The sequence below is a fragment of the Molothrus ater genome, chromosome 19 (genome assembly GCF_012460135.2).
Source record: "Molothrus ater isolate BHLD 08-10-18 breed brown headed cowbird chromosome 19, BPBGC_Mater_1.1, whole genome shotgun sequence".
NCBI classification, from domain to species: domain Eukaryota; kingdom Metazoa; phylum Chordata; class Aves; order Passeriformes; family Icteridae; genus Molothrus; species Molothrus ater.
In genome coordinates this window covers 4,897,994-4,966,791 of record NC_050496.2, presented here as the reverse complement: position 1 = coordinate 4,966,791, position 68,798 = coordinate 4,897,994, and the positions used below count along the sequence as shown (strand labels likewise).

Genomic DNA, 68,798 nt, shown 5'->3' with positions numbered 1-68,798 from the left:
CCACAGTCTGCCCCATCAGGAGGTCTGTCTGTCCTGGGAAGAAGAGTCCCCTTTCACAGGAGGCCACTTTGGCCACTTGCCCCCTCCCACAGGGCCCTGCCTAACTCCCAAGCTGTTTGTTGCCTCTCCAGTCTCCGGTCTCCGTGGAAAAATTCACAAAACCTCAAAGAGGCGTAAGCCCAGACAGGGATTGTGCAACGTGCAGGGAACCCGTGCTGAGCAGCTTCCAGGGCTGGAAGGACAGGGGCCAGCGCTCACAGGGCCATGCAGCCACCTCCCACCCACGCAGGGAAGAGGGAAAGGGACGGGGAACCATCCAGGCAGAGCGGCTGGGTGAACACAAACCTTCCTCCATCTCCTGGCAATTCAATCCATCAACTCCTTTCCCCTGCAAGTGGTTCCACTGGTTTTTGCAGGCAGTGGACAGCACATCCTTCATGGCACCCACAACTTGGGTGCACTTGGTGAAGTTCAGCTCTTTCTGGAAGCTCAGAGGTGGAGAGAGGTTTTCTTCCATGGCTGCTTTCAAGGCCTGAAATTCCTGAGCCAAAAAAGACGGAGTTTCAGGAGGTTTCAGACAAGCCAAAGTTGTCTCTTGTTCCAGGACCCCACCCGGCCCTGGAGGATTTGGGATCTGGCAGCTCTCAGGACTTGGCCCAAGGACATAATAAGGGAGGAGAGCTCTTTCCCAGCCACGTGTTCCTGGCACCTTCTCTTCACTCCCTTTCAAACCCAGACTCAGACCATGCCCACCTCGCACGGAGCAGCATCTCCTCCCTAAAATGTCTCCTCTTGCTGGGCTTTCAGGGAGGGAGGAGACAAATGGGGCACCCCAAACTCTTGCTCTCCCCCATACCCAGGTACCCCCTCTGTGCAGCACATCAGCCTGTCCTGAGTCACAGAAGGACAGAAGTGGGGGTGGCTGGTTGGTCCCACTGGGAGAGGGCAGGGGAGAGGACTGTGCCAGCAGGAGTGAGACCCAGCAGCCTGCACATCCCAGGGTTCCTGGCCCCCAGCTCCATGGGAAATGGGACAAAAGCCCAAAATACAACACTGTCAGCTCCTTCTTGCCCCATCCCACCTGGAGGAAGTAGATGGTGTCGGTGCTGGGGACGTTCTCCAGGCTCTGCTTGCACTGTGCCAGCTTGGCTCGTCTCTGCTCCTTCCAGCGGAGATCAGCCTCGGCCTCCCCCAGCATGGAACGCTCCCCGTCCTCGATGAATCCCATCACCTCCTTCTGGAAGGCTGCCAGCACATCTGAGGCCTCTGCAAAGAGCTTCTCCACCCTTTCCCTCTCCTTTGTGGCAGCACCCTGAGTACAGGGAGAGAGGGGTCAGGTGAGGGTGCAGGAGGGCCACGCCTGTGCCCTGCCCAGCACCCAGATCTCAGCTCCCTGGAATACCCCTGACACTCCAAGAGCTTGGGTGACACTTCTTGGGTGAAGGAATCCCCCCTTCACCCAGGAACTCAGTTCACTTCACAGTGCAGCTCTCAAAGGACCTGGCTGGGCACTGCCACTTACTGCTGCACCACATTTGGTGTCCCCAAGCAGGAAAGTGTTTGCTCAAGGGGGACAACCCCTCCATGAGCCTGGGGAGAGAAGGTGCAAGAACCAGAGGGTGCCCTGGCATGGTCCTTACCCTGTTCCTACTACAGCAACCAGAGATGCCAGGAGTGTTAGCAGAGATGAGGAGAAAGAATCCTCAGGGGTCTCTGCCAGCACCATCTTTACAGCCCATGCACCCCAAAATCTCACAGCCCCTTCTCCTCCTCCCCCAGCCCAGCAGAGCTGCACTAACAGAGCAAAGGCATTGCAGAGTCACCTTAATGAGCTCCACCATCTTCTTGGCCTGGGTGATGGTGACTGCCAGCTCCTCCAGCTCATTCTCCACATCGCTGAGGAATTTGGCTTGTTGGGCCTGCAGACATGAGGGACAAACACTGAGCTTTACCCCCAGTCCCAGTGGGAGCCACAGGGCATTCAGGGCATTCAGCCTCTCCCTAAGCTTGATCCACAGAGCCTCTCTGACCGTGACCTTGCTGCCAGGCTTGGGGTGAAGAATGCAAGGGGAACCAGGAGTTGTTTTCCTGTTTTCCTTCCCTGCAACATCCAACCTGCAAACATCCCTTCTCACTCAGCTGGAAAACGAAAGGGTCATGTCCAGCTCCACGTTCTCCACCCTGGTCCCAGAGGAAACCAAACAAAACAGGAATTTGAAAGCAAACCCATCAGGCAGTGATTGCAGCTAAGAGTGCTCTTAGTGAGAACCCAGGGGTGGGAAAAATCCACCCGGGTTTGGTGAAGGAACTGAAAGGCAGGCCTGGAGCACTCAGAAGCACAGCACAGAGTCCCCTGGAGGTTTCTGTTTAGGAGCAAAGCAAACCAGCTCCGGAGCACGGGCTGCAAAGGAAGCACCTTCCGAACACGGCGTTTCCTGAGACGCTATTGTTGGCTCATCCATTGCCCATCACGAGGACGGGTCCCTCGGGAGCCAGGAGGGCACTCCCCAGCCACGAGAGCTCCCTGCTGATGCTCAGCCCCCTGGCCCCTGTTCCCGGGGAGCAGCTCCAGGTGCTTCCCCCGTGCATCCATCCCAGCCCGCAGCCGAGGGCGGTGGCCGAGGGCAGGCACAGAGGTCCTGCAGGCGACATTAAGCAGCGCCTGCTGAGGTCTGACAGCTCCTCGGGGCGGGGATTACACACACTTTCTATTTTAAGGCGCCTCATGACTAATAATGCCGATAAAAGGGTTTTCCTGCAATCCTAGCAGCCCATCAGGAGGGGGAGCTGGCTTGGGGCTCTTGCTTGGGGCTGGGCTCCTCCTTGGAAAAGGCAAACTCTCCCAGGGTCTCCAAATGCCTCATGGCCATGCGAGATGCCACCACACCGTGAGCCTCACAGGTTCCCATCTGCCTGCAGCCCCACTCTTTCAAGGCAGCAGTGCCCAGGAAGGCAGCACCACGTTAGGACTGGAGCTCCGGCTCCTGGGAAGGCTCGTGGGTGTGAGTTTAGGAGGTGACTCAGTCACATCTGGGAATGGGAGTGATGGAAAAACCCCCGCTGCCAAAACGGCAGGACACAAAAGGCTGGGGGAGCGGGAGCGGCGGCCGGGCCGGCTGCCAGCGCGGGCGAGAAAGCGCCTTGAGCGAGCTGTGGGAACGGGACGGGGAGGGCGGGTGCCCCAGGAGCGCGGGGGCGGCCGCTCTGGGGTGTCCCCGGCAGCCTCGCCCCAGCCCTACACCCACGGCGCTGCCAGTTCGGCTCCGCAGCGGGAAGGCTCCCCCGGGATGCTCGGCAGCGGCTCTGCCCCGATTCCCGTCCCCACCTGCCCATCCTGTCCCGGTCCCAGGGGCTCCCTGATGGCGCAGCACCCTGGCCATATGTCGGGGTGGAACTCCCCGAGGGGTGAGAGTACAGCACCCCCCCGCCACATGGCATCCCACCAGTGCTGCACCTGCACACACCGCACCTGGGGACTCCCCGTGGGTGCAGGATGAACCCCTCCGAGGGACGCCGCGCCTCACAGCACCCCCGACACCCCCACACCAGGGTCCCACCCGCGTGGGGACCTCCGCGCCCCTCCCGACGCCCGCACCTGCTTGTGCTCTCGCTCCTGCTCGAGGGGCACCACGTCGTGGGCGCGATGCTCGTGGGCGCGGCAGCGAGAGCAGACGCAGCTCTGCTCGGTGCGGCAGAAGCCGTCCAGGGGCTGCAGGTGGCGGGGGCACAGCCCCTCCTCCAGCCGGCGGAGCGGGGCCACCAGGCGGTGTGCGCGGAAAGCCGGGGCGCGCCGGTGCGGCTCCAGGTGCGCCCCGCAGAAGGACGCCAGGCACACCAGGCACGACCGCTCGGCCGCCACGCGGGATCCCGGCGGGCACACATCGCACAGCACCACCGCTCCTTCCTCCCCCGCAGCATCCTCCTCCTCGGCTCCCGGCGCCATCGGGGACGCGCCGGCCGGGGACGTCGGGGTCGCGGCGGCCGAGGACGACGGGGACGAGCCGCCGGTGGCGGCCGCCAGCAGCGGCAGGAGCTCGCACAGGGCGCGGTTCTTGCAGAGGCGCAGGGCCGCGGGGACGGGCTCCTGGCACAGCGGGCAGCGGGCGGCCCCGCCCGCCCCGCCGCCGTCGGGGGGGCCTGGCCGCTGGCGGAGCGCCTGCAAGCAGCCCTGGCAGAAGTTGTGTCCGCACGGCACCGTCACCGGGTCCCGCAGCACGTCCAGGCAGATGGGACAGCAGAAGGGACCCTCGGGCAGCCCCGGAGCCGCCAGCGCCAGCCGCAACGCCGCGGCGGAGGACGACGGGGCGCTCCCGGGCGCAGCATCCATCCCTGAACGCCCCGAGCGGTCCGGCCCCGGTCCCAGCCCCGGCGGAGGCGGGCGGCAGCCGCGCCCCGCCCGCCCGCTCCGCCTCCCGCGACCGCGGCTGGGGCTCCGCTCCCCGCGGTGCTGGGGCGGCTGCGGTGCCCTCGGGGCTCTGAGCCGCAGCATCGACCCCGGCACCTGGTCCCAGGCACCCGCCGCCCTGGAAAGGGCCTCACCCCATGTGGGATCTGCTCCCGTCTGGTCCCTCTCCCTGGCATGGGCTGCCTTCAGGGAGATCAGCCCCGGGGGGATGTCACCCTGCTGAGGATGTGCTGTCCCCCACTCAGGGTGTGCCCCACTGGGATCTGGGCCCTCCCCAGCGTTCTATTGCTCCCAAGGGCAGCTGCTGACCTTCCCCGAATCTCCCATTCAGGGAAGCTGTTGCCAGCCCATTCCAGTCCCCCTCCTAAGGACCTGCTGCTCCCCTTGAGCATTCCTTCCCCCTCTAGGACCTGCTGCTACTCCACTGCTCCCCAGGTGCTCTCCACCCTGGGGAAGGTCCAGAGCCCCCCCAGTGCGGAGGTGCAGGTGCTTTCCTGGCAGCCCTCATGTCCATGGACCTACACCAGCCCTCCCCACGGCCAAAAAGGGCTGCAGTGCCCGGGTCTGGCTCACTGTCCCCTTTTCCTCTGGGGTCTGGCAGGAACTGGCAGGGCTGGGAGGCCCCAAAGTGCTTTTAGAGTGAAGATCTGCCTCATGAGATCTCTGGACCCCTTCTGCACAGGATACACAGACAATTTTTGGACTTGGATAAGTTCCCAGGTGCATGCTGGCCCAAGGCCTCACCCAAGGACGGGGCTGTGAGGAGCAGGGAGGTGTTGAGTGAAGCAGGAAGCACAAGACAAATAATATCTGTTCTTGAAGAAGAGGACTGAACCTTTTAAGCTTTTTGTCCCCAAAGGAAAAAATTATGTGATTCATTCCCCAGGCATTCACATCCCCAGCACTTTTGAACGCAGTGCCCAGTTTTACCCTGTCAATCCTCACCAGCACTCCCACAGGAGCAGGAGGAGACATCGGACCTGCAGTCTCACCCTTGGAAAAACATCAATGAAAACTTTAGATTTTCTTCTGTACCTGTGGATGCCATGCAAGCGTTCCTCACAGCACCTTGTGAGAACTTTCAGGGAGTTGTAAGAATGTGATATCTCGTTAGTATAAACAATCTGCAGGTGGTTTTTCTACTCTGTCTTTCTGTTCTTCTCAAGGTCGGTGTGCGAGGAAGGTGTTTTTGTTAAGTAGCCAATCAAATAGAATGTATGGTATCACTCTATATAAACCGCGCGGTTCTCTTGAATAAAGCCTTCTTTGTTCTTTCTGCAATCCTGCCTCTCACCTGTTCCTGTGTCACTCCCGGCGCAAGGGTGACATCTGGTGACCCGACGTGTGTGCTGCTCCGGTGGCCTTCGCGGAGTGCGGCGGAGCCCCGGGACCCCCGCCGGGCCCCACGGGGTCCTTGGGGCCGCGCTCGGACCCCCTTTGTTTCCCCGGAGAGGTACTGGCCCTTCTCCTGGCCTTGGTCCGTGGGGCTGCCCTGATAACTGGGACCTGCGGGCAGGGACGGGCTCCCCAGAACGTGAACAGTTCGTGAATTGCTGGGGCTGGGTGCCGCTGTTTCTGTGGTGGGGGATCGGGATGATGACGAGAACAAGGTTTTTTCTGTGTGGAGGCACCTCCTTTCCTATGGGGGGTTCGCGGTGCCTGACGCCTCGTTGATCGACCTGCTTGTGTGGGCCAGGACTCATGAGTTCCTGATGGGCATGGCCGTGGCTTTTGACCTGGGCCGGTGTCGGGAGCTGCGTGCTCTGCTTGCGGAGGAGTTTTATAGAGGGGATGATGCTGTGCCCCGCTCCGGGCTGTGTGCGACACCCTGTGCGCAGCCCTTCGGGACCGGCCGGAGGTTCGGACACGGGCAGCTCGAGGGCCGGGGGTGCTGCCGGCGCTTCGGGCAGACGATCGCCGGGTCACGGCTCGCCGTCTGTGCGGGGCTCGGCACCCCCCTCTTTGCGGGGTTCTCTGCGACAGAAGTTACGCCTTTCTCCACCCCTGCTGCCGAAGAACCGGGGTTCTCCCGGCCGGATCATGTCCCGCCTTTCTCCCCCGCTGCCGTTCGGGGGTCGGCATTCTCCCGAACCACGGGGGCTGCAGTCTCCGGCCCCGCACTCCCTCCCGAGCTGCCGGAGGGGTCGGGGTGGGGGTCGGGGTCGGGGTCGGGGTCGGTTCCCGCCCCGCCGTTGCCAGGACCCCGCGGATCGCTCCGGCAGCTTCCCCGTCGGCAGCAGCGGAGCCTGCACAGTCGCACCGGCCAGGCCCATCGTGGGTGCCGGCGGGCAGAGTGCCGCCCCAGCCGGTGTCGCGTTCCCGCCCGGTTTTCTCCTCCTTCTCCATGGCCCCTGCACAGACAGCAGTGAGTGCGGCTCCGGCACCGTCTCTCCGGGCGGTAATTCATGCAGCAGGGGCAGTGCCTATTCCTCATTCCGGCGCGGCGGCCGCCTCGGGTGACTGAGTGTCGTTTACACCCCCGCCAGGCCAGCCTGCGGTGCCGGGGGCCCCGTCGGCTCTGGCTGCGCCGCCCGCTGGCCCGGCTCCGGTGGCCGGTCCGCCGGTGGCCCGGCCTGTGACTGTCCCTTCGGGTTCGCAGCCCGTGCTTGGCTTCTCCGATCCGGACCCTTTTGTTAACGTGCCATCCCCCGTGACCCGCTGGGCTTCCTCCCCGTTCCTGGCGGGGGACTCGGACAGCGATGATGACCGGCGGCCGGGGGGAATCGGCGTCTGCTCCTACCGCTGGACGCTGCCTCGCTGTAGGGTGACTGTGCGCCCCGACAATCCCCGCAGCTTTGGGGACGCGGTTAAAGCGCGGCTTTCAGAGGCTGAGGATGAGGGTGTGTTGGGGGGAGCGGGAAGGTCACGGTCTGCCTCGGGGGAGAGGCCAGGTTCTGCCCCATGGCAGCGAGCAGGACCATCCTGTGTTTAAAACTATCCTGAATTCGGGACACACCGACAGGCACGGGGTGATTGCCTGGCGGGTGATTCAGGAACTGCGGGATGAGGTTGCAAAGCACGGCCTTGGCTCGCAGGAGGTCATGCAGGCTCTCCGCGTGATAGCCACTGATCTGCTCTGTCCATCTGACATCAGGCAGCTTGCTAAGGCGCCTCTCTGGCCTCTGCAATTTGTGATGTTCTTGACATTCTGGACGGAGAATGCTGCAACTATAGCAACAAGCAACAGGCTTCTGCCCCGAGAGGATCCTAGGCATGGAGTGGGAATGGATGCTCTCCTTGGGGAGGGTGCCTACTCCCATCCTGATTTTCAGGCTACCTGGGATGTCCTTGAGCAGTGTCAGGCTCTGGGGTTTGCTGCATTGGTGAATACGATCGAGGCAGGCCTCTCCCCAGCCCAATTTCACTGACATAGGGCAGGGGCCGGGTGAGCCTTTCGTGCCATTTGTCAAGAGGCTCAATGCTGCCATGGAGAAGCAGATTGAGGAGCCTGGACTCAGGGAGCCCCTCTTGAAACGCTTGGCCTGGAACCATTCAAACACTGCATGCCGGAGGATCATAAATTCTCTTCAGGGGGATCCTTTGGTGGTGGAGATGGCCAGGGCATGTGCTAGGATGGGTGCTGTGGATCCTGAGGTGTCCGCTCTGTCAGTCACTGTGCAGTCAGGCCAGGTACCCATAAGGGGTGGATGCAGGAAGAAGAAGAAGGGCAAGAAGCAGCAGGGTGTGCCCAAGCCAGTGGATACAGGTGCCAAATTCTTGTGTGCCAGGTGCCTTAAGGCAGGTCACCTTGCCAGCCAGTGCAGGTCGAAATTTGGCACAAATGGCCGGCCTATGGCAGGCCCGGGAAATGGGAGGAAGAGCGTAAAGAGGAATTGTGCCTTGACAGAAGTGATTCCTCAGAGCACAGTGCCGGCCCAGGTTTTCCCAGTCAGCTCTGAGACATCACCCATGGCTCTGCCAGCCTGGATGTGTGTACTGCCAGTGCAGTCATCTGGACTACGGTGGTGAGCACAAGGTTCCCTTGAACGCCCTCGGACCTCTGGGACAAGGTCTGGGTGCATTGCTGGTAGGGAGATCTAATGACACCCACCAAGGGATCTTTGTTCACCCAGGAGTTGTTGACTCTGCCTTTGCAGGTCTGATTTTTGCCACTGTTTTCACACCCTCTCCCCCTGTCACTATTCCAGCAAGGACTCGGATTGCTCACCTTGTGTTTTTTCAGTCGTGTGTCCCCAGGACTGACCCGCAGACTCGTTGGACTGGTGGCTTCAGATCCAAAGGACTGCCATGAGCCCTCTGCTCTGTGACCATTTCTGCTCAGCCACCCCAGATGGTGTGTGCCCTGACCCTGGCGGGTGCCTGCCTGGCAATGATCGAGCTGCAAGGTTTGATTGACACGGGGGCAGACGTGACTGTCACCTCCCTCTCTGTGTGGCCTCCTGCGTGGCCTTTGGCCCCCGTGGGGACACCCGTTGTGGGGGTGGGGGTCTGGCATGTACCATGATGAGCCAACGCTTTGTGCTTGTTGGCAACACGAGTGGGCAGGTGGCTGCAGTCCAACCCTCTGTCATTTCGGCCCCGCTCACTCTGTGGGGCTGGGAGGTGTTGGCTGCCTGGGGGGTGTGGATTGGGGCGGATTGGTGGATTTTTGATAGGGGCCACTGCATTGAAGGGTGAAAGGTATCCTCCACTGCCTTTACAGTGGCTGCTGAACAAACCCACTTGGGTTCATCAATGGCCCCTGACTATTGCAGTGTGATGTCATGGTTTGCCTCAGATACCTCGGGTTTCTCCCTGTAGATTTCCCCAGGTGTGCCAATCACCTCTCCTTTCCCCACCCTGACCCCTGCTGAGCGCTGTCTGTCAGTCCTGGCATTCCAGAAGGGTGATTGGCAGAGTTCAAAAGATGCCTTTCAGCCCTGGGGGACACTGGGCCATCCAGGTGTCATTTGTCCCTGAGACTTCCCCCCCTTACCTGGTTGGTGGGATCCCTACCCCTTCCCTCCTCCTCTCCCCGGGGTAAAAGGAGCAGCAACCATGCGGTTCGGGAGTTCTGTTGGAGCTGTTGCTGCATTCAGCAGCAGAGCTGTGGGCCAGGAATAAAGCTCTGGATCGAAACCCTCCAGCAGAACCCGACTCCTTTTCCTTCACCATCGCCTTGAAGCTTCTCCACCAGAGGTAAACCTGAGCTCCTGCATACCTGGACTTGTCCCAAGCGCCCAGCTGCAGCACACAGCTGGCCAAAGGTGTCTCTGAGGTGAAAACACCACAGTTGCTGCCTTTGGTGAAGCAGCAAGGGCCAGACAGGCCAGGCAGGTCCCATCCAGTTATATTGGTAATTAATTCCAATACCTGACGGAGGAGAAACTGCTTTCCCTTTGTGAATTGGTTCAGGAACAATTACAGCAGGACACATTGAGCCTTCTATGAGCCTGGAATACTCCCATCTTTGTGATAAAGAAGTCTGGGAAGTGGAGGTTGTTACAAGACCTCTGAAAAGTCAATGCAGTGCTGGAAGGCACGGGGGCATTGCAGCCTGGAATGCCCTCGCCCACCATGATCCCCGTGGGATGGGAGATCTTGGTCTTTGATTTGAAAGATTGTTTTTTAATGATTCCTTTGCATCCTGATGATCAGCCAAGTTTGCCTTCACAGTGCCTTCAGTCAACATGCTGAACCTACTCAGAGGTATCAGTGGAAGGTTTTGCCACAGGGCTGTCACATCAGCCTGATTATTTGCCAGTGGTATGTGGCTCAGGCCTTGTCTGGTGTGCGTGATCAGTTTCCTGATGCGTGTTTTTACCATTATATGGATGATATCCTGGTGGTGGCATCCAGCCAGGATGAGTTGCTGAGGATACAGCCTCGGCTGTTTGCTGCCCTGCAGGCTTACCGGCTGTGGGTGGCCCTGGAGAAGGTTCAGCAGCACCCTCCTTGGAAGTGTTTGGGGGTCAAAATTCTTGACCAAACCATTCAGCAGCAGGAGGTGCAATTCTCAGATTCTATTCAGACCTTGAATGATACCCAGAAGTTGATGGTGTCATCAGCTGGTTGTGTCCTTACCTCAGGCTGACCAGAGAACAGTTGTCCCTGTTGCATGATACTCTGAACGGGGACCCTGACTTGAGGTCTCCTCAGGAATTGACTCCTGCAGTGTGATGGGTGCTGGAGGAGGTTCAGAGGGCTGTTTCTGCTCGTCAGGTTCACTGAATAGATCCTTACGTTGATGTCACTGTTTTTGTTACTGATCCAGATTTTCATCCTGTGGGTATCATTGGCCAGTGGAGTGACAAGTGGTCTGATCCCTTGCATGTTTTGGAATGGGTCTTTTTACCCCTCCAGCCAAATGCACCTGTCCCCACAGACACTGGAGTGCGATGAGTACCTGCAAAGTGCACCTGCCCTGACATGGAACATCAAAACCAGAATGTGGCCAACAGGCAACCTTTGAATGATGACCAAGATAACGACCAAGATGAGGGCCAAGACAATGACCAAGATGACAACCATCAATCAGATGGCCCTTCCACGACTGGGGACTCAATTTTATCTTGTTTTCTGAATAGGACTGTTTTGAACTAGAATAAGCATATGGCTTAGAATTGATAGTGCATTTTATAAGAGACAATCACAAGACCTAATGTCTCTGGCCATTTCAATCTGATCTGATGGAGGGACCTCTGGAGCTGTGTTTGTTCTCCTTCCTGCAAGGGGCCACACACAGGACTACAAACACTGCCTCCATCTTTAAACAAAAAGGGGGACCTGTGGATGCCATGGGACAGAGAGAGAGAAACGGCAAGTGTTCCTCACAGCACCTTGTGAGAACTTTCAGGGAGTTGTAAGAATGTGATAACTCGTCAGTAATAAACAATCTGCAGGTGGTGTTTTGCTACTTCATCTTTCTGTTCTTCTCAAGGATTGTGTATGAGAAAGGTGTTTTTGTTAAGCAGCCAATCAAATAGAATCTATCGTGTCACTCTATATAAACCGCGTGGTTCTCTTGAATAAAGCCTTCCTTGCTCTTTCTGCAATCCTGCCTCCTGCCTGTTCCTATGTCATTCTCAGCACGAGAGTGACATGTGCCAGATCAACCTTGGAGCAGAGCAGTAGGGAACCAGGTTTCCTTATCCCAGTAAATAAAGCACCTTCAGGCTCTGCTGGTCGCTGCAAGGGTTGGCCGTAGGCCCCATGGGGACACGGAGGGGCAGGATGGGGCCCTGCAGGGATGGCTGTGAGAGCAGGGGTACCCAGCTCCCCCCACCCCCAGTGCTGCCGGGTCCCACATCTCCCAAAAGCAGCAAGAAAGAATGCAGCAGTAAGAAAATAAAGCTTTATTGGGAAAAGCAGCATTGTACAAAGAGCTGCAGCATAGAACCCTGAGAAGTTGCAATCTTCCTGATTGAGAACAGCAAGAGGAAACCAAGAAGGGGCTGGGGGGAGCAGGACCTGCCTGTATGTGAGGCTGTGTGAGCACAGAGGTCCCTCTGAATTGTTTCAGAGCACCCCGTGGCAGTAGCACCTCCCTCTGGGGTCCCCCTCATCCCAAACCTTCCCCAAGTTTGGGCAGTTTGGCAGGAGCTGAAGAAAGTGGAAAATCTCATTTTTTCATCCTCCCTATCCCCCATTCCCTTGCTCTGTCTGCAGGGACAGGCACCCATGGTGAGCTCCAGCCCTGCCATGTGTCACTAGGGTGATATTTGCATATGCAAATAAAACAGGTTAATTTACATGCCTGTCTCCATCAGCTCCTGTTAAAACACTGCACTCCACGCCTGCCTCAGCACTGAGGTCCCACTGCACCACGACAGCCTCAGCTGCAGCTCCACTTTGGCACCAGCCTCGCACTTGCCAGCCTGGCTCTGGCTCAGCGTGGTGGCTCTGGCTCAGTCCCTCTGGCACAGCGTCACCACTCGCCCCTCACACAGCCAAAACACGGGGTACAGGGGCTCAGTGAACACGCTGTGGAAGGAGTGGATGAGTTTTGTCCTCTCCCCGAGGCCGTAGAAGGAGAGGAGCCCCTTGCCATAATCCAGGCTGACCCCCAGGTTCTTATAGAGCTGCTCCTGGATTTTCTGGGCGCGGCCCTTGTGCCAGGCCAGGTAACAATCCTCCCTCACCTGCAGCCCCCAGGAGCCCCCATCCAGGCCGATGTTGAACCTGTGGCCCTGCTGCTGCTCCTGGGGCAGCCCCCGGTAGGTGACCCCCAGGATGACAGAGTGGCTGGAGATCTTCACCTCCCAGTAGTGGTGGCCGGGGCCGTAGCTCTGCGTGCACAGCACCTGCCAGGGCTGGAAGCGGGGGCCCTGCCCCTGCCCAGGGACGCTGCCAGGACGGTGCTTGGCTTTGTGGGCACCTTTGGACACCTCCAGGTACTTGTTGGCAGTCTCGGGGTCGAAAGTCAGGTTGCGGTGGTCTGGGGGGAGCAAGGGCACAGATGGGGCTGAAATGCTTCCTCAGACCTTTATGCCCTCCCAGCAGTGATGGGGTTTAAATTCTGTAGGCCTGGCTCCCAAAATGGAAGGGAACAGGTTGTTTGGAGAGGAAGGGTAGTGGGGAGGATGCAATACCTGCCCTAGAGGGAATGGAAAAGCCCAGAAATAGCTGTTGAGGCACTGAGACACTGATATTTTGCAGTCCTTGCACAACCCAGCTCACAACTGAGTGGCCATTGTGACTGCGGTGGCTCTGTGGCCATTTTGGCAGGGATGTGCTTGGTTTTAAGAGCAAAAAGTACCAGTGTGGGTTGGGAGAGGGGGAGAAAACCAGGTGTTAAGTGAGCAAATATGGTATTGTAGGGAGTTATTCTCCTCTGCATGGGCTGTGAAAGCTCCTGCTGTGGGCATTCCCTGGCCACCAGCACCTCACCTGCTTCCCTCAACACCTGGGCCTGGCAGCTGGCTGGGCTCCTGCCTGCTCCCCATAAATAACAAGGGGTTCCTATTAATAACCCTAAGAATGCTCTGTGGGGCCTGAAGGAAGGAATTCCTACAGGTCCCATAGGCAGCAAGAGTGATATGACCAACATGGCATTATCTAAACCAACAGGGAGGAGATGAGAAGAGAAACACAGAGGAATTTCCTAAAAGCAGGAGGGGGCTGGCCTGGGGAGGAAAGGGGACATGAAGGACTGTAACTGAAGGAATGCTGAGGCCACATCCCTGGATAGAGAGCAATGACTGCAGGCAGGGCTCTGGACTGGGGCTATGCCATGCAGGGCAGTGACTGATCCAATACCAGGCAGCCTCAGTTCCATGGAAAGCACTTCCTGGTGCTGCCAATTCCCTTAGTGGGTCCTTTCCCATCCCAGCCCATCCACCCTGCCCCTACACCACCCTTCTCTGCATTTAGGGAGAAACATTGGAAGAACCAGGGAAGGAGGCCCTGTCCCTGCAGCCACAACCACCCCCCTCCCAGGAAGGAGCCTGGCTTGGTGACATCTTTTCCTTCTGGGGACTCCAGTGAGGTGCTGTCCCTGGAGCCCCCTGTGCTCCTTACCCTTCAGAAGCTCAGCTCGGAGCTGACACTTGGGGAGAGGGGCCACAGCCTTCACTGCCAGTTCCTGGGCATGCACTGGCTCTGTGGAGGATGGAAACAGGCTTTTGGAGTAATGCCACCCCAAAACTTCTTTCTTCCTGTCTTCATGGGAAGAAAAGGAAAAGGAGGAAGAGGAGGAGTCCATTGTATCCAAACCTGGGAGCAGGCATGTGCCACCATGGTTCAGCATTCCCAGCAAGGAGGGGCCACAGGGAGGCCACTCAGCTCATCCCACTTCATCTGCTGACCAGTAAATGTGTGTCCCATCCCAAATCCCTGTGCCCAGCAGCTGTGTCCCCAGCAGTGACACAGGCCAGGCTCATCTTCAGGATGACTCAGAGCCCTTCAAAGTGCCCCTGAGAGCAGGAGGGTTACCTTGGCCAGCAGGGCTGGGGGCTTTGGGGGCCACACAGCCAGGCAGGTCCTCCAGCAGGAGCCTGGAGATGCTGGTGAGGATCTCAGAGATGGGCTTGATCACAGCAGCCACATCAAACTCCACAGGCACCAGCACCTCTGGGCTCTCCAGAGGTGGGAGCAGGGGGAACTCCTGCAGACAGACACACAGACACCATGCACCAGTCTGGGGAGGACTGTGCAAACCCATTTGCAATCACCATGTCTCCCCAGTGGGCAACAGGAGCATCCCAGCATTGCCCACACAACTTTTCAGGGACCCCCAAAACCCAGCTCTTCCCCATAGCCCCAGCACAACCCTGAGCCAAACTGAGGATGTGTTCCCAGTGAAAATGGGTTGGACATGATCCTGCTGTCATCAAAAGGGTGCAGGCCCAAGCAGGGGAGGACACAGTGCCAGGGTGGTACCTGCAGGAAGGTCCTGTGCTCAGGGCAGGCCAGCAGGCTCTGAGCCCTCTCCCTGTGCTGCCCAAGGACATCCAGGCGGTCCCTACACAGGTTCCAGTTCTTGTCCACATGCTCCAGTGCTGCCCTCTGCTCTTGCTCAATCCTGGCCACTGTCTGACGCTGGAAATCCTCCAGAGCTATCTTCAGGTGGGTGAATTTGCTCTGGATCCCATTTTTGAGCTCAGAGCAGTCCTAGGCAGGAAGAGCCATGAGAACCAGTGTGCTCCCACCCACAGGCCAGCACAGGGAGGCTGCAGAGTTACCTTGATGCTCTCTGTCTGCAACTCGAGCTCCTTCATTGTCTGCTCAATCCTCTCTGATTCCTCCTGGGCTTTTTCCAGGGATTCTTTCAAAAAGGTCTGTGAAAGGAGGCATAGAATAACATAGAGTAGTTGGAAAAGACCTCCAAGATCATCAAGTTCAGCTGTGACCGTGTTCGCAGGGGTTTTAGGATGAGGGAAGAGACGAGGATCTGACTCCATGTTTCAGAAGGCTTGATTTATTTTTTATTATATATATTATATTAAAACTATACTAAAAGAATAGAAGAAAGGATTTCATCAGAAGGCTAGGTAAGAATAGAAAAAGAAAGAACGATAACAAAGGCTTGTGTCTTGGACAGAGAGTCTGAGCCAGCTGACTGTGATTGGCCTTTAATTAAAAACAAGCACATGAGACCAATCACAGATGCACCTGGTGCATTCCTCAGCAGCAGATAACCATTGGTTACATTTTGTTCCTGAGGCCTCTCAGCTTCTCAGAAGGAAAAACCCTAAGGAAAAGGATTTTTCATAAAAGATGTCTGTGACATTCAGCCTATGACTGAACACCTTCAGCTAGCCCAGAGCACTGAGCTTCATATCCAGCCATTCCTCCCAGTCATGTCCAGTTGCACATCCTGTGGAACAGCCCAGTGCTGCCCACCTGGCCCCCAGGACCCTCTCAGGGCTGTAGGACAAGCCTAACAGGGAAGGAGGCAGCTTGGGAAGGCGACTCTGTGTCAGGATAACAAAGAAGTGATTTTTTGTGCTGCCTTTCACTCCATTTTTAGCTGTTTCCTCTAGATCAGAGAGTAACAAACACATTGGGCACAGTTCATCTCGTGCTGCTGGATTTACCCAGCTCACTGTTGCTCCTGACAACACCTGGTTCCTCAAGGAGCAGCCGGGCACTGGTGGCACCTCCCTGGTCAGCCCCTGTCCAGCTGAGCTGGGCAGTCTGGCACACAGAGGGACATCATGTCCCTGCAGCAGGACACGGGGCAGTGGGGTGGATATTGTGAAAAACGACAAACACTTGTTTTTAAAATTTTAAAAGTTTAAGAGTAATAAAATGGTTATAAAAAAACCAAAGAGTTACGGACATCCAGGTACCTTTTTCTGGGCAGCATGAGCCCGAAAAAGGACACCCATTAACAAAGGATTAACCCTTAAAAGCAACTGCCTGTTGCATATTCATACACTTCATACATGATGTATAAATTCCATTCAAATACAGGATTCTCTCTGGTCATCATCAACTTCTTCCTCTGAATCCTAACAGCGCCTTCGTGGCAGGAACAAGTTCGTTTCTTCTGATAAGAGGGCAATAAATTATTTTTTCTGTAAGATTTAGGTGTCCTGTGGCTGCTATCTCACTGCAAGTCCTTTCTTAAAAAAAATATCTTACATAGCAGTTTCTATTTTAACATTTTTTGTAACCTAAAACTATATTTAACGCAGTACTTAAGAGAATTAATACAGCATTACTTTCTAACACAACACATATAATATTCATTTTCAGATTTGCGAAAAGCCAATCACAAAATACACATTTTTCACAGATACTGTGCATGCCCGAGCTGTCACAACACCCCCCGTTCCCCCGTGGCCCCAGCCGTGTCACCCACCTGCTTTTTGGCTCGCTCCTCCTCGAAGAGCACCCTGCGGTGCGGGCGGCAGTCGCGCACGGTGCAGACGCAGCAGATGCAGCGCCGCTCGTCCTCGCAGAACAGCTCCAGGGGCCGCCCGTGCCGCGGGCACAGCTCGGCCGGGGCCGCCTCGCCCCGGCCCGCGGCGCAGCCCCGCTCCTCGCTGTCCCGGGCCAGCTCCACCACGCTGTGCAGGGTGACATTCTTCTCCAGCTCCGGGCGCCGCTCGAAGACCCTGCGGCACTCGGGGCAGGTGATGCTCGGGTCGGGCTCCTGCCTTCGCTTGTCCCAGTGGTCGCTGATGCAGCGCTTGCAGAAGTTGTGGCCGCAGGGCAAGGTCACGGGCACCCTGAACAGCTCCAGGCAGATGGAACACACCAGCTTCTCCTCCAGCTTCTGCGACATGGACGATGCCATCCTGCCTGCGCCGGAGATCAGGCGAGAAGCCGGGAAATAGAAACTCGCGAGCGCAGAGGAGGAGGAGGAGGAGGAGGAGGTGGTGACGCTGTGCCCAGAGGCGGGGCAGGGCTCCCGGCCAGACTCCTGAAGTGACACCCGGTGGCTGTCCCCTGGTCACACAGGCTGCAGAGGAAGGACTGGAGCTGTTCCAGTGCAGAGGGAGGGCTGCGAGGCACGGTGGGACACTCCGGAGAGGATGGAATGCTGCGGTGACAGCACAGGGGGACACGCAGGAGGCTGACAGGGATCAGAGCAATGTGTGTTTCCATGAACACGTTTGCTGGGCACACATCCATGTGCAATTGGATTTTCACTCCTTTATTGCCTTTTGAAGGAACTTCCAGGCATCCTCAGCTCTGCCAGGGCTGGGTCCCTGAGCTGAGCATGGCAGGGTGTGATGGTGTTCGCAGGGGTCCCAGGACGAGAGAAGAGACGAGAATCTTGACTCCATGTTCCAGAAGGCTGATTTATTATTTTATGATATATAGAGTATATTAAAAGAAAATTATATATTAAAACTATACTAAAAGAATAGAAGAAAGGATTTCATCAGAAGGCTTGCAAGGAATAGAAAGGAATGATGATAAAATCTTGTGACTGACCAGAGAGTCCGAGCCAGCTGACTGTGATTGGCCTTTAATTAAAAACAACCACATGAGACCAGTCACAGATGCACCTGGTGCATTCCACAGCAGCAGATTCGTTTCTGAGGCCTCTCAGCTTCTCAGGAGAAAAGATCCTAACAAAAGGATTTTTCATAAAAGATGTCTGTGACAGCAGTGCCCCCTGGCACAGAGACCTCTGTGCAGAGCTCCAGCCTGGGAACCAGCAGAGAGGCACCCACTGCTGCTGTGGCCACATGTCACCTCCCTGTGCCCTGGCAAGGCTGTGACACAAGGCTGTGACACACACCAGCACCATGTTCTTCCCTTGCATCTTCTAAACCACAGCTCCTGCAGTTTGCCATGTCCCCATGCACACCCACCACACCTTTTCCTATGAACTTCCTTGCAATACCTGTGCACATCAGCACCCTGAAACAGAATAAAGATGCCACCTGGGCCACCTGTCCCTGCTCAGGTGGAGTCTCCTGCCCAGAGGCCACTGCAATGCCTGTGTACTGCAAACCTTCCCCTCGTTGTCACAGTTCAGTTTCAGTTTACCCTGCCCAAGCCTTATCTCTGTGCCAGGCCCATGTGCTATCTTGCTCATGTTCCCAGCCTTGTTTTTCCAGCCTCCCCTCATGAGCAGCTTCCCTTTTACCTGCACAGGTGAGGGCAAGCAGGGAGCAGGTCTCTGGATCATCCAGACCAGCTTCCATAGCACAGGCAGGCTCAGAGCCATCCCCCTGAACATGGGAGAGAGCTTGGGCTTGGGATATGTCACAACTCGCTGCATGTCCCAGCACGCTTCAGCTCCAAAACATTCCTTCAGGCTGCAGCTGTCAATTCTGACCAAATATTTAAAGCCCAGAGAGGCTAACATGACCTGTGTCTCTGCCTGGAACCTGTGTCCCCAGCGTGGGCACCTCCTCAGTACACTCAGCCCAGCTTAAACCAGACCCCAGAATCCTTCAGCTGGGGAGGAGCTCAGGGAGCTCTGGAGTAACTGGAAACAGCCCTGAGCACAGGCAGCAGGGGGGCACTTCAGCCCCATCCCAACTGTTTGCTGAAGGCTCCAATTTCCAGTGGTAGAAGGAACATCAGAAAAAGGGAACCAGAGCTGGGAAGAGCAGCTGTACCAGCAGGAACATGTTGGTATTTGGGGGTCCATGTGAACAGGAGATGCACAGTGCAGCACAGCAGAGAGCAGAGGCTCTCCAAGGCCTGGGAACAGGACCTGCAGCAGCAGTGCCAGGCCACCAGCAGCAGCAGCAGCAGCTCTGCTTCTGCTCCCTGCCCATGCCAGGAATGTCCTGTCCAGGAGAGAGGGAAAGGAGGCTGAGGCCCACGTGCTTGGGTAGCTGAAGCCACCTCCACAAACACTGACTTTGTGCACGTTTACCACCTATGTAGCCACGTGTGGAAACCCAGGGCACTGGGAACATTTCTCTGTCTGCTCTGGGGTGCCTTGACCCCCAGGGGAGCACTGACTTTGACCCTCATTCATGGAGAAAGTTTCCCAGACTTCAAGAATCCACAGAAGTGTGAAATAGGTTATAGAGAGTAGTGTAGGTGTTATCACTTGGTGAGAAACTTAGGTTTTGGAATTTTTAGTATGTTGTGGACGGAAGCAAGATGGAGGGCACAGGGTGTCATCCTGGGTTTCTTCTTCATGCTTCTTCTCCTTCTTCTTCATGGGTTTGGGTGGCATTTTTTAATTGGGCAGAAAAGTCCTCACTGGGGGCTCTTTTGGATCAGTTATTGGGTTAAAAGGGAAAATAATCCAGGTGTCAGCTCTTAATTGGATAGTTTAGTCTTAAAAGACCTTGTAACAAGAGATTGTTGGCCATTTTGTGCCTTCTAATGAAAAGCCGCTGAACTCACAGTAATGAGACTGTTTTACTGATAAGAGATAATAAACACTTGAGTCTGAACATGAATTATTGTGTCAAGTGCCTTCAGTCCAGACCCAGACAAACCAATGACTGGTACCCCCACAGTTACACTCTTCTCAAACTACAACATCCAAGAAGGGAAGTGACTCTGGTCAGTGAAGGGCTGCCCATCTCCCCTGCACCCTGCTGAGCTCCCCAGCTCTGGGCCAACTGCCCAGGGTAAGAGGCTCTTCCCAATAAAGACAGCTTTGCCAGCACTGCTCAGAGAGTGTTTAATCAGACTCATCTCTCCAGGAGGACTGCACAATTAAAATCTGATACAGTCCTGAAGCACAGCACTGTGAGAGGACGAAATCCAGGCTGGCCTGGCTCTGTTTGCTCCATAAACAAGCAAAAGGAAAACTGTGATTCTTTCAGGGAAGCAAGGCAGAGCATCTCTGGGGAGATGCAGCCTGCCAGCCACTGCTCAGCTCTGCTGCAGAATCAGGAGCAAGGTTTCAGCCTGGCCATGGATTCATTTTGAAATGTTCTCGTTAAGCAGCTGCCAGCCCTGTGAGCCCCCAATGCCAGCTCCCAGCACAGGGGAGCTGGGAGCTGAGACTTTGTCATTTCCCTCCTGAGGGACTGAGGGGAGCACAGGAAATCCAGGAGCCAGCATCCCACAGACACAGAGGGGACAGTTCCTAGTAGATGCCGTAGGTGGGCTCCTGTGTGTCCCGGTACCTGTCCAGGTACCTCAGGGGCTGGTGCCGAGGGAACTTCACCTGCGGAGGGTGGTACGGGGGCGGCCGCACGAACTCGAACACCGGCTCCCTCATGTCTGCAGAGAGTGACAGGTCAGCAGGGGCTCACATCTGAACCCCACACCCCCCTCACCACACAGGACAGGGCTGCTTAAACATGCCCTTGGAGTTATTTTAAAATCTTCAGCCAAGGGTTAGGGGCTGCTCCTTCAGGCTGCTGTTAGTTTGGAGGAGCATGGCTCAGGAAGGGCTTAGTCTGTGCTGATCCTGGGCAAGTGCCAGGACCAACTGAGAGCCTGCAGCCACAGGGCCATGTCCCACCCACAGACCCCCTCCAGAGACCCCGTTCCTTACTGAGCAGCTGATGGAAGGTGGAAGTGACAGAGCTGTCCCACTGACACTGGAAAAATGCCAGCCCTGCTGGGGTCATGGCATCCTTATGTTTTCTGTAGAAGTCAAACGTGCTAAAGGTTCTCATCTTCAGGCTGTAGCTGGAAACAAGACACAAGCACCAGGTGAACCTCTCCTTGCAGCAATACCCTGCTCCACATCACCCCAGGGCATATGACACAGGTGGAAAAGGAAACCACTAAGAGAAACTCTCCCAGTGTCTCCAGCTCCGTGCACATTTCTGGGCAGGACAAACCACTCTCTAACATCCTGTTCTGTAACAACAGGACTCTGCACTGCTGGGATTGTGGCTGCAGAGGACACACAAACCCAAAGCAGCCCTGGAGAACTCTGCAGAGTGACAGGAGCTGCTCCTCTAGTGCAGTGACAGGTACACAAACCCCAAAGCAGCAGCAGCCAAGGCCAGCAGGAGCAGAGGAATTACCAAGGCGTGGGCCGAGCGTCCTGGCTGAAGTCGATGGGACCGAGTTGCTTGAAGAGCAGGAAGATGAAGCGGTGGTAGCCTGTCCCCATGGCAGGGAAGGGGGGCAGGTAGTGGCACATCTCCTTACCAGCCTTGATGTCACTGCCTGGGATGTTGGTCCTGAACACAAACACATTTACACTCATTTCCCTCCAGCAGATTCCTCCAGGACTGCAAATCCCTCTGCCATGCTGTGATGTGATTTATGCCCCATTTGATAAGGGAACAGATAACAGAGATTGCTTTCACTACAGGAAAAATCCCACCCAGTGACTGGAATGTTGAACAGCAGCAACATCTGGAACTCCTGCATCCTTAGCAGGACCCAGAACACAGGGCTAAAGGAGCTGATGGCAGGAGCACCAGGAAAATCCATGGATTCTGAGCTGCTGGAGGAGTTTCTGCCCAGCCCACAGGCACAGAGCACCTGGCTCTGATGTACTCACACCAGCCAGTGGAGGTACTCCGAGTCTGCATCCCTCAAATGTCCATCTGCCAACACACAACAGGGAAAAGTGACTTAGGGACACCCTGGTGCCATCATCCCCCCCAAAGTGAGAATGCCCAGACCTGCTTTGAGCAGAGAGAGCAGCTCAAGACCACCCAGCATTCCTTCCCTAGCAGAAAAGGAACTCAATCCTATAGGACTAAGTTTAAAACAAGGAGCAAAGAACTCCTCAGATCTAATTCCAAGATTCTTGAAATCTTCTTGGGCAGCTGCATCCTTCACTGTGCCTTGGTCTTTCAGGGTGAACATTGTCAGCAAAAGCTGCCTTCTAGGCAGACCGCCAAGGAAGAGGAGTTTGGAGGTAACAATTCTGTCTCACTATAGAGGAAACAAATGTTTGGAGGTAACAATTCTGTCTCACTATAGAGGAAACAATTTCCTGACTCCCATCTTTGGGAGTCAGGAAATTGTTTCCTCTATAGTGAGACACAGGTCCTGTTGTGTCACTGTCCCTTCTCTCAACTGTAACAGGTTTGGGGAGGCTACAATCTTTCCTCCATATGTAATATGTCCCAGTCTAACAGATATAATCGTAGAATCACAGCACAGTTTGGGCTGGAAGGGACCTTAAAGCTCGTCCCACCCCCTCCCATGGGCAGGGACACCTTCCACTAGACCAGGCTGCTCCAACTTGGCCTTGAACACTTCCAGTGTTCATCATCTCTGTGCAGCCAAAAGAATCAGGAGTCAACCAAAAGCTGAGTGAAACAACCCAGTTCAAACATGTTCCTTCAAAGAACTTGCTGCTCACCTGGATTTGTGAGCAACAAGGTCCAGAGGGAGCCTTTGTCTGCCTCGTATGACACTGCAGGGGGACTGGAAGCCTAAAAGAGCAACACAAAGAGAATGTAAATCACTGACACAACAGCTCCCATGAACTGTGTCTGGGCAAGGCTTGGACACAACACAGACTGGGCCCTGCCAGGCCACTGAGGAATCCACCAGGGCATAAATAACCATCAGCCTCCTGCCAGACAACCTACAATCTCTATCCCTATCACATCCATAAAGTATTTTCCTTCAGCACAGAGGAAACACCCTTGTAAAAGGCATCCCCTGGAATGAAACATGCCCATTGGAAGCACCTGGCAGAAAGAGGCTTCCCAGGGGCTCCAAGCTGTTCCCAGCTCCCCTCACGCACCTCTGACGGAGTCACCATGTTCCCATAGTAGACTGGCACGAGGTACTCGTCCTCCTGGCTGTACTGCACCCTCAGGGCCACCCAGGGGGTGAAGGTGGCTCCCTTGAACAGGTCCCGGAACACCCCGCAGTGCTTGGCCACGCGCTGCTTGTGGAACGGGCCACTGGTCCTCTCCCACTCAGCCCTGACCTCGTCGAGGGGAATGAGCACTGCAAGGAGAGAGGGAGGATGCAGAGGCAGCAGCAGGACACCCAGAGCAGCTGGAGCAGGAAGGGAGGGGCTGGGGCACTGACCAGTCCGGAGCCGTGCTGCCCGTTCCATCTCAGCATTCTGGCGGTTCTCCCTCAGGATCCTCTTCCTTTCCTTGAGCTCCTCTGCCCGTGACAGCCTCTCACGTGGCAGGCCAATGTCTGTCTGGGGCTCTTCAGGGAGGGATGAAAAGAGAGCAGGTGAGACATGGGAGCACTTAAACCAGCCAAACACAAACCCCTGTGAAACACCTGAGTGTGAGACAGAGATTTCCAGAGAACAGGATCACAGAAGGGTTTGGGTTGAAGACCATCCACTTCCAACCCTGCCATGGACAAGGACACCTCCTGTGGTATTCACATGCCCTCTAAACAGAGAGAAGAATGATCAAAACGATTCTTATCTCATTTGCTGCTCCTGTGTTTGTGCTCATGTGGAATGTTCTGGAGATTGTTTACCCAAGGTGATTGCTTGATTGGATTCTGGTGGAATTGTTTATGTTAATTAGTCTGTCAGGTCCAAGCTGTGTCCTGACTGTCTGGAGACAGACAAGTTTTTGAGTGGTATTTTTCAGTAGTAAGAAGTAAGTATGATGTAGTATAGTTATAGTATAATATAATGTAATATAGTATAGTTGTAATAAAGTGAGTGTTCAGCATTCCAAAGCCTTGGAGTCAGATACCAATCCTTCCCAGATGGTGGGGTCACCTGATTTTCCATAACCTCCCACTAGAAAAGACCTGAAAGGACAATCAGGACTTGATTCTCTCCCCTCTGCACCTCCTCTCTCCCCTCTGCACCTCCTTCCCCAGCTCATGGCCCCCCCATTCCCAGCTGTGTTATCTGCTGCAGGCCTGAAGCTCTGGCTCCTTGTCTGCCCTGTGGCACCACTGGGGCTCCAAGGAATCCCTTCTTTGCTCTGTTGTGCTGTTGTGAGGTCCCAAGGATGAGGTGAGAGATGAGAATTTGGCTCCATGTTCTCAGAAGGCTGATTTATATTATATTATATTATATTATATTATATTATATTATATTATATTATATTATATTATATTATATTATATTATATTATATTATATTATATTGCTATACTAAAGAAAGAGAAAGGATACATGAGAAGGCTAAACAAGAATGATCATGAAAGCTCATGACTGACTTCTCAGAGTCTGACACAGCTGATGGTGATTGGTCATTAATTAAAAACAATTCAGACAGAACCAAACAAAGATGCACCTGTTGGTAAATGATCTCCAGACCACATTCACAAGCAATCAGGTAATTATTGTTTGCATTCTTTTCTGAGGCTTCTCAGCTTCCCAGGATAAAATCCTGGGCAAAGAGGATTTTTCAGAAAATATCATGGTGACACTGTTTCATTTGGCAGGCCCTGGCCAGCCTCTGCAGGGGAAGATGAAACAGGAAAGCCTTATAAATATGATTGCCTGACAAAAGATTTTGAGAATATAGAAACTGTAAGCGAGATTGAGATACCTCAGTTACTGAACAACTGGAAAACAATGGTGTGGCCAGCTGAAGGTGATCCCCTTTTGATGGAACAACACCCTCTGCTTGCAGACAGCTCCAAGGCTCAGAGCAGACCCCACTAACTTGGCAGAAGGGGCTCAAAGAGGAGTTTTTAGGGTTTAAAATGTAAAATGTACAGTATGGTAATGTAGTGATTCTTATAGGCTGTATGTAAATGCTGTAGGATTTGTATCTTATACTAGATTGGTTAGTGAGAATTAGAATATTCAGCACAGAAGAAGATTTATGGTATTGTAATGGAAACTTCACTCTCTTTCCCTCTTGCTTTTATTCTTCGCTGTCTCTCTTTGGGGCTCCTGTTCGGGGCCTGCTCCGAGCTGTAGCTGGCAGCTCCCAGCAGGGCCCTGCACCCAGGCCCTTTGCAATAAACCCCAAGTTCCAAAAGGCCCCTGCACCCAGGCCCTTTGCAATAAACCACAAGTTCCAGACCTGGCTTCAGAGATCTCTCATCTCTGTCCCACCTCCCCCGACGCTCCTACAAGCCTCCCTCCCTCTAGAAAACCCTTTTCCCTGGAGACACTGCACTCTGCACAGGGCACAGGGGCTGTGCCAGAGTCCCAGGGGTGCTTTGTGGCCGTGGTACCTGCAGGGGGGTCGCTGTGTTTGCGGTAGGTGTTCCACCAGCGCGGCTCCCGGCCTGCCCGCTCCGCCTGCCGCAGGTAGCGCGCGAAGCTCCGGTACCGCTGCAGCTCCTCCAGGTTCCCCACGTCCACATCCTCGTTGGGCATGGGCCCCAGAGGGGCTGCCCTCTTCCAGAGCACGGCTGAGGGGGAACACACATCCCAGGGGGGTTAGAAGGGAGGAAACGAGCCTGGGATGGGCAGAGCATGGACAGAGCCAGAGCCATCCCCACCTTCCACAGGCATGCTCGTGGAGTCACAGGATGGGCGAGGCTGGTAGGGACCAGAGTCATCTGATCCCCCCCTCCCTGCTCCAGCAGGCTCAGTCCAGGGCACAGAGCACAGGATTGTGTCCAGATGGCTCTGGAATATCCCCAGTGAGGGAGACCCTCTCTGGACAATCTGTTCAGGGCTTGGGCACTGCACAGCGAAGAAGTTCTGCCTCGTGTCCAGGTGGAATTTCCTGGGCATCACTTGGTGTCCGTGGCCTCTGGTGCCATTTCTGGGCCCCTGGAGCGGAGCCTGGGCCCTGCTCTGCCCTCCCTGCAGACAGGGACACACAGGGACGGGCCCCTCTCAGCCCCAGCAGCCTCAGCCTTTCCCCAGGACAGAGCTGCCCCAGTCCCCAGAGCATCTTTGTGGCCCTCCACAGGACCCGCTCCAGGAGCTCCGTGTCTCCCATCCCGAGGAGCCCAGAACTGGACACTGCTCCAGGGGAGGCCTGGTCAGGGCTGAGCAGAGGGGCAGCATCACACCCTGACCTGCTGGAAATGCTCTCCTAACGCACCCTGGGACCAGTGCCCTCCTCGTGCCCAGTGCTGCTCATGGACAGCTCCTTGGCCACCAGGAGCCCCAGCTCCTTCCCCACAGAGCTGCTTCTCCAGCCGCTCAGTCCCGGCCTGCGCTAGTGCCTGGGGCTGTTCCTCCGCAGGTGAAGGACCCTGCACTTGCCTGTGCTGAACTTCAGGGCAGTTCCTCTCTGCCCTTCTCCCCAGCCTGCCCAGAGTCCTCTGAAGAGCTCACAGCACTCTGGGCTATGGGCACCCTCAAGCAACACTGGGCCCAGTATTGAACCCTGGGGGACAACATTACTGACAAGGCCTGGCGTTCGGGACACAGCCGCCCGAGAGCATCCTCCCCTTCGCTCCCCCTTTCCCTGGTGGGTTTCGGGGCTCCCTTGGTTCTCCCGTCTCTCACCGGCCGTTCCGAAGCTCCGCCCGCCGCGGGCCCCGCGAGCGCCGCGCTCAGCAAGGGCGCCGCCATGTTGTGCGCCGCGCTTAGGAAAGGACCCCGTTGCCATCGTGACGGGCGCTGCGCCGCGCAGCCCTATCTTGGAAGGCCCGCCCGCCACGGGGGCGTCCTTCGTGACGCCTGACTCGGGTGGGGCTGCCCCTGGTACTGCCTGATCAGAAGCGTCCCCACAGCCGCCGCTCTTCCCTCCCCCCGGGTTCCCCATCCTCGCCCTTGCCCCACTGAGGGAAGTGCCCCAAACCTCCTTCGTGCCGCGGGCAGGTCACACCCAGGCTGAGAGCAGGACAAAGCCAGCCCTGCTCCTGCCTTGTTTGTACTGGAGTTCCTGCTTCCCGCAATTCCTGGGAACCCTCTGCTTGTGGAGTTTATAACCGCAGCCCCTCCGGCCGGGGCTTCCCCCTCACAACCCTCTGCCTCTGGAGTTTATAACCGCAGCCTCTCCTGCGGGGCTTTCCCCTCACATGCTGCCAGCCCTGGGAACACGGGCTGCTTGTGAAGCTGTCCCCAAAAGGCGGCAGTTTTAGGAGTCCATGGCTCCCTCAGGCGATCCCGCAGCACAGCCCCCTCGTTCTGCGGGAACAGTCGCTTACAGGGCCATAGATTTGTTTAAAAGTTTAGAAACTGTTGTAAAATAACTCGATAATTGTTAAGCATGTACTGTTAGTTTGGTTGTGAGAGGAATTGCGGATTTGTCTTTACAAACAAGCTGTGGGTCTGCTGGTAGATAAAACTAGCTCTGGAAGGTAAAAGAAACCATGGGAAGGATTCCACTGATTGATGAATGGAAAAAGATATTTGCTTTTACAAATAAACTTTAGGTTTGCTGATAAATGACGTTGAAAGATGAAAGAAACAATGGGGAAGAAAAACCCCTAAATTCCCTAAGAATTAAAAATGAAAAGGGAGTGTTGTACATTAGAGGGGAATCTCTGGTATCAGGCATATTGGGAGTCTGTACCTCTAAAGTACCTCTGTCAATAGGGAAAGAGAGAAGGGAAATGCGGCCCGGAAATTGGGATAAAAAGGAGGCTGCGTCCTCCAAAAATTTGAGAGATCCCAGGGGATGCCCCATGGCCTCTCCCTTTATTCAACTAAAGCCAAAAAAGGACTTCTCTGTCTCCTCTTTAGACATAAACCTCTGGTGTTTGTGGATTAATTTTCCTAACAGTTGTTATATTGTAAAAGAGGTTAAAAGGGTTGTTAAAAGAAATCTGGTACCATAACACATCTCAGTCAAGTGCAGCACCCCCAAGTGAAATGATCCAGCCTGGATAGAACTGTAATGACCAATCAAGCACCTTAAACCTTCATGCAAAGGAAGGATCAAAACAGAAACCAATCCAGAGGGACAAAGAACAGGATAAAAAGGGGGATCTGACCCAGGGAAGCTGTGCCCTTCCCCTGGAGCATCGGGGCCATCGCTGCTGAGCAGACCCAGCGCCAGCGCTGCTCCATGCTTGAGGGAACGCTCTGCCCGGCCCGGGCCCCCTTGCTTTGGGCCTTTCTTTTTATTATAATAAATGCTGAAATCACTTTAGTACCGGGAGTCTGGTTCCGTTTTTAACAGCTTGGCACTGAAATTGCTCCTGCACCTCAAGAGGCTCAGCACTTGTAGCAGTGGCACCATTGTGTTGATGGAAAGGTGGATGAGGCCGCAGGGCAGTTTGAACACTGTTTGCTGACCCTGAGACACAGCAAATCACACCAGGTGTGGCATTCAGGCATTGTCACCCACCACAGCGAGGTAAGAAGTGCACAAAATCCTCACCAAGAGCAAGGAAGGGAACTGTTTCCCAATACATCAAAATATGAAATGGAAAACAACTCTCCTTCTCTCTGTTTCCATTTCACCAAAAATGAATGGAAAACAGCTTGTGTGAATTGAGGCTGCTGCTGCCCAGCCCCATGGTCAGACCTTGCTGTGGGCACTGATCAGCCTTTGCTGCTGTTGGAGCTGCAGTGACACTGAGCAAATGCCACAGCCAGCCCTGCCCTGTTCCAGCTGTGCTCCCCTGGGGCTGGGGCAGCAGGAGAGGCTGGATCCCCTGGGATGGGACAGGCAGCCCCATGGGATGGGCCTGGCTGCCCCACAACACTGCAGAGCAAAGCCAGGAAGGTCACACTATATAAAACACCAAAATCCAGCTAATTTGAGGTCTTCTGAATACTTCATTCCTGTTAATTTACATGAGATCTACTCAAGGCAATGTGTGAAAAGAAAGACATTTTGTCTGAAAACATATTTTTTGTAATTTATTAGATCTGTACACAGCTAGTGCTGTTCTCATTAGCATATTTTTAACCTTTTAACCTCCGTCCCCCCTCCCCAGGACAGCGGCCTGTTCCACTGGACACAGGGAAGGCAGAGCCCTCAGCCTCCTCTGGCATCCTGAACTTCCACAGGACCTGAAACACTCGGCAGCCAAAAGGCAAGTTTGATTAGTTTATTTAAAATTAAACATTTCTTTCTGTTCAGCTACTGCACGTGGAGCCAAACCTTGTGTCTGATCATTGTTAGTGCCAGAAAACTGATTCAAAATTAGAGACTAACAGAGCCCAAAGCTGCAGAGAAGCAGCTTCTCAGGTGTTGCCTCAGAACTGCAGGATTTGGGTTTATGCTGAAGCTTTTAACAATTTTAACTCAGACCTGCCCTTCTCTAGTGTGAAAAGGTTTTATGGTTACTGGACAGAGTTACTGGTGTGGAAAAGCAGCAATGATTTTGCTTGGTTGTAGTTGTATCACTGATTTCCCTGGGCAGCAGGATGTTCTCCTCCAAGCTGAATTCTTCCTGTTCCATCAGACAGCACCGTGCAAGGCCCAAGTTGGTATCAAAACAAAATTAAGCAAATCAGAGAAAGCTCCTTGGAAATGCATGGGTAGGAAAAATAACAAAAATCTGGACACTTCACTTGGGATTGTCATTTTCTTGACAAATGCATTTAAAAAGCCAGGACAACATCCCAGAAAAATCAGAAGACTTGAGGACGTTGGTCAACTGATTTCTGCCCTCCAATACTGGCTTCATCATTCCAGGTCAAATTTGCAGTTTTTACCACTACATGTGGTTTTTGTCCCACCAAATCAACATAAGTAACATTTGTAAAGTGCTTTGAGATAGTGCTAGAAAATGCTAAGAGTGAAAAGAGGGGCAGAACATCTGTTATCAGCACCCAGCTGATTACTGTGAGTTGGTTTTATCCTCAGAGCAGCATCACTATGTTCTCCTTTGACCTCCTATTAACCAAGAGCTGGCACAAAGGAAAAAGGAGTTTGTGCAGGGCAGTGAAAAAAGGAAAACAAAGGAAACACAAGGATTTCTTCTGGAAAGAGGCCTGAAGCAGAGCTCCAGAGAAGGATGGGTATTTACTTCCCAGATCCATCAGGAAAACACACACAGACTCACATGCACACAGCTCTGCAGGAGGCTTCACACAGCACAAACATTGGCCAAATGAGGAGAGAGGTGGGGCTAATTAAAAAAAAAAAATTAAAAAATCAAGACACTGATGCTTTTTTTGAGGGGAGGACATAACTGCTCACCAGAAGCTACTGCCTGAGGGCTGTCAACTATGTCATAGTGAAGCCCTGCCACCTTTTCCAGTTGACAGGAACTTCTCTCTAGTTAGCAGCTTCACAAAAACAATCCTTGTATAAATCCATAAAGCTTTCCCAGATTTTTAAAAGGTTAATTTTACCATTATAATTGCACTTTAAAAACAGGCATCAATCCCTACGCACTCTCCCCAAACACCTCCTCACCTAAAAGAGGAAAGAAAGGCTACAATTATTCACTGTCCTACAGCTACAGGATTCAAAGGTTTGATTTAGGTGCCTGAAGGAAGGATGCAAACACCCACTTTTCAGGCAGGGCAAGAGTGCATTTTGAAAAACCTGCAGGCTTCACAGCTTGGCTTGCATTGGCTTCAGGTGTTTGTGGAAAGATTCATGAACCTGCAGGACAACAAGACAAGAGGTTACAAGGTCAGGTTTGATCTTTGAAACAGTTTTACCTCCTCACATCTTGCAGTGTGTTTGTATACTAAGAATATTTGAATCAGAGGCACTTTGGAGATTTAAGAACAGCCAGATAACTTCTATGTTTCAGGGTCTACATGATACAAAGCATGAGGATATAAAAAACAGCCTGCCCACTACCTTTTGTTTAAGAAAGAAATGCAAGATTTATATCCATACAATTGTTTGGCATTTTAATTACAAGAAAACTGGTACAGGTTTCCTAAGGAGCTGTAATGAAGCTCCTAAGCCCCAGTGACTTCATTAGTACAGAACACTGAGCAAACTGGTGGGATTTAACTCCAGCTGCAGTCTCTGGCAGCCCATTGCAGGGGATACAGTCTGCCCTCATCAAATAAAGGCACCAGGAAACAGGATTTACCATTCTGGCTGATGGAGCAGGGACATTTCAGTTTATTTTAGCTCAGCTGCAGCTTCAATCCTAGACCAGATATACAACATCTGACACCCAAGTACTACAGGGGGGCAATTTACTTTCTCCTCCACTCACAGCTACGGCCTGAAGAGAGGAAGATTTGCCAGAAAATGGGCAAGGCTTCCACAGCTACTGTCACTAAGCAGAATCAACAGCAAGTGATAATTGCTTTTGAATTCATTGAGATACTTCAGTTGCTTCTCTGTGGAGTGCACCATTTCCTCACTCAACTGAGAAGCTCAAGAGATCCCACAGGGATGAATGCAAGGTACACCTGGGAGAGAAAACTACAGAGAGCAAACTGAAAGTAGGTTGTTAGTTTTGGTTCATTACCACTTGTGACTTTTCTCCCCCCTTCCTCAATTACCTGCTGAGATCACTGGAGCAGAATTAACAACCCTAAACTGAGTTATTTTTCTGGTCATGCGAGAAAAAGAAGAGAGGTTTCTTTACCTGTGTTTTGTTCAGTGGGGATTTCTTTGCCCACTCAAACATGTTCTCGTAGACGTTGCCATCGTAGCGGCCGAGCACAGACCCCAGGTGGACATCATGGAAGTCAAAGGAGTCCACCAGTGCCACTGCATTGGGACGAATGACAGCCAGGAGCTCCTTCACGTGTTGGTTCACTTGGGTTATCTGGGCACTGGTCAAGATACCCGCCTTGAGAGGGGAAACAAGGATTACACAAGTCACAGATCCTCCCCTTCCCCAAGGTCTCACACAGGTCAGCTTTCCCACACACAAAAATGCAAAAGTTCATAAAACACCAAGAGTTTTTTTTTCTTCACTAAGCCATTTGCCACAGTGCACAAGCAGAAGGAGATGCCCTCCATATTCCCTCCATACTGGGAGACTTACTCTGTGAGTACCTATAAGTTAACTGCAGCAGCAAGTTTCCTTGGAGAATATACGTGTAAGGGTATTAAATTGTGCCTGGCTTCAGGGAAATTTTTAGTAAACAGGAAAGAGGAAAATGGGAAGACAAAACATACCACATCTGCCAGAAGAGCAAACAAAACAATGCTGCTCAAACTGACAGAATGAAGAGAAGAAAAGCAATGCCTGACAGTGTAAAGCCATTAACTGAAGGATGGGTCAGAATTTGGAGCACAAGATCCCCTTTCAGGGATATTAGCTGTGGAGTACATCTAACTGTAGGTCCTTTATTAATTCCTTGTTTTTTAACACACAGCAGCCGGTCACCAACTGGAAACTATTTCAGCTAAACCTTGGCACATGTCTGGTTTCCACAAGGAAAACCCAACAAGAGCCTTCCAGCAGGCCTGCAGTGCGAATGACTCTCTGGCAGCCAACAGCCAAGAACTTACACCTCTAACATCCATACAGCTTGGCATTTAAAGCACATTTGCAAGCAGTGAACCTGGCTTCAGAGATCTGGAGTGCTGGAGGAAGGCACCAACCTGCAGGAAATCTCCTGCATTCCTGCTGATGCCAAACAGGGCGTACAGGAGGCACAGCTCGGTCAGCACCGCGCGCACGGCAGCGTCACCAACCTCGGCCAGCTTGGCTGTGAACAGCTTCACCACCACATAGTGACAGTGGGCCTGCAGGAACCAAAGAGAGTCAGTCAGGGACACAGAAACATCAGGAGCTCTCACAGCATGTTTCTTTAACAGGCACATCACTGACCTCTGATGCCCGCACAAGATCAACAGAAGTTCTGTTCCAGGCATCCTCCTTGCTCTTTCTGTGGGTCAGCTCAGCTTGCAGATTCTTTGCTGCAGATTCTACAAGCCTGTTTCACATGAGGAAGAAAAACAGTTTAAATAATAACACCACATTAACAAGATGACATACACTGAATTCATACATGTCAGTCATGGCACATGAGCTCAGAATTCTTCTCATGTGCCATGAGTGAAAACAGTGACTGGAGTGACAAGCTGTGCCTCTATAATACCACTAATCACTGCTGCAGCTACAACACAGCTACAGAGGGGTAAGAAGACTTCTGACAGCACACATGTGGTGCTGCAATACCTACTCACAAGTAGGTGTCTGTTCTACTCTCCCACTTCCCTCACAATGAACTTTAATATCAGGATTGTTTCTCTCCAGAGAGATCTCTGAGTAGTTTGGTATTTGTAAGTTTGAATATACTTTACATATAAATAAGAAAAAGATACATCCCAAAGGACTGAGGAGCAGAGTAACCAGGCTATGAGCAGGCTGTGAGCAGCCTCCTGCAGCCTCAAAGCCCTTAACCCTGACCCCAACCCAGTAAAGTGTGTCACTTCCTGAAAGCAACACACAGATCAAAGCTTTGCCAGCCACACCTCGAGAGCCCAGCACAAACAGGGCAGTCATCACCACCACCTCACCCAGTTTTTCTTGGCTCAGCCCAGTCAGTGTGAGCTCACCGGGCAGCACGTGACTTGTAGGCCTCCACCAAGCTGGTGGGGTCATTGATCTTCACAGTGACAGTCCTGGCAGCCACGTGCTGGGGCTGGATGCGCTGCCTGGAGAGGTCGTTCAGGTAGGACACCATGCCACTGACCTGCTGTCCAGAGGTCACCTGGGTGTAGCTTTTCATAAGGAACCTGAAAATAGAGACAGCAGATGGCAGCTCTTACTCATGAGCTGCTTGAATGGACAAAAGTCATCTCACTGAGGCTCAGGCCAGAAAGCTTATCTGTCAAAAATGGGACAGGGGACAGAAACATGACACCACTTTTGTGTTAATACAGACACTTCTGCTCATTACTTTGTCACCAAATTCACTGCAACCAGTCAAATAAAAGACTCCTCAACACCAATTTAGTGTTAAGAAGGGCATCATTTATTACTGGTGTCTGGTTGCATGGGGGTAACTCCTCCTTGTGTGCATGTGATTTTTTACAAGTGTGTTGCTTACATACAGTCACTACATGCATATTATAATTAACTCATTACCATAAAACCCTCCCCACGTTCCCAGACTGAGTCCTTGTTTTGGCTGTAGCTGCATTCCTAAGCCAGATGTCTCCCCCTTATCTCCCAATTGTCCTTGCTGGGATAGCAGATTCTGTTTTTCTGACCAAAGTTACACACACACAGCAGAAATCAAATTAACCCTTTTGGTGCCAACTTCAGCCACAAGGACCTGAGGAGAGGCTGGAATATGCCTGTGCAGAGGTCCCATACCTGGCAGTCTGCAGCATCATGACAGTGTTCTCCCCCTCGTAGGTGCAGGATGGGGTGAAGGTGACATAGATGTCAGGAATGCCACTGCAGCGGGAATAGCCGTGCCCGCCACACGCCATCCGACACTCCTCGATGCCAGCATTGGCAGTCCAGGAGGTGAATGCCTTCAGCCCCGCTGTCAGGGCGTGCAGCTGAGGGGAAACAGCAAAGGCAGCTTTATTTTCCAGTCTTAGCTTGCACACATACATGTTAAGGACTGCAACTCCCAGAAAAAAAAAAGTGAAGTCAACACCATTCTTATGCTGTTCCACAGGTTTTTGTTTTCCCTGAAGGAACTCTTTCCTGAGCCAAATATTTATATAAAAACTATTACAAATATTTATATGAAAATATAAAAATATTTATATTTCCTTGTACATGTAAAGACTTATTTAAAGTATTAAAATTCCTTCTTCCATTCCTTCTTCCATTCCTTCTTCCCCTACACATTTTAGGTACAAGACTGTTTTCAACTGCTCATTGTCACAAACCCTGACAGAAAATTAACATTTTACAGCCCTAAACCCTCGGTATAGTACTGATACTTTGATCAACACACCTGTTCTACCCTAGGCACTGGGAAGAACAATGAAGAAGTTACAGCACAAGCACAAGACCAGTCTTAACTCCCAAACAGTACTCCATCATTCCTGGAAATGCACCTTTTGAATAAAAATATATTCCCAGTAGCTTTCTCACTGTGAATTACTCCCTGTTTTTTATAAAGTGCTAAATGAATAGAGCAAATAAATGTCACCAGCATATTCTGGACTGGGAGCTTCTTAAACTACAGAAGACATTTCATGAGTGAAAGCCAAAAAGGTTCAATGCCTCTTTTTCCATGATGTAAAGAAACCTCACAAAAAATCAACCAGCACTCTGGTTTCCAGAGGACACAGTACCTCTGGCAGCTCACTGAGGTCCCCCTTGCTGATGTCCCCATTGATACGATGATAGGTGTCCTTTATGTAGGCTCCCACAAAATGGAAGGCGTATGCTGTTGCCAGGAGAGGAAACAGTTTGTATTGCTGGGTCTGATAATCCAGGATCTGGGGTTCTGGTTCCCTGGAGCAAAACACAGATGAGTTAGCATGTCAGTGGTAGCAACCTGCTGCAGAAATCCCATTTATCCCTACTCTAAGTATGTTCACCATCCATAGCAAGCCAGACTCTCTAACACCATCCAGCAAAAGCCTCTGGCACGGGAGGACATTGCAAGAATGAAAGATTATGCACTCCCCAGGACAAACAGTGTTTTGAAACCATACTGAATGCCAAAGCAAATATCAGCCACAGCCCCCATTCCTCCCAGTAGTTCAGAATTTTCCCTCAGCAGTTTGGGCTGCTCTGGGTCTCCGGCACTCACCCTGGCTTCAGCTCAGACTGGTGTCTGACGGCGCTGTAGCGGATGGCGATGGTGCAGGCCCGGGACAGTGAGCGAGCAGAGTCACCCACGATGAGGGAACGGATGAACACCATGGTCCCATAGGTCAGCTTGTCACTGACTGGTTTCACATAGGTGCCATCTGGTTCAACCTGCCAAAAAATAAAAGATAAAAAAAATACAGCCTATTGATTTGTGAAGTTTCCTCCCTTTCGTATGTTCACACTCTAAACTCATCAAGCAGCATTTACAAGCCACCCACAATCCTTTTGGTGCAGTACTCAAGCTCACAGGAGCATTCAGTGTGCCCATTTCTAACAGCAGATGCTGAAGCTCACTGCTTTACCTGGGCATATTTCATCAGCATGTTTTCCCGAGGAATTCGGAAGTTGTCCATTTTCAGGTAGCCATTATCCATTTCATCATAGCCAAACTTGGGGCCAATGTCACCCACTGTAATACCTGTCACAGACAAAGTCACTTGCATTAAGAAATAGGAACTAAACAGCACACAAAAGGTTCAAGCCTTCTCCAATATGGAGATTGATTAGTTTTCTAGCAAGTTATGAAGTAAGAGTTAACAGGGACCTTAATCTCTGATGGAAAAGTGGTGTCCTGGTTTTGGCTGGGATAGAGTGAAATTATCTTCCCAGTGGCTGGTACAGTGCTGTGTTCTGGATTTAGCACATGAACAATGTTGATAACACACTGATGGTTCAGTTGTTGCTGAGTAGCACTTGCACCAGATCAAGGACTTTTCAATTTCCACACTGCCCCAACAGTGCGAGGCTGGGGGGACACAAGAAGCTGGCAGGTGACACAGCCAGGACAGCTGATCCCAGCTGGACAAAGGGATATTCCCGACCATGTGGCATCATGCTGAACAATAAAACTGGGTGAAGCCAGCTGGGGGGGATGACAGCTCCCTGCTCAGGGACTGGCTGGGCATCAGTCATCTGCTGCTGAGCAATCACACAGTGATCACCTGCTCTGCATATTCCACTATTATTATTATTATTATTATTATTGTTGTTACTGTTATTATTTTTAATTTCCCTTCCTTTTCTGTCCTATTAAATTGTCTTTATCTCAGCCTACAAGTTTTACCTTTTTCACAACTCTTTCCCCCATCCCTCTGTGTGGAGGAATGGCTGTGTGTGTTTAGCTGCCTGATGAGTTAAACCACAACAACTGGATATCAAAACATGGGAATCTCCATCATTTCCATGCAGCCCTACTATCCACTCACTGCAGGAGCTGTCTCTAAAGTTCATCCAGCTCACTTCCAGCTAAAGAGGCATGAAAGCTCTTCTTCCCCTATCAGAAAGCAGGATTGTGGAATGCATAGCTGGGAGACACTGGGGCAGAACCAAATCCCAAACTAAACTGCACATTGAAGGCCTGGTAGGAAAGATGATTTAGTGGTAGTTCAGTTGTAAGAAAGACTCATTTAAGCCCTGTGATCTACCAGCTGAATTCAGCTTCTGAAATAAGCCATGGACTTTAACAAGACACAGCAGCTGTATACAGCCAGAGAGAAACAGATGTCATCTGTAATCTACTCCCTGAGTGTGAATTTGTACCTGGCAGAGGTTCATGTGTGCCCAGCTGCCGGATGGGGACAATGAAGGCGTGCAGGCCTTTGCACTGGCCCTGGGTGTAGAGCTGAGCCAGGACGATGGCGTGGTTCGACGTCTTCCCAACTGCAACGGGAGCAGGACTCAGCACAGAAACACAGTCAGACACACTCACACACTGGGTCTTTCTTCTGAAATAACCCCATCACATCATGCACTAGAAAACCAGACTGACTCCGCTGGATGTCACCCCAATTCTACAGATCTATGACAAAATGTTGCTCAAGTCAATGGAAGTTGCACAACACAATTTTCTTGACTATAAAACACTGACTCCTTGGCACACCCATCAGTGAAGCAGAAGGAACTATAAATAATTTGATACAACAATCAAAAATTACACCAAATCCACAGTGTCCTCAGTGGTTCTGAGCAACAGTCCAGAGCACACAATGTTTAGCAGGCAATGCAAGCACTTGTTATGCAAGTGACTGGCTCTCAACCAACTCTTTGGATCAACTTTCAGTCATCACTCTGCAGATATAACACACATAGCATCACCTCCCTGAGTTTCTCCATACACCTTCCAGATTTAGACACACTTACGTCCACCTGGCCACCACTTAATGGAGGTGACAGTGGGGCTGTTGAGGATGAACTCCTGTGTAGAGGGGTCATAAGTGGCTGTTGTTTCCAGGCCCCGAAGATGAGTCCCTGGAAACAAGCAAAAGCATTGTTTTGGCAGGAAGTCAGTCAAAAAACAGAGACAAGGACAGAACTGGGCAATGGAAAGTGGATCTCCAGTAGTAATGTTTGAATTTTAATACTGCTTTTAGGCTATATGTATAAAAAGCTAAATATCAACAAGTTAGGGAAGAACGAGTGAGGGTCAGACCATATTCTGGGACCGCCAATTCTCAGAAAACATTAGTTTTTTCCCCAGTGGTCTAAGACTAGTTTTCCAAGCACCTCCAGTCTGACACCTTTTTGCTGTCACACACCAGAAGCCCTTTCTCATTCAAAATGTTCCACAGGAACACAATCACCTGAATTTAACTAAAATGCGAAATAAAACCATTCAGTTCTCAGCCACAAGACAAAATAAACAGTGCCCATCACCTCTCCATTCCCTCATCAAGCCTACATTCTCGTCCTACTTGATGGAGCTGATCTCCCAGAAGAGATCATCCAAAACTCCAAGAGAGCAAGTAAAGGCATGTGTATGCCCAGTGCTGATGCAGGTAGATGAAGAGACTGCATAAAGATGGAGATAATTCCAGGAACAGTCTTTGTCTTCTGCCCTCAATGCTTCACTTTCCACACACCTGTCTCAGAGCAGTGGCACTGCCCCTGAATGCTTTAAAAACTCCCCAAGTCCCCAGGCCTACTTGCTTAAACTGGACAAGCTGTGAACACTCCTGACAGTCTGGACTTACAGGGCAGGACAAAGCTCCAAAAGGAAAAAGGAGATCACCTTGCAACAGGCACGTTCCCAAAGCATGGAGGTAATGACAGATTTCCACAGGCAGCTCAACACAGACTTACTCTGCTGACAAAGGATCTTCAAACCTCACTAGTTCCAAGAGATTCTCCTCAGACTTGCAGTTACTTTATGCTTCTCACAGTCTCTACATTTCCCTTCAACACAAAGGTGAATCCCGCTCATTTTTAGAAAATAATTCTCATCTGCAACTCTGAGATGACCAAAATTAAAGTTTCCCAAGGCAGAATATCCTCCCTTTGAAACTTGAATTAGAAGTGTTGCAATCACAATACTGCTGGAGTTATCAAAATCCATTTCAAAGCTTGAAAGCAAAGGAATAGCAACGAAAAACAAAGTCAACATGAGACAGAGAACTCAAAAAGCCCAACACATTTCACAGTCAGTTAAAAAGAACACATGGGAGTGAACTAAGGGGAAAAAGCTCCCCACAGAACATAAGCATTGGAACCAAGGTTAATCCTGAGGTGAACAAGCAACTCTTAATTTTTTGGCATCTCTTTCACTACCTCAAAGCTCTGTCCTTTTGTCTTTACACTGAGCAAAGCAGAACTCCAACTGGAAAGAAAAGCAAGTGTAAAATGAACAGATGGCACCAAACTGCCAGCACCAGTGATGGGCAGTAATGATACTGGTTTGAATGGCACAAGGAGCCATTCCTTATAGAGCTGCAGACATCCAACCCTTCCTTCAGAGGAAGAAGGGAGCAGCACATGGCATAATGCTCCATTAACCCTTGCAGAGGCTGTCCACCTTTTCCTACAACCACAGCAGGCTGTGTAAAACTGTGGGACACACACACACTGCTCTACCCAGGCACAGGAATCCTCTGCACACAAAGGCATTCTCAGAAAGAGCATTTACTGGGTGTACTGTACCATGGCCCATCTCAGTCTGGGCATAAGTGCCAATGATCTCCAGGTTCCAGGCAGGCATGAAGAAGCGATCCTGCTGCTCTGGGGTGGCCTGGGTGAGAAGAGTGGGGAGGAACATGCCCAGGTGAAGGTCCAGAGGCTCAGGCCGTCCGCGGTGAACAAAGCTGTGAAGAATTGTCACGGGATGGGAGCATGAAGGGAATGTTAGGGAAGGGAAGCAAGCATGAGGATTCATGGTGGAGATTCAGGAAGAGACAAAAAGAAAAAAAAAAAACGATTCATGTGTCAATCAGAATTCAGCAAGTGTATTTCAGAGAACCAGAGCACTGTCCTTTTCTCAGGCTGAGTAATAAGAAATTGCACTCACTTTGAAATAAACATGCTGCAAGGCATTTCTTTGTAATCCTGCAGAAAGTGTACCTGCAACATTCCCCTATTTTTGATGCACTATGATTGATTAAAAAAAAGAATGAATCCAAACCAAAAGATGGACCAGACCTTCTGGTTTGAACATCAGAGCATCCCTAAGTTCAATGGGCTGAGGCAGTCAGCTAAAAATGTCAGTTTGTTGGAGATGTGATGTGGCTGAATGCAGTGTGCTTTCAACCAAATACAGAAAGTCCACCTTTTTTTTTTTTATCACATGTTTTGAAGGTGGAATCTGGTGGAAGTCCCAGTTTATCCAGCTAAATAAGTTAGGTTTTCAACAAACTTTTTTTTTTTTTTAAGACAAATCCTAACTGGCTGTACTATTTACTCTAATTTTTAAAAATTAATTATCAGACACAATTAGTGTACATGGCATTTCAAATCAACTCCCTTCAAACTTCTGCTATTTTAAAGAACTTTCTTAAAAGGACAGTGCTCTGTATGTGTAAGTCAAAGTTACACATGAACAACTTGCGAAGAAAGCCAACATTTCTGAATTTGTAAATCACCAGCACATATTATCTCCAATTAAACATATTGCAGTAGAATTACTTTTTCTCCATGTTCTGTCAAGCACCACTGTGAGGTAATTAAGTGGTCTATTAAGTTTTTCAATATAATTAATTAATTAATTATTAAATCTTAAAATATTGGCAGCTTTGAATATTAAAATAGTGGTGATAGATTGAGGACAAGTACCTCCATCTGGCTCCTTTATGTATGAAATAAATTTAATTGGGCTTTAACAGGAATATATATATATATATATTTAAATTATATGCAATATGGAAAGAGCACTGGTCTGAGCTTGGCTCAAACTCATCTGATATTCTTAGCAAAGTGATAACAATGCATCCTTGTGTTCTCTAAATACACATTAATATGAACTAGTTCTGTCCCAGGCCTTCCTAAGAACTGCTTTTTGATATTCTCAGACTCCTATAAATAAATTGAACTATCTAATAAACCAGCAGCAAGGTTTTCTAAGCTTTCTGACTGCACAGTCACCAAGCCCAACAGGGGACTAATGGCCTACCAGGAATACCAAATTTAAATGAGTTCAGTACTGGTGAGAAGTACTGAACAGCTACAGCTGACAGCCAAAGAGTGACCAAAAAAAAAAAAAAGAAAAGGAAAATCCTGATTTACCAGCAGTAGTTATAAACCAGATAGAAACAGCACAGGATTTTCACTTGTTTCATTTTCAGCCCTGTGCTATTTGTGTTTTTTCTTTATTTGATTTTTCTTTTTTTTTTTTTTTTTGAGAGACAAAGAGACTTCTTCACTATGAAAGAGGTTAAAATCAACACAGGCTGTCACACATATAGTCACCAAGATAAAACTGAGTAACTACCCATCCAGGCCAGAGTTCTATTCAATAATCCAGAGGTCTGCTTCCCCATCACCAGATTTTAAACATCAAGATTAAATTAAGCAAAGCTCAGTGACAATTACTGCAACAGCTTCATTGATGAAATATCAGATACTCAACATTCACAGCAGGAATGCCAAATGTTTGCATTTTAATTATTCAGCATAGAAAGCATATCTACTTCACTGTATTCCATTTAGTGTCAAAATACCAATTTAACCATGAAACAACATGAGAACTATAAGGAAATCAACCATCACCAGGCAAGAAAGTGCAATGATCTAATGTGAAATCAGGAGTAAAACCAATCACTGCAGTGTGGATGTGACTGATTTCAAGCAGCTGGTGTGAGAAAGCAAATAAGGCCAGCAGGCACTGATTGTTGCCATTCAATTCTCTCTCAGCTTCTGGTGTTGAGCTGGGTTTGTTGAGCAGGACAGGGTTTCTTCCACTGAGTCTTCTACAAATGTTTCAGCATTGCCATCCAGCAGTGTCCAGATCGACACCTCAGTTTTTCCCACTTCAGATGCCAGCACAAGCACTGGAGTCTCTGTTAACTATTCTTGCTGGTACTTAACAGCCATAATTCCAGGTTCTGGGCCAAGACACTGTTTTTTGATCCATTAAATGTTTTTCCATTTGAAGCAGTGAAAGTTGCTTTCAACACAGCAGGAATAGGATGGTTTTTTTCTTTGTAAACAAGACCTTGCCAGGAAACTGTACAGCTGCAGTGCAGCAGCATCTGGAAGAGAAGTGCCTGGGGCAAAGCATACCTGACTTTCAACCAGAACTCACAATCTCACCATGCTCCACTGCTCCTGTAGGAATGCTCCTGACCTGTTTGTGCAGCCCAGCCATGCACTGAGGGCTCTGGCATACATGTCCCAAAATCAGGCAAAAGAAAAAACCACAGTACTGTTCATTGACACAGTCAACTGGTTCAAGTGAAATTCAGATTCTCAGGGCTTAGAACAACCTCCTCATTTCAAAACAAAGGTAACAACTACCCATGCAGAGATCAGCTAAGAGGTGCATTCTGGAAAAGACCAAAAGGAATCCTGGGATTGTCAGGATGTGAAATGAGGCGGCTGTCTGGCTACAGACATCAACCATTAACTGAGGAATTTTACCTTTCCCCCTACTAGACTGACCCAGGGAACATGAAGAATTTACCCAGTGGAGTTAGAGAAAAGAGGTTACCCATTGATCCCTGCAGGGAACTAACCATGTCCCATTTCGGTTTGGGCGTAGGTGCCAATTATCTTGACTCCACGGACCAGGGGCAGCCACTTCTCCTTCTGAGCAGCAGACGTTTGGGTCTCTATGGTTTTGTGAAACATGCTGAAGTGGAGACCCAAAGGATCAGGAAAATTGCCCAAGCATGTTCTACAGGAGAGAAATAGAGGGATCTGGATCTCAGTCTTACTGTTACCATGAACCTGAAAGGCTTTTCCCCAGTTGGAGCATAAGATAAATAATCTCTTTGCCTCATTCAATCTTTTTTTTTTTTTATCCCACAAGCAACCTCCAAATGTGGAGGCATCAGAAGCAATGCTAATGGGGAAACAGATGTTTCTTCCAGGCATCTTCTTCACCCCATGAATCCTGCTGTTGCTATGTAACTGGAAAAAATATTATTCTACAAAGGTTCATGAGCAACTTGAAACTAAGGACATGAAAACCAAAATATTTTCTCCTCCATCTCTCAGGCTTTGTGAGAATAAATCCCACTGCTGTTGGTAGCCTACAACTAGGGCATTATTAGTTAAAAGAAATATGTATTACAAATGAAAAGGTTTCTTTGGTGACTGAGTTCTTTTTGGACCAGCTCTGTATTGCCTGCAGCTGCATCTATCAGTTGTAAGATCTGGAACTCACCTTCAATTAAAATTACCATTACAGTCTAGTGCTGGAGGGAATGGAAAGAAAAATCAGACATTTTGGGAGTGCTTCACCAAAGCAGAAGTTATTTCATGAAAGAAAACTCTAATCATCTAGTAGCCACAATGCCAGGCAAAGCACATTCTCAATTAAAACATCTTCCCTTCTGCAGCTTGAACAGTTTCTTCATCTTCAATCTACTGCACACAAATGTTTATTCCATCTAAACTCTAAGATCGAGGAGTTAAAAATGAGCCCTCTGCATAAATACCACAGGGGATGTTCTGCACATATCTTGTCCATGCAGCAGCATTTGTGACTGACATTTTGCACCATGCAGAGAGTAAATAATTGATAATTCAACAGCAGCTCCTGTACAGGCTGTGAAAACCAACCTTAGAGTGAGAGACAAAGCACCACTGAACTGCACATTGCCTGTTTGAAATGAACAAGACTAAATGAGCCATGGATTTTTCCAGGAGCAAAACTATTGTAATCAAGTAATCTAACGCTGGTGATCAATGTATGAACTGTGCTTTAAGCTGGTGTGGGTGCAGGTACAGTGTCTGAAGTTCCTGGAGTCAAGGCACACAGCTCTTTCACCAAAAATATTCTTACCTACAGCAGCAGATGTTACCAAAGCTGATGCTTTCAGGGTGACCAAGGGCTTAAAAATGTTGCAAGGACATCAAGACAGAACTTTTTAACACTCTTGTGGTTTTCTAAGTAGGTCATTCTTTTAGCCCAGGACCTATAGAGCAACAGCAGCATCCTTTTCTTCCTCATTGCCTGCAGCACAATTATTGTGCACCTACTCTCTGGGCCCAAAAAGGACAAATCTGCAGGGAGAAAATGAGTGCTGACCTTGAAACATGAAATTTCAGGGCTTGGGAAGAGCTTGAATGGGTCTTTGCAAATTTTCAGCAGTCATTGAAAGAACTTGAGAAAAATGTGCAGCCCATGCTTTGCTGTCAGAAAAATCAGGTCAGACATTGCCTCTTTGAAGGTAATGCTCCAGGGAAACATCTCAGAAATCTTCTGAAAGGTCACACCAGCAACTTTCACTGCCTATGAGGAAGTTTAATCAGAAGTGCCGGATATTGAATGATTACTATTACCTTCTCTGACAGGAGGAAGACAACAGACATTCTGCAAGTGGATGCTTTAACACCCCTGTGTCATGGTCATGATGTTTCTGTAGCCAGTTGTGCAGGATTTTAACAGCTTCTTGCATTAACTAAGCTGAAAATTAAATTACAGCAGAAACTGTTCATCTCTGCATACTCCACTCTGAAGATTTAGGATTTCCTTAATGTGCCTTTTAACAACCTGAATGACAATGAGAGAGAATCCTGTTTTCCTCTAGACAGACACAGGGGAAACAGAAGAGGTACCAGCTGTGAAGGGAGGAACAACAGGTTTTCTTCCCTACTGTTTCTTTCTCTGAACTCTTACTGCTTCCCGTTACAATTTCAACACTCCCAGCACCTGGATTGGCTGTTCTCCAATTCTGCTCTCTGCAGTGTGTTACAGTTCAAATACTCTGCTCCAAGACTGATGGTGGCAGTGACCATCTGATCAATGCCCAGCTGCTCTGAGGTCAGCCTTGCTACAACAACCAGTGTCACAATGAGGCTGCAGCTCCAAATCCACTTCTGGGAGAAGGCTGTGTAGTAATATGTGCTTTGGCAATACAGACCTTCCCAGATTTCACAGCCATCAGTGCCACCCACACAGTAAAAGGCACTTTATGTGACAGGTGTGTCACTGTCTCAAGACAGAGAATGACAGAAGCAAACCTGCGTGTTCAGAGGCTCCAAAGCTACAGGAACAGCTGCAAAGCCATCCTCAGGCTGCAGAACTGGGTCACAGAACAGGGGCATTTACTTTACATTAGCCTGTGTGCAAACTTTGCTGCTTTGGGCAGTTCTTGAAGTTACTCTTTCAAGGATGAGCATGAAGGGTCATCCCAGGGGAGAGGGAAGGAGCAGGAGCTGTATTTGAGCTGTGCTAACTGGACTTCAGAGCTAACAACTGCTCTGGTAATAAACTCCTGTTCCAGCTCTATCAAAGTAAGATTAAGCCAGACTCATTCACTCTGCATTAATTTAGCAGTGGCAAGTAGGGCCCATAGTAGAGTTTTTCTGCTTTGGTTTGCTCAAAGCTACTCCTGGTCCTAATTTAAAGCTGTAAGAACAAATTCCAACAGGGAAAGTGCACACTCATGCAATGCTTATGAACACAGGAATCATCTGGTGACCAGCAGCTCTCAGATCTTCTCTTCTTCTGTGACCCAGTTTGTCTCAACTGTTTTTCACTTCTTTGTTTAATCCCATTTTCCTCAATGAAGTTAATTAAAGTTGAAGGTGAATTAAAACTGAGCAGCTCGCTCTCTTCCAAGAGCATTGGAGCATCACACCAGAAACATTTCCCATTGCTGACTTACATTTTGCTGTAGTTAAACTGTAAAAGAAATCTGAAATATTGGCACTTTTTGGCTGATGGCCTTCAAAGCTGTAGTCACAACAGCTGCAACTGCAGTGTTGACATAGAAGAATTACTACATGAAAAGCAATTAAGTATATTTAATAGATCCTCTTATGATTTGGAGTCCAACAAAGCCCTTTGGAAACAGGAAGGAGGAGCATTCACTTGAACATGTCACAGCAGCAGCAGCAATTGTTTAAGTATATCTTCAGGGCAGTGAAGGAAGCAGCATTTCTCCTCACCTACTCATAAATCAAGCTATAAAGTTGGTGAGTCATGTGCAAAGCTACCTAGAGATATTCTGGCACTTTAGGAAAGCTACAGAAAAAAATTCTTTAAAATTGCATATGTAAATCCTTTTGGGGATAACTGACAAAATTTCTTAAGCTTCCATAAGTAGAAATGTCAATCACAATGAATACAACTTGACATCTGAATCAAGGATGTCAGTCTATTTCATACACTTTTTTTGAGGCATGTTGCAACACCATATCCATTCAGTTTTCAGTTTGGAAAAATGAATAAGCCCAAACACACTTTCTCCAGGTCAGCTTTTGCACTAATGAAGTCACTTCCAGTTAGCACCAATTAGCATGTTTGGATATGGGATAGAAATAAACATAATTTTGTCAGTGGGTGCAGTTCACCAAATTAAAAAAAATCTTTAACACACAGCAGGTGGGAAAGTGGGGACAGATGTTAAAATGCAAATGAAATCAAAGGATGAAAAAATAATCCTTTAATTTAATCAATTTTTAAAGCAGCAGCAAGCCCACATCCTCCCTTGCCAACACCACAGATTTTAGTAAAGAAGTAATTTCAGAATATCAACAGTGTACAGTTCTTAGTGCAAACACACCTCACCTGTAGGCAAGATGTTTGTGCACTGCTCTCCTCTCTGTTACACGTTATTACAGAATAAATATGGTAAATAAAATAAATAAAAAATGGCAAATAAGTCAGTCTACAGTAACTGCAATTGTATTTTGAAATCCTGAATGGTGGCAATTAGATTTTACCTTGGAAAAAAGTAAGCCTTTTTTATTGTCTCAGTTGGTTTTGGACTGTGAATTCTGACTAGTCACACCTGACCATTTATGCCACGTTAGATATGGAGGTACTATTTGGTATCTATAGGAAATATTTATTACACCTTCATTCACTTAAGAATTGCTGACTCCAAAGTAAGGTTATGGAAAGACAAAACTAGAATCTCTCATTTGAATACTTCAGAAAAGCCTATTTTTATATAATATTGTCACTTAATAATGCTACAAAAAGACAGAAAATTTGTCAAAATTTTCCATCTGATAGACTGGATAGACTTTGCTGAATTTTCTCAGTAGAAATAAATAAATGAAGAAACTTCCCCATCACTTTCAATAAACCTTGTGTAGGGAAAAAAATCATTAACTTTGGCTGTGCAGCACCTGAATAATCTCTACTGTCACTGAACTTGTTCCCTGTTATCACTGCCCACCAATGATGATTTTTAAATTGTTTACATTACTTCCACGAGAATTTTCATGACACAGGTCAGTGCAGACCAGTTTCTCTGAAAGTAAAACCACAGTGGACAAGATGACTTCAATTTCCTTGTGCCAAGGGTCATGCCCTGGGGCCCATGACAGCTTTTCTACAAAACCAGTCAGAGGGGGCTTGTGGTTCATTATTTAATGTGCCAGAGGATATATATCCATGGGATTACGACAGATTTCTAGATCCGTGTAACTTCTCTGTTATCAGTTTCTGTTTGATTAAATCAGAAAGAGTTTAACAGAATTGGGGGGAGAAATACATCAAAATCAGGAACTGAGTTCTAATTTCTTCGGGAAGGAATGAAAACTCACATGTAAAGGCAGTCTTACTTTCATTAACTTGATCCAAAGGTGGTACTATCAGATAAACCAAAGGTCAGGTACAACAAAAAGCCTCTGGGTCAAAGAGGACCTCTGGAGCTCAGAGGAGGGAGCCAGAACAGTGATACACAAGAACTTATAAACCATCTTGGAATAGTTTCAAGTATCTCTGCAATGTGACTTTATTGGGTCTAAGTGCAAAGTGAGGTAATCAGCTTTTAGAGATTTCATCAGAAGCTGCAAACTCATCAGATCTATTCAGATTCAAAGTAATTCAGTATGATTTTTTTATTCCTTTTGGGGAAAAAAATCTGACTTCAAGTTCTGTTTTTTATTTTCTGCACCACACATACAGAACAGTGTTAATGTTATGTATGTTAATTGTTAATGTAGCATTTCTCTTAAAAAAAACCCCTATGAAAACACAACATTCAGGAATTCAGGGTTTCCTTTGAAATTCACTGAAGCCAGACTCGAGTGGGCATTTATACAGGTCTTGAACTTCCTTTAGACAACAAACATAGGAAAAAAGCACAATCTGGCATCCTTGGTGACGACTGAAGTACAAAAAGCAACTCTGGATCTTTTTAGGTACCTTTTAAACCAGTAGATCTCCTCGGGATCTGCAATTCCATATTCCCTTAACTTCATCACCATCAAGGAGCTCTTCCTGATGGCTTGCTCATAGCGTTGGCTACGGGACAGGAAGTTCAAATCCTCATGCTGGAAGTCAGGGTCATTAAGAACTAAGGCCTCTGGGGACAGAACAGGAGAGGAAAACAAACTCAGTTTCCACAAACCTCATCAGGGAGTGAGCAACAACCCAGCATTTTACCTGCTCTACCTCAAGGTAGGAGTATAAAAAAATTGAAAATAAAATGAGAGGTTAACGAAATGAGAATGAAATCAAAGCTCTTTGATTTGGCACTCTCATTCCACACATAAACCCCATTTACAGTTCAAAGCACTCTGGACTTGGCAGGAGGGCAATTCACTGATGTAAGACCAGCGGGCCCCTCAGCAACAGCCCCAGAGGCTCAGGCAGCCTTGTGAACTCTGAACCCCACGCAACTCCAGCAGAAGGGCATTATTCCCCTGTGCCAACTGGAAAACAAGGTGCCCAGAGAGCACAGACACTCTGTGTCCCCCCTTTGGCAGCGAAGTTTCACAACAGCAGCCTCTGACAGTCCCAGCCCAGGGAAGAGCCTGGAAGTAGCTCATTAATCTCTCATAACCACATCGTGCCGGTTGACAAACATTTGTACAGTTGGGCAAGAGCGTGCTAGGAAGGAAAAAGGAGGGGACAGAGCCCATGGGAAGCCGCCTCTGACCCTCTGGAGGAAGGGGAAACAGAGCAGTAAAAGGACACTGCTCTATCAGGGCCACTCTATATTCTTTCTGAGGAGGAGGGGGACCAGGGCCGTAACACAGCTCCTGTTCCTCTCTAACCCCTTCCTTTATGCTGACCCTGCACCTACAAACCCTCTCCTCACAGCATTCTCTCCTCCTTGGGGTCTCCCCTCTCCACAAAAGCTCTTCCCCACCGTCTCCCGCCCCAGGACCCCCTCACAACTCCGTGGTTCCTCACCCCGTTACCCCCGCGCTGTATCCCGCTCTCCCTGGGTCGCCCCACCACGCAGCCTCTCCCCTTTCCACCCCGCATCCCCTCCGCCCCTCCGAGCCCTGACCGGGGGTGTCTCTCCCGGTGCCCGCGGCCGGGCCCTCCCTCACCAATCTCCTTGCGGCGGCGGGTACGCTCAGGGCCGCCGTCTAGGATGTGGGTGAGCAGCTCGGGCTGGAAGGTGGCGGCAGCGCGCTCCCTCCGCAGGTCCGCGTTCACCGACATCGCGGCGGCGGCGGCGGCTGTGCCCGATCTCAATCCCGATCCCGATCCCGATCCCGATCCAACCGATCCCGATTCCTTCCCGTCCCCGCCGCGCCGGCCCCGCCCCCGCGTGACGTAATTCCCGCGACGCCACGTGGTTCCCGAGCACGCGGGCCGGTGCCGTGCCCGCCCTTCCCGCGGCGGCCATGGCGGAGCGGTGAGAGCGCGTTCGGTGTGCGGGGAGCGGTGCCTTAAATCGCGGTGTGTGTGCATGGAGCAGCGCTGGGAGGGCGCCCGGCATCGGCATGGAGTAGCTAATTAAATAAGCACCTCATTAAGTGCCGTTAGCGGGCCGCGTTTGTGCACGCGTTAGGTACGGTGTTGGATAGTGCTGTGGATCTGCGTGTAAAGGGCTGCGCTTGGGGCTGGGCCTGCCATAAATCTTTGCAGAGTCCTGCACTGGAGCTGGTGCATGCCTTCGGTAGCACATTGGGTGGGCACAGGGTGTGTGGTGATTGGGGTATGACTTTTACAACCCAAGTGACTCCGTACGTTAAAAAGCGCACGAAATGCACACTGAGCGTCTTGCATCCCTGGCTGATCCACCTTGCTGCACAGTGGGATACAGGAGCAAAACCCGGGCGGTACAGAACAGACTTTGCCCTTCTGCAGGGGCAGAATTGCCGCTGCTTTTTGTATGTTAGGTGCGGCGGGGATGCACGGAGCTGCAGAGGGCGGGGAGGTGGGTTGGGAGTTTTCCAGCGCAGGGTTTTTCTGGGTGTCCACAGCCTGGCATGGGACTGTGGGGCAGCAGGCCGAGAGGGAGGCATGTGCAGGGATGGGGTAAGCCGGGATTGCTCTGGTTTCCCCAGCCTCCCACAGAGTCCTCCGTGAGGCATTTTGCAAGGTGGCAACACCGTGAGCAATGCATGGGGTGGGGAAGGGGCACCAAGCATTAAAGCCACGGAATGTGTGTCAGCTCACTGTCCCCTCTGCTGAGTAATCAGTGTTGGGGGTTCTTGAATGCCCAGCGATGGACCCACTTGTGTGAGTGGCAGGAGTCCCTGCCTGGGCTGTTGTGCAGCTCTTGGGGTCCCCCACAGAGAAGGAAAAAAAAAAAAAAGAGAGAGAGAGAGAGAGAAAAGCAGTAAATGAGACATGGAAACATCCAAGCACAGGCAGCCTGCAATGGAGATCAGCAGGAAAATGCCAAAAAACCACCTCAGGGCACAGCCAGGAGCCAGACTGGCGTTGACTGGGCACGGTTAGAACTTTGCTGAAGCTGCTTTGCATTCCTGCCTTTCTGTGTACTCTGTGCTGTGGCTGTGACTTGCCTGTGCCAGCCCTGCTCCACCGCAGGCACTCCCAGGAGGTCCCACCTGAGCCTTGCCTTGGAATTAATCCTTCTCACTCCTCGCTGTCTGCTAAACCCTGCCAGACTTCTGACGAAACTAGGCTGGCTTGGATCCAGCTTATTGTTCTCCAGTGCAGGATTAGACACTGCCAGCACTTTTTTATATTGCAGTAAGGGAACAGGCTTGGGATCATTCCTCAAGTCTTGCTGCATAGTACTCTGTCACCCCAGCAGCTGAGGCTATCCCAGGATCTCAGTCTCTCATACTCTCTGAACTGCTCAGTCACCATTCTCCCCACTTCCTGAACCTTTCTCAACTCATCCATAGCCTGGGGGAGACCCAGAGGACCTGGTGAACTGCCTGTAGCTCATGCTGGGTTGTGTGGGACTGTGCAGCTTCTCTTTGTGCTAAGATGTCCTGGACTTGGCACATGCAGTGAGCTGCAATAGGACTCAGCAGGGAAGCTGTGAAGCTCTTGCAGCCCCCTGGATGGAAGAACCTGGGCAAGGAAAGAGTTGAAGGGCAGTATCGCAGTTTGGATCAGGTACTGGAGAAGCATGGAGTCAGACCTTTTGCTTTACTGCAGGTCAGCTGTTGTGTGAGATGCTGCCAAGTGCTGGTGTCTATTACTTCCCGTGGGAGATCAACAGCTCGGTCCCGAGGGGAAGACACTGAGGACATTTGGCAGGTGAGAAGGGTACCCTGCCCTCCTTCCAGGCCAGACCTTTCCTTCACTGACTGAGCATCCCCTTTTGGTTTGTAATTGGATTTCTGCACAGCTGAGCTTCCCAAATTGATCATTCCAGGTTATGCTGCTATGACCTGGCCCGATCTGAAGCCATTCTCACCCTGCAGCACAACTCAGCTCAGTACCAGGTCTGTGTTGACACCAAGTTTGTGGAGCCATTCCAAGCCCAAGTGGGATCTTCCTACATGGTCCTGGGAGAGGCTGAACACAGGGAAGGTAAATGCTTTGGGAACTGGTGCCCTTTGCTGCTCTTCATAGTACATCAGCTCTTTTGGGGCTCCCTGAGTCACTGAGGGCAGCCTGGACCAAGTCTCCTCTCGTGCAGCTCCTCCATCACACGAGCCTGTGATTCAAGGTAGGAGCAGCCTGTCTGTCCCAGCTGACCATGAGAAGAGCCACCCTTATCTGTGACAGTGTTTGCAGGGGTTCTTGGATGAGGCAAGAGACGGGAATGTTGACTCCATGTTCAGAAGGCTTGATTTATTATTTTATGATATATATATTACATTATAACTATACTAAAAAGAAATAGAAGGCAAGGTTTCATCTCTCAGAAGGCTAGCTAAGAATAGAATAGAAAAGAATGAAAACAAAAGGCAGCTCTCTCAGACTCTGTCCGAGATAGCTCGGCCTTGATTGGCCATTAATTATAAACATCCAAGATGGGCCAATCACAGATGGACCTGTTGCATTCCACAGCAGCAGATAACCATTGTTTACATCTTGTTGCTGAAGCTTCTCAGCAGGAAAAATCCTAATGAAAGGATTTTAATGAAAAGATGTCTGCGACACTTATCTTGGTGAAAATCTGGTCCTCTGGCACAGATTTTTTCAGAAACAGGAAGCATTTCAGCCACATTGTTGGGCTTGTGAAACCTATGCTAAAAAGCCTTCTGGCATCACTGCCAGCCACCACACCAACTGTCTTCACCCCAAACATGGCAGATTGCAGCAATACCTCATTGCAAGTGACTGGATTGGTCTTTGCCATCCTTGAAAGGCTCTAATAATATATTATCCCTGCCCTCAGACATGTGAGGAATGCAGGCAGACTGTGTCATGCAGGGCACCCTGTTGTCCTTTCCTGGGGTGCCCTGTGTTCCAGCTGCTTGGTGCTCTGCGTGGGGAGTTGCTCTAAGCTGAGGGATGGTGAAGCAAATTCTTTGTTATCCTGGCCACACCTGATAAAAAGCATTCACATTCATGCCATACAAGTCCTCAGTGGCATGTGGAAAGCCACACTTCACGTGGCCCCTGGAGAGTGACCTGCTAAGCCACTGCTGCAAAATTCCTTTAGAAAATTATTTTGGTCATCCCAGCCTAGGAGGGAGTTGGCCCCATTTTGCAGGGGTGGAAGGGGAGCAGACTGAGATGGTGGCTGTGTCACCAAGGCTCTGTCACCAAGGTTTGGCCCCTTCTGTGCAGCTCCATGTTGCCACTTGAATGCCACCAATGAACTGTTGGCTGCAGGCCAGCTTTGAGCCTCTTCTAAGCCCTCTTGTCTGCACAGGGGCATTCAGAAATGAGCTCAGACCCATCACTGCTGCTTTTCAGCCAGGGAAAACCAAAATGCATCCAGCCACAAAGTAGACAGATGGCAGGCACTGGCACTGTTCCCCAGTGCAAGGGGAGTGCAGTGTCAGCCACCAGCATTTTGTAGCCATCAGGACAGAGGGAAAGCACATCACTGAACTAAGATGCTCCTGCTGCTCACATCAGTGGCAGCATGCAGCCAGACTGGTCTCCTGAAGTTCTCAGGCTATGATTATTTGCCTAGCTTGAGTCATATGTTGCCTGAGGGAACTCTCTATCTCCAAGCTGCTTTGTTTTCCTTTCTCCAGAAACTTCCAGTCCTGTGGTAAAAGCACGAATATTGACCTGCGTGGAAGGGATGAATGTGGCCCTGCTGGAACAAGCCATACAGGAGCAGAGGAAATACTTCAGTGAGAGGCAGGAGCAGAGGGAAAGCAGCACATCCTGACAGCAGCTCTGAGACCAGCCACATGCTGGTCCTTGCATTGCCATTTGCAACAAATATGTTAAAAGTCAATCAGGAGGTGTGTTTGCTGTGGCAAACAGCAAAGTCACTGAGCAGGGAAACACTTGAAGACTGAGTCAATGTGTGTGACTGTGGGCTGTCCATTCCTGCCCCAGGTGTCATGACTGAAAATAGCTCTAGGAAGCAGGTTTGTTGTTTGCTTGAAAGGGTGGTTAGGGAAAGGGAACACTTGTTTTACACTGGTTCTTTCATAGTGCACAACATGAAGAAGTCAGAAGTCTCTGAATATGGAGTTAAGCAGCTCACCTTTGGCAGATGGGGGAAAAGGGCATTAGCACAAAGTTCATTAGCCCTGCCTGGCTGTGGGCCCATGAGTGCCTGTGTTGGGGTACCCTGACTCAGCTGCCACACAGGAACATTCCTGCCAAAACACTCACCTATCTGGACTGACCAAAGAAACAAGAAGAACAAAGAGTCACTATTTTCAGTAGCACCTGCCTCTTCAGGTAGGAAGAGCTAGTATCTAAGGAGAGGATTAATTCTAATTCTAAAATAAATATTTGCAGTAACCTGAGTACTTGACTTTCTTCCTTGAGACACAACTAAGTTTAAGAGACCTTAAATCACTATTTTTGAAGTATCTAAAGATTTTGATTGAAATTTTTCTAAATAAAGATGAAAAAAGAAGGCAGCCTGTCTTTATTGATTAAATCCCTCTTTCTTGCCAAGTCAGATGTGTTAGGCCCTGCACAAACCCTCCAGATGATGTAAGAAAATTCAGTTTTCCTCCTCCTAAGTACTGGGTGTGTATGGAAGTGGCTGGCTTTAAAAAAATTGTGAGGAAAGGAGATTAAGTTACATCAGAGCCACTCTGGTGTAACAACATAGTGCCAGGCCCACACAGCTGTATTAAACCATTGACAAAAGGACAGAACATTGCTAATGTCACATGAGAATCAAATGTTTGTGCAAGGGAGAGAAGACTCTCCTGTGCTGTGGAAATCCCCAAATTTGGATTGAGCTGTGCCTGTGGTTTGCAGGGAAATGCAGCCATCTCCAGCCTTTTCTGTTTGCACTCAAAGATTTTGAGCTGCTGGCTCAGCAATGGGTTAAATGAGCCCTTTTTTAGGTCACCTAAAAGTTGGAGTCTTCCCTGTGCACCCACACAGCTGCAATGTCCATGCCCACCCAGAGACATGGAGCCCCCAAGTCCTCCAGATGAAATTCCCTTTGCCTCTTCCTTTCCTGGTACCACAATACGTAGGATTATTTTAATCTCGTCTTCTGCCAGCTATCAAGTCAATGATTAATTCCCCCTCAAGGACATCTCCCGAAAGGCTGACTGAGAAGCACGGCCCATGTTGGGGAGGTTCAAGGGACAATTGTGCAAGACAAAATAAAAGGGGGGAAAAAAAGACAAAAAATAAAAATACTCCACACACAATACAAAAAACCCCAACAAAAAACTACAAACCAAACCAAAAAAAACCCACAACCAAACGCAACCAAACACCACCAAAAAAACCCAAACCCAAAAAAAACCACACTAAAACCTTCTCACCACCCCCCCAAACCAACCAAACAATAAAAAAGACATTTCTGCTGAGTGTTTGCCCTCAGCATATCCCAGCAAGCCATAATTATGAACCCAATTACACCACTGATGCCCAGCACTGTGGAGATGGAGCAGGAGAGCTAACCCTGGCCCTGTGCAGTTCATGCTGCTCTTCCTGAGGCCCCAAAGTGCATCTTTACATCAATTTTCCTCAATTTTTGGCTGTAGCCAGCACACTGCACAACTTGGGCAGCAGAACAACCAGCCCTGGGTGGCTCCTTTGTGGCTCTGTGCACCTTGAAGTTCCCCAGAGCCCACCAGGCTGCCCTGTCCACCCACAGCTGCCCCAGGCAGGTCCCTGAGGGCTCCCTCAAGGCTGAGGGAGCACCAAGGTGGGACCCAGACCCCGGCAGCACTTCAGGGAACACCTGAAGGGCTCAAACACCTTCCCCACATTCCCCTTTTTCGTTTCCCGCTTTTTTCCCTCCCCTCAGAGCGCGGTGCCAGCCGCCCCCAGTGCCATTGCCAGGCCGAGGCAGCCCCATGGAGGCCATCCAGGCGTCATTCCAGAAGGTGGAGAAGATTGGGGAGGGCACCTATGGCGTGGTGTACAAGGCCCGCAACAAGCGCACGGGGCAGCTGGTGGCTCTCAAGAAGATCCGCCTGGACGCGTGAGTGGGGCAAAGCCCTGGGCCTGCCATGGCGCCAGGCCTGTGCCTGGTATGGTGTGGGAGGCACAAAAAAGCCTCACATGAGGGGAAAGAAGGTGTCTCTAGGATTAAAATAATCTTGTGGCACCAGGAAAGGCAGAGCCAAAGGGAGTGTTGTCTCGAGGGCTTGGGGGCTCTGTGTCTCATGGGCATAGCAGCTGTGTGGGTCCACAGGGAAGACCCCAACATTTAGATGATCTAAAGAAGGGCTGATTTAACCCATTGCTGAGCCAGCAGCTCAGAATCTTTGAGTGTGAGTGTTTAGGGCCTGGCCTGGCACCACTTGGCCCTGGGTCCATGGGTACCACTTGGGTCCAGGGCACAGGGAAGCAGCTGCCATGTTGTGAGGTAATATCTCCCTCAGGGCTGTGCTGTGGGGGTCAGGCAGGGTCAGCCTCAGCCCTCCAGAGTGGGACTGAGCAGATAAAAGCTTATTTCTGTTCCCCTGCGTCATCCCTGAGCTGTGTGCACAGTGAGGGGTGTCTGCCTGGACTGGCAGAGGCTGCACCCCATGGTGGCCCCTCAGCATGGGAGAGGTGGCTGCCTGAGGGGCGAAGAGCTTTCATTTCCTCCCCACCTCCAAGAAGAAAGACCTAGGTAATTAATAATACATTACTGCTTCTCTAAATGCACCCTTAGGTGCTTCCAAAGAAGCTCTGGCCCAAGGCTTGCATGTCTATCTAGGTCATCCCTTCCCTCTCCTTGCCCACAACTCAATTTCCCCCCTAGCCTCACGCCAGCCCGCCCCAGCCACTGCTGCACCCCAAACTCTAATGCACCCTTGGGGTACAGTGGAAGAGGGAAGAGGCACAGAGCCCTGCTGGGCTGTGGGATTGCCCTGGGTTATGGGGTGCAGTACAGCCTGTCTCTGCCACAGGGAGTCAGAGGGTGTCCCCAGCACTGCGATCCGAGAAATCTCACTGCTGAAGGAGCTGAAGCACCCGAACATAGTCAGGTAAGACCTGGATGCACCCTCCCCACCAGCTCATCCATGAGCTCCTGCTCTGGGAGCAGGCAGCAAGGGGTTTTTTCTTTCCTTCCCCAGCTGCATAGCAGGACCAAAATACACAGCAAAATTCAGGAATCCCTTAAACTTCCCTGTCTTTCAGCAATACCTCATGGGTCTGCCACTTCACCAACACACTGCTGCTGCCCCATACTAGATTCTGCCCTTAAACTGCCTCTCTCTTCTCCAAAGGATCAACAGAGCGGAGGCATGTGTGGGAGGAGGGATGTTTGGGTATTTGCAGAGGTTTGGAGCAGATATTGAAAGGAGAGCTGTACTTCTTTTACAGGCTCCTGGATGTCATACACAGCCAGAAGAAGCTCTATATGGTGTTTGAGTATCTGAATCAGGACCTGAAGAAGTACATGGATTCATGCCAAGCTGGAGACCTTCCTTTAAGCTTGGTCAAGGTACAGCATGGAAGCAATGCCAACAGGCAGGGCAGACAGCATGTCCCTGCTGCCTTCTGCTGGGCACAACCATGTCAGAACTGCTCAGACTGGGCCTGGAAATGATTCCTCAGCCTCCCAGATCTCAAACATTTCAGCTGGGAAACCCTCATGGCACTATTGCTCAGAAATGTTTATTTCCCGGAAGTTTCTAGGCTCTCCAGCCTATCCTACTGCAGAACAAAGGAGGGATCTGTTGCTAATTGCCTTTGTAGACAGTAATGGGTGGGTGGAAGAGAAGGGCAGTGCCCGGACCAGAGTCTCTGTGTCCCCATGTAGTGTGGCAGCAGTTTGTGTGTATCTCTGAGTAGTGGCCCATAAGCCTGATGCTGCACTGTAACAAGGGCTTTCTTCCCATTCAGATCTGTAAGAGATCCAAAGTGCGTTAGTTCACACAACCCAGAGTTCAAAGTGTTTTCATCATGGCCTTATCTGAAATCTTTTCTCTCCTCAGAACTACCTTTTCCAGCTGCTGCAGGGTGTGAGCTTCTGCCACTCGCACAGGGTCATCCACAGGGACTTGAAGCCGCAGAACTTGCTCATTAACGAAGCAGGAGCAATCAAGCTGGCTGATTTTGGACTGGCAAGAGCTTTCGGGGTCCCCCTACGCACATACACTCATGAGGTAGTGTTGAGGCTCCCTGAGTGGGGTACACAATCCACAGTGGGTGAACAGCAGCAGCAGTACAAGTTGCTCATCTATAAGAGAGGCATAGCCATGGATGTGCTCTTAGCCTCACCTGCAGCTAAGGGACCTCCATGTCACCACAAAGTGTGCTGACTGTCTACTGGAGCCAGGCTGCCAGCTGGGCTCCCACCTTCTCTCCACAGGGTACACTTAATTGTTCCAGAGTGTTTTTGAAGAATGTTCTGTTAATCCCAACCTTGCAGGCACTAAAGTGTCTGTAAATTCAGCAAGGCCTTAGCACGCTCTGATTTGTACAGTCACTGCATTACAGCTGAGAAGGGAGGGTCCCACCCCTCTGGTTTCATCCAGGGAAACCAGACACAGTTTGTTTGTTGGTTCCTTTCCAGGTGGTGACTCTGTGGTACCGAGCCCCTGAGATACTGCTGGGATGCAGATACTACTCGACCCCTGTGGATATCTGGAGCATTGGCTGCATCTTTGCAGAAATGGTAGGATGGGCTTAAATAATCTCTTTCATGAGCCAAAGGAGGCAGCTGCAGTGGGAAGGAGGGATGAGATATAGAACATCTGGCATACTGTGTTCCCACTCTGTCCTGGGTTTGCTTTATGGAAAGTCCACCCTAAGAGTTAGCTGTTCCTTATCTCAGAAGGAAATCTACCACCCTCTGGGCCTGGCAGAAGGCTGCAGTTTCAAGTACATTGGAACATGATGCCTCTCCTTGCAAAAGGGGTAACTTCAGCCTTATTGCTGCAGCATTTTGACCCTGGGAGGAGATGACTCTTCCAGATGTCCCCATGGTGGGCTGCAGAGAACAAGCACTCTTGTGACATGGTAGAGTGGATCTCCTAGGGGTCCATACTCCCCTTGGAAGAGCTGTGGTTAGCCCTGCAGTATAATAGCACTTTTCCTCTTTCCCAAAGTCCCTGAGCCGCAGAGCAGAGTGGGAGCAAGCAGTCAGACACCTGTGATGTTCCCAGCCACTGCCTGGCAGAATCACTGCATTGCAACTGCCCTGGTCTGTGCAGGTGTTTGCACCTGCTGGGACAGAGGGCTGCTCGCAGCAGGAAATAGGGCACACAACTGATGGAAAGGTGGGAACTGGCTTTTTCTTTTCTACCCCCAGATGACCAGGAAGGCCCTCTTTCCAGGGGACTCTGAGATCGATCAGCTCTTCCAGATCTTTCGCACCCTGGGCACTCCCACCGAGGTGACCTGGCCTGGTGTGACCCAGCTCCCTGACTACAAGGGCAGCTTTCCCCGGTGGCCAAGGAAGGAGATGAAGGACATTGTTCCAAACTTAGATCGAGATGGGAGAGATTTACTGACGGTGAGTGAGGGCTCAGAACAGGGCCTGGGGATAGACAGGATGTTTTTAAACTGGGCAAGGAATAGCGATATTTGAGATTTAATTACCTGGAAGTGTAGCTGATATGGGTTGAGTGCTCACCTCTGACATTGCAGAAGCACCAAATCATGGAATAGGGCTCAGTCTTACTCTGAAAAAGGACTCATTGCAGGTTCCTCATCTAGGAACCACTGCATTTGGAGTCAAGGAACTCTTCTGAAATAATCCCCAGAGTAACTTCAGTTGTGGGTGACTCCTTGAGCCCAGAGAAGGAAAAAGGCAGGACCAACATCAGCAACTGGGCCCAGCTGTGTGCAGGTGCAATCAATCAGCCAGTTTTTAAAATCCTAAATCTGCTGGGTTTTTCTCTTGGCAGCAGTTGCTCCTGTATGATCCCAGCAAGCGCATCTCAGCCAAAGCAGCCCTCAGCCACCAGTACTTCCTCTGCAGAAACTCTGGGAGCCCTGAACAGCAACCTGTGCTGCGGAGAGACTGCAGATGAGAGGACACGGCTCTCCCCAAGCTCTTGCCCCTCCAGGTAGCCCTGCAGATGTGGTCTGGGGCACTTAGCAGGGGCCTGGCTGGAAACCAGGGTCCTGTTTCTCCTGAGGAGCCTGGAAGGGGACATTCTTGGCATTTAGAGACTTTCAGTCTGTTGCTGGGGAAAAGTTTGGGTTGCAGCCAGGAGAGCTGTTTTGAAGAGGTCATGTGCAAAAGGGGGGGGGGGGGTTATTTATCAGCATAAACCACTGAAATGTAGAAAAGAGAGCATTTCTCTGAGGTTTGTCCTTCCACTAGTAAGCTAAGGTGACACACAGTGATTTCTGTCTCCAGCACTGGAGCATCCCCAGCTCTGTTGGTGGCAGTTGCTGGCACCAGGGAAGGGGGACACATCTCTGCTCAGCCCTTTGCTGCTGTTATCACCCAGGCTTCTCAGCACTAGACAAGCTGTTTAGTTTGAGCTCTTTAACAGAGCTGACATCCTTCTCTTTCACAGCTGAAGAGCACTATCAGGTGTCTTAGTTTGTGCCTTAGCTGTGACCAGGAAGCCAGAAGATCCAGTTAGCATAAAGCAGATCCACTTAGAATAAAGCACTTGCTGCATATGACTGGAAACAGGGAGCAGCTAAACCACTGGCTTTCCATCATCATTCCAGATGTAATGCTGTTTTCTTTGCTTTATTGCCTTGGAAATGTTTTTGCTGTTCAAATGTTTGGGGGGCATGTCTCTGACTCTTGGTGTGGTGTTGACATCTTAATTTCTTTTTCTTCAGTATAAAATAAATACTTGCCATTTGTTCATAAACCTTGGTGTTCATTGTTTGGCAAAGCCCATCAGGCTGGTAATGCAAGACAGACTGGCTGGTTCTTTTTTCCACAGAGCCTTTCTCCCTTCCTCATCTCCTGCTTTCTTTCTTTTATCCTTTCCAGCCAAATCCTTGGCAGGTACAGAGATGTGCTCTCAGCCCTGTCATGGAACTGGTACCAAAAGTGTTAATCCAATTTCTGCTGTGTCTGTGTACTTTTAGCAAAGAACCAGGGTATGCAGGAGCTGCTTTCTCATCAAGGACAGAAGGAAGATAAGGGGAAGACAACTGCCTTAGGAATGCAGTTATAGCCAAAACAAGATTATAGAAAAAAACTGAACCTGGGAACATGGGGAAGGTTTTATGGTAATGAACAATTATAATACCCACGCAGTGACTGTATTTAAGCAATGAACTTGTAGTGAATGGTGTGCACGCCAGGTGGAGCCTATCCCCCGTGCACCAGGCCTCTGATAACTTCTTAACGCTGCATTGGTGTTAAGGGGTTTTATTTTACCCACTTTTTGGTGAATTTTGGTGACAGTTATTGGCCACCCAGATAGGAGCTCACCTCTGAGCCTCGACGGATCTGCAGTCGACAGATCTCCAGCTGGCACCGAGGGGTTCTCGGGGAGAACCTCGGCCTCAGACCGTCAGGGGCTCGAGGCAAGATCCCTGGGGTGAGTAAAGGCATCTTTTAAATTGTTTTTCTTGGGGTTATTGACGAGGGGTACGAATTCCCTCACAGTGTTACTGGTGAGGGGTTTGAGTCCCCCAACAGGGGTCAAGTCCCTGGGAAAGCTCACTGTCCAGGGCTTCAAGTCCCCCAGGATTACTGGGGCTTCCAGTCCCTCAGGACTAAGGGGTTCCAGTTCCCTCCGAGGGGTTCTCCTGGCGCAGGAAACTTAAAGCACTGGTGTAGCTGGCCGAGGAGAAAAAAACCCACAGGCTCATAACACCGGAGCCAAAACCTTGCTGTACCTGCTTTTGTGGTGGAGTTTGCTTCGATACTCTGAATTCTTTTTGGTCTCTGGCAGTGTGTGTGTGAGTGTGTTGATTTCAGTTTGCCGGCCTGTAAAATTAGCACTGGGACGTCTGTGATATAAAGCTCGTTAAGGAAGAGTGTTGAAACTTAACTGACTGTTAGCGTTTCGAAGCTATCGATTATTGATTTGTTTTCTGTGCGCGCCGCTGGAATCGCATTTGTGGACGCGAAGCGCCCTCTCGTGCCAGTGCGATCCGGATTCCCGGCGCGAGTGGGAGCGGGCGGGCAGGGGCACCCCCAGTTGCAGCTCAGCCGTTCCCCCGCCGGGATCTTGGCTCGGGGAGGAGGAGGAGAAGAGAAGAAACCCAACAGACTCTCAGCACAGCAGCCCTGCCCCGGCCCGGCGGGTTCTCGCCTGCTCCAGCGCCAGCCGCCTGGGCAGCATCACCCCCGCCCGCTGCAGCTCAGAACCAGCCGCGGGGACTCCCTGCGCCCAGGTAATCGCTATATTCGCTTTCCAGCCGTTGTTATATATTTGTATTATTGAGTATGGGGGCGGTTTGTTCTAAAACTAGAGTGGGAAATGATATCCCGAATTCTCCTCTGAAATGTGTATTGAACCGCTGGGAAAAGATAGGGGGAGGCTCGCTTCTGAAATCCAAACTAATCCAATATTGCAACCACTGGTGGCCGCTGTATAAATTGGACAATCAGGCGAAGTGGCCGGAGAATGGCACCTTAGATTATCACACCATGTTACAGCTGAGGCTGTTTTGTAGAAAAGAGGAGAAGTGGAGTGAGATGCCTTATGTGGATCTGTTCTTTACTTTAAGAGACCATCTGGAATTGCAAAGGGGGTGCCTGCCCAGCCTGTCAAACCCTCTCATGTTAGCTTTTGGAAAGGAAGGGGGAAAGGATAGGAGATCGAAGCAATGCTGCTCCTCTTGTAGTATTGGGCACCACTGTTTGAAATGCCACAGACGATGGGAGGAGGATGATGTAGAAATGATAGAGGCACCAGATGCAGGAGACAGGGCCATAGAGAACTGGGGTGTGCCTGAAAAGGGGGAAGCACAAGGAGGGGATGAGCAGTCAAGGGGGAGGCAAGAGTTAATGTCGAGTCCAGTGGTGGAGAGAACCCAGGATGAGCAGGAGGTGAGAACACATGAGGTAGAGGAGCAGGGGGTGAGAAAGCAGGAGGTAAAGGAGCAGGGCATGAGAAAGCTGGAGGGAGGGGAGCAGGGGATAAGAAAACAGGAGGGAGGGGAGCAGGGGATGAGAAAGCTGGAGGGAGGGGAGCAGGGGATGAGAAAACAGGAGGGAGGAGAGCAGGAGATGAGAAAGCTGGAGGTAGAGGAGCAGGGGATGAGAAAACAGGAGGGAGGGGAGCAGGGTGTGACAAAGCAGGAGGTAGAGGAGCAGGGAGCAAGAAAGCTGGAGGTAGAGGAGCAGGGAATGAGAAAGCTGGAGGGGGATAAGCAGGAGGCCATAGCTCAGCTCTGGACAGGGGTGGGATCTCACAGCCTGATAGTGCTGAAGGTGCCTTTCTCCCCAGTCGATCTCGAGGCATGGATGAGACTGGCAGGGCCCTACAGAGAAGATCCAGAGAGAGTATCTAGAGTATTTGAAACCATTCTCAAGACCCAGAACCCGGATTGGGGGGTTATACAAGTTCTATTAGATACTCTATTAGACTCCACAGAAAGAGAGATGGTACTCAGGACTGCTAGGAAAGAGGTGGACAGGATAGGTACAGCAGGTGCATTACCAGGAACTGTGGAGGAGCATTTTCCCTCCCAGGACCCCCATTGGGACCCTTACACAAAGGAGGGGAGGGTTTTTCTGGGACAATATCAACAATGGATATTATTTGGCTTTAGACATGCAATGCCAAAGGCAATCAATTGGTCTAAACTTTATGAGGTGAAACAAGAACCACATGAGACTCCAACTGCATTTGTGGAACGCCTAAGGGCAACTGCCAGGAGATACACTAATATTGATCCAGAAAAACCAGAGGAAGCTGTACAGCTGGCTTCCATTTTCATAGGGAACTCAGCGCCAGATATTAGAAAGAAGTTACAAAAGCTGGAGGGAGCAGAGTCCCGTGACCTGGGAGAACTATTACAAGTGGCCTGGATAGCTTTTAATAACAGGGGAGAAGAGGAAGAAAACAAGATCCGGGAGAGAGAAAAGGAGAAGGAGCAGAAAGAAAAGAGACGCAAAATTGAGTGGGAGGAGAGAAGAAAGAAATGGGAAATGGAAAGGGAGGAGAGAGAAAAGAAACGGGGGGTGGAAAGGGAAAAAAGAGAAAGATGTAGGGATGCAATGCTCAGCGCAGCCCTGCAAAGGGCGCTGTTCAACCGCAGGACGGAGCGGGGCTCTGCCCACGGAGCGCTGCAGCCGAACCAGTGCGCGTATTGCAGGGGACTGGGGCACTGGAAACGGGAATGCCCCAAGAACCTGAAAGGGCCCAAGCTCACCCAGCTAACCCTCCATCAGGAGTGACGGGAACCGCGAGTGAGAGCCCCAGCTGAGGCCCTGGTTACAACAGAGCTGGGGAAAAGAGAAAATTGACTTTCTAATAGTTCATTATATTATATAAACTATATATGTGCACTTTAAAATATATTGTCTCTCTAATAGTTTATTATACTATATAAAATAGTTTATTTTATACTATATAAAATAGTTTATTATATTATAAATACTTATTCAGTATTAAATGCAAATCATGGAAAATTAAACCAAGAAACTGTAAATGTTGTTGGTGCAACAGGGAAAGAGAAAAACAAACATTCTTTAACCCTATTAAATTTAAATTTGGCAAATGGTGGATAACATACCAATTTTTATATATGCCTGAATGTCCAGTTCCTCTGTTAGGAAGAGACCTGCTAAGTAAATTGGAGGCACAGATTTTGTTTAAACATGGAGAAATGCAATTACTGGTGCTCAAGCCTAAAGCCATAGAGGCAAGGACTTTTGTGTTGCAGGGAACACTGGAACTAGAAAATTCTGGAGGAATACCAGAAATAACAGAAAATGCAGTAAAACACTCTTGACTTGGACCAGTGGAACTCCAGGCCATTCCCAACAAGCTCAGCCTGTGTTACCCTAAAACCTGGATGAAAACCAGTAAAGCAGAAACAATATCCTTTAAAGTTAGTATCTCGGAGGGGAATCGAGAGTCTAATAGAAAATTTCAGGGAATTTGGATTATTGATAGAATGTAAGTCAGAACACTCCCATTTTGCCAGTTAAAAAGCCTGGGATGAATCCACAGCTTGGTACAGGACCTATGAGCAATCAGTCAAATATTTCAGGATATTCACCCTGTTCTAGCCAGTCCCTTTACCCTGTCAACACCCCTTACAGAATATCACCAATGGTTTACAGTAATAGGTTTGAAGGATGCCTTTTTTAGCACACCTCTTGATAAGCAAAGCCAGGGCATTTTTACCTTTGAATGAGAAAATCCTCAAACTGGTGGGAAGAGTCAGCTTACCTGGATTGTGTTACCACAAAGATTTAGAAATAGTCCAATGATTGTTGGGAACCAACTGGCAAAAGAATTAGACACCTGGAAAAAGGAGAACCTTGAAGAGTTAGTCCTGCAGTATGTTGATGATGTCTTACTAAGGAAAAGTGCATGGAATTGACTATCAGTCTTCTAAATTTCCTAGACCAAGGAGGTTACAAAGTAACAAAGTTTTTGGGAAAAACCTCAAAAAATTAAACAGGAAGTTACCTATTTAGGGTTTGAAATAATACCAGGACAGTGGAAATTGGGAATGGACAGAAAAGAGGCCATCTGCCAAGTACCCCAACCTGCAATTGCCTGAGATTTAACAGCATTCCTGGCTGTGGCTGGATGATGAAGATTGTGGGTTTTAAATTATGGACTTTTGGTCAAATCTTTGAGCTTTTAATGGAGGCCCCTGAAGGACCTTTGATTTGGGCTCCTGAGGGTGAACACGTGTTCTGTGACCTAAAGATGGCCCTGATGTCTGCACCCACCTAAGGACTTCCAGACTTAACAAAGCCCTTTGAGTTTTTTGGGCAGGAATGGCAGCACCTCATCCCCAGAGTTCTGGCTCAGAAGGTGGGAGACTTCAAGAGGCCTGTGGGGTGCTTTTCAAAACAGCTGGACAAGGTCAGCCAGGGATGGCCCCAGGGCCTGCGAGCTGTGACTGTTCCCCTCATCCAAGAGGCCAGGAAATTGACTTTGGGACAAAAGATAGTGCACACTTCACACACCATAACCACCGTGCTTTGCCAGAAAGGGAGGCACTGGCTTTCCCCAAGCTGTATGCTGAAATATCAGACTGTTCTAGTGGAGCAAGAAGATGTAGATTTGAAAGTAACCACAGTGGTAAATCCAGCCCAAGTCCTGAACATCCCAAAGCAAAGAGAAGAGCAGCTGACCCTCCATTGCCTACACACAGTTGAGCAAGTTTATGTAAGCTGACAAGACCTACAAGATGCACCAACTGAAGATCCAGAGTTCTTTACAGAAGGAGGTGGCTTGGTGCAAGATGGAAAATAAAAAGCTGGCTATGCCATAGTAACACCAGCCAAGGTAATAGAAGCTGCACTACTGCCCATGGACACCTCAGCACAAAAGGCAGAGCTCAGTGCGAGGAGCCCTGGAATTGGCAGCAGGAGGAAGAGTGAACATATGGACTGACTCAAAATATGCTTTTGGAGCTGTTCATGCCCATGGAACTGTATGGAAGGAAAGAGGCCTATTAACAGCACAGGGATCTCTGATCAATGTACACAAGAGATATTGTCCTTCCCTGATGCCACCCAGTTGCCCAGAGAAGTATGTGTACTACACTGCAGGGCACACCAGTGCGGGGAGTCCCAAATTCTTGTAGGAAACAGATTTGCAGATAAATCTGCACAAGAGGTTGCACAACAAGGCATCCTGGCATTAATACCTAAAAAAGCTGTTTCACTCCCAGAGGTTAGCCCTGGGTATAGTCAGGCAGATTTAAAATTAGCTACTTACCTGAAAGCCCAGAATAGAGAAGGTGGATGGCTGGTAATTCTCAACAACCAGATCATAGTCCCACCCCAAGTGATACTGCAAATTCTCAAGGAGAAATACCAGCAAAACCACTGGGGAATCAGGGCTATGGTGACTGGTCCAAGGACTTAGATACCAGTGTCCCTACGACAAAAAGTGTCAAGTCTGTTACAGAAAAATGCCTGATATGTCTTAAAAATAATCCTTTGAATTCAAAAGGACTGCCTCCATGGATCACTAACAGAGGAAACACCCCCAGGGATTACTGGCAAATTGTTTTTCCTGAGCTGCCACACCAACAACAATACTGGTATCTCCTGGTATTGTTTATTGAACACCTTTTCCAGGTGGCCAGAAGTTTTCCCCTGCTGCACCAACAAGGCCAGGAAAGTCATCAAGGTGCTCCTCAAAGAGATCATACCCTGGTTAGGAGTTCCTATTGGGATGTCACTGATAGGGGACCCCATTTTATATCTGAAGTGTTCCAACAACTTGGCAAGCAGTTGGGTATAAGTTGGGATTTACATGCTCCATGGGGACTGCAATCTAGCAGAAGGGTTGAGTGAATGAATCAGACTTTAAAGAGGCAGATTGGCAAAATGTGTCAGAAGCTTTCTTAAAATGGCCTTGCTATGAGTTAGAGTACAGCCCCAAACTAACCTGAAGGTGAGCCTATATGAACTGATGTTTGGGAGATCACATTCTGCTGCAGCTTTCTCTGCATCTGAGGAACAAATTGGGACTTGGGAAATAGAACAATATTTAATTTTATAGGGAAACCCTTGAATGAACAAAAAAGGTTTGTCATTCTCTCAGAACCTCTTACCCTAGAAACCCCAGTTCACTCATTTCAGCCTGGGGATCACATACCCATGCAGATCTGGAAACCTGAGCCACTTCAGGAGCAGTGGAAAGGACCTTCTCTGGTTCTGTTGACTACAAGACCAGCTGTGAAAGTGAAAGGAAGTAACTCCTGGATACATTGCTCCCAAATTAAGAGGACTCTGACTCAGACTAAATTGTGGAAAACACCGGAGCCTTGCAGCTGAAAATGTTGAAGACATCTGTAAAGGAGCAGCAAAATGTATAGACTAATATTTATGGGAATTATTTTATCTTTAGGTGGAGATAAAATAATTTTAAAATTATTTTTAAATGATTTTTAAATTATTTTAAATTTTTAAATAAAAAATAAATTATTATGATTTTTTTTCTGAAGAAAATTTGAAGAAAATTTAGTTTGAAAGAAAATGAAGAAGAAAATTTAATATTGACTTGAATCCAAGGGTTTGGTAAGATGCACAATCTGTCCAGCATTACAGCCTGCCTCCCTATCCCCAGTTCAGCAGGGGAACCTATTCCTTGGGGAATTATCCCTGTAAATCTGTCAATGGTGATTCAATATGATAATCTGACATTACAAAACAGAATGCCCTTAGATTTATTGCTGGTCAAAGAACAAGGGGGTTGTGGATATTTAAAATTGGGTAGAGAACATTGTGTGTACACATCCGAAATGTAACATAAGATCTCCAGAGACCACAAAATGTGGGCAGTTGCTGAGGGTAGCAAAGCTATACTGAAACTGATTGGTTCAATAAAATTCTTCAAGGAGTAGTGTGATGGTCCCTGAAAGGAGGGCTGGCTGCAATACTGGAAATCAGCATAATTGTAATTGTAGTTGTAATAATTATCAGTACTGCTATTGGCTGTGTTTGCAAAATGATCACTCATATCAGGGGCACTTGTGGGAATATACGTGACTATAGATAGAAATTGAGTTGGAAATTATCAAATGGCCTTGAGAAATTTGAGATGTTTCAAAGGGGGGAATTGATACCAAAAGGGTTAATCCAATTTCTGCTGTGCCTTTGTACTTTTAGCAAAAAGAAACAGGGTATGCAGGAGCTGCTTTCTCAGCAAGGACCAACTGAATTCCTAAAACATCTGGCTTAGGAATGCAGCTACAGCCAAAACAAGGCTATAAAAAAACCTGAACCCTGGGAGCATGGGGAGGGTTTTATGGTAATGGACACTTAAAATATGCATGTGGTGATTGTATATAAGCAATGCACTCGTAGAGAATTGTGTGCACATTAGATGGAGCTTATTCTGTAATAAATGATGCCTCTTCTTAACGCTACATTGGTGTTAAGGAGTTTTATTTTACTCAGTTTTCGGTGAGTTTCAATGACAGAACAAGGGGCTGATGGTTCTGCAGCCCAGTGATGTCTCAGTGTGGGGCTGCTTTCCACTTGAAGTTGCCACAC

General features: G+C 49.9%; 6 protein-coding genes across 7 annotated transcripts in view; 2 read left to right on the top strand and 4 right to left on the bottom strand.

Annotated features, from left to right (window-relative positions):
- The window catches only part of TRIM47 (tripartite motif containing 47), a 9,822-nt gene extending 5,495 nt beyond the window's left edge, over positions 1–4,327 (bottom strand). The window contains exons 1-4 of the mRNA XM_036394572.1: positions 3,596–4,327; positions 1,824–1,919; positions 1,082–1,312; positions 346–541 (exon numbers count right to left, since the gene is read on the bottom strand). Coding sequence (XP_036250465.1) covers positions 346–541; positions 1,082–1,312; positions 1,824–1,919; positions 3,596–4,327 — 1,255 coding nt within the window. The remainder of the gene's footprint in view (positions 1–345; positions 542–1,081; positions 1,313–1,823; positions 1,920–3,595) is intronic.
- Positions 4,328–11,685: 7,358 nt separating this feature from the next.
- Positions 11,686–19,029, bottom strand: TRIM65 (tripartite motif containing 65). Its single transcript, XM_036394573.2, has 6 exons — positions 16,653–19,029; positions 15,028–15,123; positions 14,726–14,956; positions 14,279–14,450; positions 13,865–13,945; positions 11,686–12,782 (listed from the first exon to the last, which is right to left on the bottom strand). Exons 1-6 carry the CDS (start codon positions 17,088–17,090, stop codon positions 12,253–12,255), a joined length of 1,548 nt encoding a protein of 515 aa, XP_036250466.1. The 5' UTR covers positions 17,091–19,029; the 3' UTR covers positions 11,686–12,252.
- An 855-nt stretch (positions 19,030–19,884) lies between these two features.
- Positions 19,885–26,572, bottom strand: MRPL38 (mitochondrial ribosomal protein L38). The gene is given in 10 exon segments (XM_036394574.2): positions 19,885–20,449; positions 20,727–20,863; positions 21,208–21,366; positions 21,693–21,738; positions 22,506–22,578; positions 22,896–23,104; positions 23,189–23,317; positions 25,273–25,452; positions 26,507–26,545; positions 26,548–26,572. Coding segments are annotated over 10 exon segments (1,134 nt in total). The 3' UTR covers positions 19,885–20,312.
- A 2,228-nt stretch (positions 26,573–28,800) lies between these two features.
- ACOX1 (acyl-CoA oxidase 1) lies at positions 28,801–49,436 on the bottom strand. 2 transcript variants are annotated; one of them, XM_036394431.1, is made up of 14 exons: positions 49,291–49,436; positions 48,155–48,314; positions 42,558–42,718; positions 37,762–37,869; positions 37,162–37,281; positions 35,925–36,040; positions 35,561–35,730; positions 35,097–35,259; positions 34,156–34,346; positions 33,393–33,572; positions 32,662–32,767; positions 32,433–32,576; positions 31,465–31,671; positions 28,801–30,512 (listed from the first exon to the last, which is right to left on the bottom strand). In XM_036394431.1, exons 1-14 carry the CDS (start codon positions 49,403–49,405, stop codon positions 30,462–30,464), a joined length of 1,992 nt encoding a protein of 663 aa, XP_036250324.1. In that variant the 5' UTR covers positions 49,406–49,436; the 3' UTR covers positions 28,801–30,461. The 2 variants fall into 2 exon arrangements, with proteins under 2 accessions (XP_036250324.1, XP_036250323.1); XM_036394430.2 differs by lacking the exon at positions 42,558–42,718 and adding an exon at positions 39,535–39,695.
- A 1,906-nt stretch (positions 49,437–51,342) lies between these two features.
- TEN1 (TEN1 subunit of CST complex) lies at positions 51,343–54,173 on the top strand. The gene is given in 4 exon segments (XM_036394433.2): positions 51,343–51,391; positions 51,394–51,427; positions 51,546–51,703; positions 53,329–54,173. Coding segments are annotated over 4 exon segments (381 nt in total). The 3' UTR covers positions 53,469–54,173.
- CDK3 (cyclin dependent kinase 3) lies at positions 51,371–60,507 on the top strand. The gene is made up of 8 exons (XM_036394432.1): positions 51,371–51,427; positions 55,536–55,712; positions 56,629–56,706; positions 57,047–57,167; positions 57,661–57,831; positions 58,242–58,343; positions 58,980–59,183; positions 59,578–60,507. The coding sequence occupies exons 2-8, from the start codon at positions 55,585–55,587 to the stop codon at positions 59,701–59,703; spliced, it is 930 nt and encodes a 309-aa protein (XP_036250325.1). The 5' UTR covers positions 51,371–51,427; positions 55,536–55,584; the 3' UTR covers positions 59,704–60,507.
- The last annotated feature ends 8,291 nt before the right edge of the window (positions 60,508–68,798 follow it).

Coding starts and splice junctions, on each gene's coding strand:
- ACOX1 (XM_036394431.1), bottom strand. CDS start 49,405: ATGTCGGTGAACGCGGACCTGCGGAGGGAGCGCGCTGCCGCCACCTTC. Junction 35,260..35,560: donor CAGTCTGAGCTGAAGCCAGG/GTGAGTGCCGGA, acceptor GTTTTGCTCCAG/GGAACCAGAACCCCAGATCC. Junction 32,577..32,661: donor ATCTTGTGCGGGCATCAGAG/GTCAGTGATGTG, acceptor TGGTTCCTGCAG/GCCCACTGTCACTATGTGGT.
- CDK3 (XM_036394432.1), top strand. CDS start 55,585: ATGGAGGCCATCCAGGCGTCATTCCAGAAGGTGGAGAAGATTGGGGAG. Junction 57,168..57,660: donor TTCCTTTAAGCTTGGTCAAG/GTACAGCATGGA, acceptor TTCTCTCCTCAG/AACTACCTTTTCCAGCTGCT. Junction 57,832..58,241: donor TACGCACATACACTCATGAG/GTAGTGTTGAGG, acceptor GTTCCTTTCCAG/GTGGTGACTCTGTGGTACCG.
- TRIM65 (XM_036394573.2), bottom strand. CDS start 17,090: ATGGCATCGTCCATGTCGCAGAAGCTGGAGGAGAAGCTGGTGTGTTCC. Junction 13,946..14,278: donor CCCCAGCCCTGCTGGCCAAG/GTAACCCTCCTG, acceptor CATCCTCCACAG/AGCCAGTGCATGCCCAGGAA. Junction 12,783..13,864: donor CCGAGCTGAGCTTCTGAAGG/GTAAGGAGCACA, acceptor TGCTCCCCCCAG/ACCACCGCAACCTGACTTTC.